Source organism: Dendrobates tinctorius, unplaced genomic scaffold (assembly GCF_039654945.1).
Source record: "Dendrobates tinctorius isolate UK_male_01 unplaced genomic scaffold, ASM3965494v1 ptg000019l, whole genome shotgun sequence".
Classification (NCBI taxonomy): domain Eukaryota; kingdom Metazoa; phylum Chordata; class Amphibia; order Anura; family Dendrobatidae; genus Dendrobates; species Dendrobates tinctorius.
The window spans coordinates 60,347,094-60,407,499 of record NW_027361687.1 but is presented as its reverse complement, the minus strand read 5'-3'; the positions used below and the strand labels follow the sequence as shown (position 1 = coordinate 60,407,499).

The 60,406-nt window shown below is 42.8% G+C and overlaps 1 protein-coding gene across 3 annotated transcripts; it reads left to right on the top strand.

Annotated features, from left to right (window-relative positions):
• The first annotated feature begins 13,566 nt into the window (after positions 1–13,566).
• INSRR (insulin receptor related receptor) lies at positions 13,567–56,394 on the top strand. 3 transcript variants are annotated; one of them, XM_073567093.1, is made up of 22 exons: positions 13,567–14,072; positions 17,825–18,367; positions 28,385–28,697; positions 29,138–29,280; positions 29,499–29,643; positions 29,882–30,096; positions 30,300–30,423; positions 34,559–34,797; positions 36,793–36,960; positions 42,161–42,341; positions 42,995–43,036; positions 44,408–44,682; positions 44,849–44,985; positions 45,534–45,702; positions 46,620–46,728; positions 51,005–51,075; positions 51,749–51,978; positions 52,140–52,250; positions 52,378–52,534; positions 53,036–53,165; positions 53,417–53,551; positions 53,701–56,394. In XM_073567093.1, exons 1-22 carry the CDS (start codon positions 13,979–13,981, stop codon positions 54,044–54,046), a joined length of 4,077 nt encoding a protein of 1,358 aa, XP_073423194.1. In that variant the 5' UTR covers positions 13,567–13,978; the 3' UTR covers positions 54,047–56,394. The 3 variants fall into 3 exon arrangements, with proteins under 3 accessions (XP_073423194.1, XP_073423195.1, XP_073423196.1); XM_073567094.1 differs by lacking the exon at positions 42,995–43,036 and having other exon boundaries at positions 13,568–14,072; XM_073567095.1 differs by lacking the exon at positions 17,825–18,367 and having other exon boundaries at positions 13,570–14,072.
• The last annotated feature ends 4,012 nt before the right edge of the window (positions 56,395–60,406 follow it).

Here is a 60,406-nt window from a genome sequence, read left to right as displayed (position 1 = left end):
AGAACCTACTCCTTCATTCCGCGCTGTTCCTTCTCTTATGGAAGCTTAGGTTGCAGTCTATGTCTTTCTCCTTCTGTTCCTTTCCTTTCCTTTCGTTCCACTAAGACCAGTCCTCAGCCTCTTCTGACTGACTGCCTTCCTCTGCCTTGAGCTCCCCTCAGGCTGACCTCCTGTCAGCCTGCTCTCTGACTCAGACCCTCTGTCTGACTGACCTGTAATTCTAAACTTTTCCACTTTTTATATCTAACTCCACCCACCTCCCAGCACATCTCGTGTTACGAAGCAAGGACCCACGAAAGGTGCTCTGCTATCCTCTAAGCATGGAGCCGCAATCTGGTCCATTGCTGAACTATCCTGTGTGTGGGTGCAGGTGTTGGAGTGTGGAAAGGAGTTCCCAACTTACCTAGTAGGTGAGGCACTACCCCATAGGAGACGGTGCAGTACCTCTGTGGCGACTGAGCCTCAGGGGCGCCACAAAAGTACAACGTTAAATCTAGCAAAAAACAAAGACCACCTGGCCTGGCGGGGATTCCACCTCTGTGCAGACTGGAGGTGCGCAAGGTTTTTATGATCGGTGAATATAACAATCTGATGGACTGTTCCCTCGAGGAGATGTCGCCATTCTTGCAAAGCCAACTGGATTGTCAATAATTCCTGATCTCCAATGGAATAATTCCTTTCTGAGGCAGTAAAAATGTTAAAAAAAAACCCCACAAGAGACCATATGAACGGTGGAAGACTTCTGAGAGAGAACCGCTCCAGCACGTATGGAAGAAGCATCCACCTCGAGAAAAAATTGTTTATCAGTATCCAGTCGATGGAGAATGGGCGCAGGAGAGAAGGCTACCTTCAGTGAAGTAAAGGCCTCCTTTGTCTCCGGAGTCCAATCCCTGGGGTTATCGCCTTTCCGTGTCAAAGCCTAGATGGGTGCCACTTGAGTAGAGAAGTGTGGAATTAATTGACGATAATAGTTGGCGAACCCCAGGAACCGCTGAATAGCTTTAAATCCGGACGGGCGAGGCCATTTGAGGATAGCGGATAACTTCTCCGGATCCTGTTAACGAGACAATATAACCGAGAAAAGGCAGAGAGGATTGATCGAAGATGCACTTCTCAAGTTTAGCATAAGTCTGTTCTCCCTGAGCCTTTGTAAGACCTGGCGAACATGCCTCCGATGAGTGGCTAAATCTGTGGAGTAAACCAAGATGTCATCAAAGTAAACGACAACACATGAGTAGAGGAGATCTCTAAAAAATGTTTTTTACAAACTCCTGGAAGATCGCGGGTGCGTTACTGAGGCCGAATGGCATGAACAGGTATTCATAGTGTCCATCTCGAGTGTTGAAGGCTGTTTTCCATTCGTCTCCCTGATGTATAAGGATAAGGTTGTAGGCTCCTCTGAGATCTAATTTGGTAAAGATATTAGCTCCCCTGAGATGATCAAACAGCTCTGAAATAAGCGGTAATGGGTACCTATTTTTTACCGTGATATGGTTTAACCCCCTGTAGTCGATACAGGGCTGTAGAGATCCATCATTTTTCTTGACAAAAAAGAATCCTGCACCCGCCGGAGAAGATGATTTCCGTATAAATTCTCTAACCAGGTACTCCATGATGTACTCCAACAGGGCCTGGGTTTCAGCATTGGAAAGAGAATAGATTCACCCCCGAGGGGGAGACATCCCTGGAAGCAGATCAATGGGACAATCATATCACCTGTGTGGCGGCAGCATCTCTGCTTCCTTTTTCCCAAAGACATCGGAGAAGGACCAGTAAGAGGTTGGTAAGCCTGGTAGAGCAGTTGGCTCCACTGGAGGATGAGCAGCATGGATGGGAGCGATACATCAGTCAGAGAAGGAATCTACCCAACACAGAACTTCTCCAGTCCTCCAGTTTAAGATGGGCTCATGTGCTTGGAGCCACGGCAACCCTAAGAGCAAGGGGTGAGACAAACCTGGCAAAACATAAAAACAGATTCTCTCTGAATACCTCAGACCTACCCGAAGTTCCACTGGCTTAGTCTGGAACCGAACGGGCTCGGTCAAGGCTTTGCCATCCACGGAAGTCCCCTGCAATGGATTCGGAAGACACTAAACTGGAATCCGGTAACAGTCCACCACCGCTTGCTGAATAAAGTTTCCCGTGGCCACGGAATCCAGGTAGCCAGACTCCAAAAAACTGCAGCGCTGGAGTTCTGGGTTCAAATCCCACCAAGGACAACATCTGCAAGGAGTTTGTATGTTCTCCCCTTGTTTGCGTGGGTTTCCTCCAGGTACTTCGGTTTCCTTGCACATTCCAAAGACATACTGATGGGGAATTTAGAATACAAACGCATGGGCCATGCGCATACAGTGAACAAGTCAGTAAGACACTGTTCACACCACCAAGAGACTGGAACACAGAGAAACACAATACAACAAACGTGAAAAAATACTCTACTGTAACAAAAATTTCAACAATAAACAGCAAGTGCTAGTAAAAAGATCATATTAAAACAGGGTATTTAGTTGATACGTTTTTGCAAAAAATTTATGCCAAGCCGCTCTACCAACGCCAAGGTATACCCATCAGAGCAGTCTAAATACCCTGTTTTGCTATCATCTTTTTACTAGCACTTGCTGTTTATTGTTGAAAATTATTTTACAGTAGAGAAGAAAACAGTGTTAGCAGGATACTGTCCGGAAACTGGTGGTACACAGACAGAATGCAGGCACGACAGTACAAGGAACCGGAAGCTAGCAACAGGAAACATTTGTTGCTCTGGTGCCTCCTCTATGGCAGAGGAGCGAGAAATAGTACTCACTAGTCGATCATTGGTTTGGAGCATATTTGAAAAATGCACGGTCTCTTGAAGAGCCAGGAAGAAGGAGCTGGAGAGGAGCCAGGGGCCAAGACCACGTGGGAGAGAGCAGATCGGGAACGGACACCCCGACATGACACCCATGGAAACAAATTTCAAAAACTGACCGACACATCCAAGCATAAGCATAATGTGAACAGATGTTTAACCTAGAGTCACCAACTCATCTACATTCAAACAAAAAAGGAAGCCCACTGTAGCGCCATAACATTCAAACATGAAAAATGAAAAATTAATTGCATTGCTGCATTAGAAGTATGAAAAATTGAGAAAGTTTAGCGCATAAAATGGCTAAGTTATGTGTGCCTGGAAGCCACGGTAAGGCATTTCTTGTTTTCCAGGACCCTATCTATGCCAATCCTCACTAAGACAGAAGTCTCCATCTGAATGGGAACCTATGAAAAATCCTCTGTCTAGACTGAAGTCTATATCTCTGTGGAGGGGAAGCGGCCCTGCTTTGATTAAAAACGCGTGCAGCTAACAGGTGACGTGCTCAGTCAGAAGATAAATGAATAAAAATTTCAAAAACTGACCGTCACATCCAAGCATAAGCATAGTGTGAACGGGTGCTTAACCTAGAGTCACCAACTCATGTACATTCAAACAAAAAATGAAGCTGTTAGCGTGGATGGTCAGGAGCCGGAATCTCCAGAAGTGGACCCCCTGGACCGTGGCACCGAGGGGCCCTGGGCGAGCTGCCAGGTGGAACCGACCCCTATACAGGGTACGGTAGGAGCAGGCCCAGGGGTTCGAGTACCACGGTAGCCGGTACCCAGAGGGGCTGCTCAGGATGGACTGCAGTATGTCAGTGGGACTGAAGTGTAGATGACAGAACAGGGCTGGCACACAGGAGACAGGAATGGAGTAAGACTATAGACTGGAACGTGGAGGAACTGAAGTGTAGATGAGAGGACAGAGTTGGAACACAGGAGACAGGAATAAAGGAGGACGGAAGATTGGAGCAGGATGGAACTGGAACACCGGAGGCAGGACTGGAGTAGGATGGCAGGACTGGAACAGGAACACCGGAGGCAGGACTGGAGTAGGACGGCAGGACTGGAACAGGATGGAACAGGAACACCGGAGGCAGGACTGGAGTAGGACGGCAGGACTGGAACAGGATGGAACAGGAACACCGGAGGCAGGACTGGAGTAGGACGGCAGGACTGGAACAGGATGGAACAGGAACACCGGAGGCAGGACTGGAGTAGGACGGCAGGACTGGAACAGGATGGAACAGGAACACCGGAGGCAGGACTGGAGTAGGACGGCAGGACTGGAGCAGGATGGATCAGGAACACCGGAGGCAGGAGGCGGAGGAAACACTAACACTGGAGCAGAACTGAGAATAACTGAAGACAGGCTGTGAGGCTGCTGCAGGAAACACTGAGGACGGCACCGAGATACTGTAGAGAGCACAGGAGGAAGCAGGGCCCAGTGTGCAAGGTAACACAACGATCAGGCGCCTCCCTCAGGGGGAAGCGGCCTGATATAGCCCCGTCTGGTCTGCCATTGGTCCGAAGGTGCTTCCGGGTCAGGGCACAGTCGGAGCACAAGAAGCAGCAGGGAGGCGCAGCCGCGGCCTATGGCATATGCACATTGCATGCAGGGATTGCGTCGGCCGTCAGCCCGTCAGAGGTGACCGCCGTGGCCGTCGGGTGGAGAGAGGCTGCGGCGTGGGAGCGGAGGCCGGCTGTGGCATGGGAGCGGTGTACCAGAAGCACACTGTAGCGCCATAACATGCAAACATGAAAAATTAAAAATTAATTGCATTGCTGCATTAGAAGTATGAAAAATTTAGAAAGTTTAGCGCATAAAATGGCCAAGTTAAGTGTACCTGGAAGCCACGGTAAGGCATTTCTCATTTTCCAGGACCCTATCTATGCCAATCCTCACTAAGACTGAAGTCTCCATCTGAACTCATGTACTGTACATAGTTCATTTTTAATTTTTAATTTTTCATGTTTGCATGTTATGGTGCTACAGTGTGCTTCCTTTTTTGTTTGAATGTACATGAGTTGGTGACTCTAGGTTAAGCACCTGTTCACACTATGCTTATGCTTGGATGTGACGGTCAGTTTTTGAAATTTGTATTCATCTACCTTCTGACTGAGCACTCCACCTGTTAGCCGCAGGCGTCTTTAATCAAAGCAGGCCGTTTCCCCTCCACAGAGATATAGACTTCAGTCTAAACAGAGGATTTTTCATAGGTTCCCATTCAGATGGAGACTTCAGTCTTAGTGAGGATTGGCATAGATAGGGTCCTAGAAAACGAGAAATGCCTTACAGGTACACATAACTTGGCCATTTTATGCACTAAACTTTCTCAATTTTTCATACTTCTAATGCAGCAATGCAATTAATTTTTCATTTTTCATGTTTGCATGTTATGGCGCTACAGTATGACACCCATGGAGGTATGAGTGCAAGCGCTGGCGCTACAGAAGTGTTGGTGCAGAATAAAAACTGGTATGGTTAGATGTGGGCTTTTACATGTTGGTTGGATGGGTCTTTCAGCATAATAATGATCCCAAGCACACAGCCAGGGCAAGGAAGGAGTGGCTTCGCATGAAGCATATGAAGGTCCTGGAGTGGCCTAGCCAGTCTCCAGATCTCAACCACATAGAAAACCTTTTGAAGGATTTTAAAGTCCGTGTTGCCCAGTGACAGACCCAAAACATCACTGCTCTAGAGGAGATCTGCATGGAGGAATGGGCATATGTACCACCAACAGTGTGTGCCAACCTTGTGAAGGCTTTCAGAAAATGTTTGACCTCTGTCATTGCCAGTAAAGGATATATAACAAAATATTGAGATGAACTTGTTAATGACCAAATACTTATTTTCCACCATAACTTGCAAAATAAATCTTGCCAAATCAGACAAGGTGATTTTCTGGATTTGTTTTCTCATTTTGACTCTCATAGTTGTGGTCTACCTATGATGTCAATTACAGGCCTCTCTCATCTTTTTAAGTGGGAGAACTTGAACAATTGGTGGCTGACTAAATATTTTTTTCCCCACTGTATAGGTGAAAGATGGATGTATTTATGGGATGGATGTGGTCTTGAGCTGCTAGTCGAGGATTGGTTTAGTTATGTGGATAGATGTGGGGCGCAATATCAAGGTTGTGGATGAAACTGGGTCTTTAGGTGCAGATTCAGGTAGGCTGCAGGTCTGGGGAATTGTGCACTAATGATTAATGATGGAAGATTCGGAGTAATGAGCCCTGACAACTGGTTCGTGTTATGGGTTCGACTTTGCTCAGCCTCCTTTTCCAATTTTCTGTTTACCCCAAGCATTTTTAAATACTTCACTTGTGACTGCACAAGCGTCAATGTGCACCACCGCTATGTCACACGAGATCACTAAGTGCTACCACCTGCCATGTTATGGTGTTACATGAATGAAGAGATCGGCAGCAAAATCTCACCCTAAATGCCCGACAGGCTTCATGAGAACATTACAGGCCCCAATTAGGTCCTGGGCAGAGGTGGTCAGAGCGAAGAGGGAGCTCAGTACTGAGATTAGTCGTGCACATAAAGAGCCGAATCTGAAAATAACACGAGGGAATTACCTTGTTCTTGAAGTAACTCTACTCCAAAACAGAGAATCACTTACCGATTACCATATAAATATACAGAATATTACATATACAGTACATACATATACAGTATGTACATATACAACACATGTACACAGAACATATACAACATATTACATATAAAGTATATACAGTATATACAAGTGCTTCTCACAAAATTAGAATATCATCAAAAGTTAATTTATTTCAGCTCTTCAATACAAAAAGTGAAACTCATTATATAGAGTCATTACAGACAGAGTGATCTATTTCACGTGTTTATTTCTATTAGTGTTGATGATTATGGCTTACAGCCAATGAAAACCCAAAAGTCATTATCTCAGTAAATTAGAATAATTAACAAAAAACACCTGTAAAGGCTTCCTAAGTGTTTAAAAAGGTCCCTTAGTCTGTTTCATTAGGCTCCACAATCTTAGAGAAGCCTGCTGACTTGACAGATGACCAGAAGGCAGTCATTGACACACTCCACAAGGAGGGTAAGCCACAAAAGGTCATTGCGTAAGAAGCTAGCTGTTCACGGAGTGCTGTATCCAAGTATATTAAGGCAGGAACTACCAGGACTGTCACCACTGTTGCCGGGGGAGGCTTCTTCTGGGAGGGTAGGATCTGCACGCTGGACAGCAGGGGGCGCGGGGGAATATAAGGAGGACTGAGTGCGGGAACGGGTCAGACTTTGTGGGAAAGCGACAGGAGAAGGTTGATTCCCTCTCCGCTGCTCCGGCTGACAACTCCATGCCATTCATCCCTCAGCGTACTGACTCTAAGATTGACTTTGACGCTACTGAGTTATCATCTGACCCTGTTTTTTTGGACAGCCCTGTCCTGTCTGCAGTTACAGATAAGCTGACCTGCTTCGTTCCTAGAGACTACTCCAGAAGACCGCCTGCTGCCCTGGTCTGTGAGCATGCCCACGGTTCTCGTCTGGCGCCATTCCTGAGGAATCTACACAAAGGACTGTTTCCACATTCCAGTGCACTCAAGCCAAGCCAAACCGCATACATCAGCACCATTGGGAAACAGTGCTTCTCGTTCCTCCGTAATAGAGCCAGAGACTTTGTCCATAATTTGCGACGTCGTCGGTAGATTTTCCAACCTATCCCCTGCAAGAACTGCATGCAATAAGTTACCTTGCTTTTGTATATCTTTCTCTCGTGCATTGTGTTTGTGTGCAATTCCTGTCGTTGCTGTTATTAGTCTCCCTGCATTGAGTATTTCTTGTTCAATTGCCTGTTCAGTAAATTCTGTTGACCCCTTCTCTGTCTCCGGCTCGCCACTGCATCCAACAAACCTCTCTCCCTTACACACGTACAGGACAGTACACACTGTAGGATGTACAGGTACAGTACAGTATGTAAATGTACAGGACAGTACACTGTATGACATAGAGGTACAGTATATACATGTACAGGACAGTACACACTGTAAGACATACAGGTACAGAACATTATACATGTACAGGACAGTACACACTGTAGGACATACAGGTAAGTACATTATGCATGTACAGGACAGTACACACTGTAGGACATACAGGTACAGTACAGTATATACATGTACAGGACAGTACACACTGTAGGATGTACAGGTACAGTACAGTATGTAAATGTACAGGACAGTACACTGTATGACATACAGGTACAGTATATACATGTACAGGACAGCACACACTGTGAGACATACAGGTACAGGACAGTATATACATGTACAGGACAGTATACACTGTAGGACATACAGGTAAGTACATTATGCATGTACAGGACAGTACACACTGTAGGACATACAGGTACAGTACAGTATATACATGTACAGGACAGTACACACTTGGATATACATGTACAGTATATAGATGTACAGGACAGTGCACACTGTAGGACATTCAGGTACAGTACATTATACATGTATAGGACAGTACACACTGTAGGACGTACAGGAACAATACAGGACAGTACACACTGTAGGACATACAGGTACAGTATATACATGTACAGGACAGTACACACTGTATGATATACAGGAACAGTACAGTACACACTGTAGCACATACAGGTACAGTCCATTATACATGTACAGGGCAGTGCACACTGTATGTCATACAGGTAGAGTACATTATACATGAACAGGAAAGTACATACTAGGATGTACATGTACAGTACAGTATATACATGTACAGGACAGTACACACTGTAGGACATATAGGTACAGTGCATTATACATGTACAGGACAGTACACACTAGGATGTACAGTACAGTATATACAGTACAGGACAGTACACACTGTAGGAGATACAGTGTATACATGTACAGGACAGTACACACTAGTATGTACAGGTACAGTACAGTATACACATGTACAGGACAGTATACACACTCTATGACATACAGGTACAGAACATTATACATGTACAGGACAGTACACACTCTATGACATACAGGTACAGAACATTATACATGTACAGGACAGTACACACTCTATGACATACAGGTACAGAACATTATACATGTACAGGACAGTACACACTGTATGACATACAGGTACAGAACATTATACTTGTACTTGTACAGGACAGTACACACTGTATGACATACAGGTACAGAACATTATACATGTACAGGACAGTACACACTCTATGATATACAGGTACAGTACAGTATATACATGTACAGGACAGTACACACTGTATGACATACAGGTACAGAACATTATACATGGACAGGACAATACACACTCTATGACATACAGGTACAGAACATTATACATGTACAGGACAGTACACACTGTATGACATACAGGTACAGAATATTATACATGTACAGGACAGTACACACTCTATGACATACAGGTACAGAACATTATACATGTACAGGACAGTACACACTGTATGACATACAGGTACAGAACATTATACATGTACAGGACAGTACACACTCTATGACATACAGGTACAGAACATTATACATGTACAGGACAGTACACACTCTATGACATACAGGTACAGAACATTATACATGTACAGGACAGTACACACTGTATGACATACAGGTACAGAACATTATACATGTACAGGACAGTACACACTGTATGACATACAGGTACAGAACATTATACATGTACAGGACAGTACACACTGTATGACATACAGGTACAGAACATTATACATGTACAGGACAGTACACACTGTATGACATACAGGTACAGAACATTATACATGTACAGGACAGTACACACTGTATGACATACAGGTACAGAACATTATACATGTACAGGACAGTAGACACTCTATGACATACAGGTATAGAACATTATACATGTACAGGACAGTACACACTCTATGACATACAGGTACAGAACATTATACATGTACAGGACAGTACACACTGTATGACATACAGGTACAGAACATTATACATGTACAGGACAGTGCACACTGTATGACATACAGGTACAGAACATTATACATGTACAGGACAGTACACACTGTATGACATACAGGTACAGAACATTATACATGTACAGGACAGTACACACTCTATGACATACAGGTACAGTACATTATACATGTACAGGACAGTACACACTGTATGACATACAGGTACAGAACATTATACATGTACAGGACAGTACACACTGTATGACATAGAGGTACAGAACATTATACATGTACAGGACAGTACACACTCTATGACATACAGGTACAGAACATTATGCATGTATAGGACAGTACACACTCTATGACATACAGGTACAGAACATTATACATGTACAGGACAGTACACACTGTATGACATACAGGTACAGAACATTATACATGTACAGGACAGTACACACTGTATGACATAGAGGTACAGAACATTATACATGTACAGGACTGTACACACTGTATGACATACAGGTACAGAACATTATACATGTACAGGACAGTACACACTGTATGACATACAGGTACAGAACATTATACATGTACAGGACAGTACACACTGTATGACATAGAGGTACAGAACATTATACATGTACAGGACAGTACACACTCTATGACATACAGGTACAGAACATTATACATGTATAGGACAGTACACACTGTATGACATACAGGTACAGAACATTATACATGTACAGGACAGTACACACTCTATGACATACAGGTACAGAACATTATACATGTACAGGACAGTACACACTGTATGACATACAGGTACAGAACATTATACATGTACAGGACAGTACACACTGTATGACATAGAGGTACAGAACATTATACATGTACAGGACAGTACACACTCTATGACATACAGGTACAGAACATTATACATGTACAGGACAGTACACACTGTATGACATACAGGTACAGAACATTATACATGTACAGGACAGTACACACTGTATGACATACAGGTACAGAACATTATACATGTACAGGACAGTACACACTGTATGACATAGAGGTACAGAACATTATACATGTATAGGACAGTACACACTCTATGACATACAGGTACAGAACATTATACATGTACAGGACAGTACACACTCTATGACATACAGGTACAGAACATTATACATGTACAGGACAGTACACACTGTATGACATACAGGTACAGAACATTATACATGTACAGGACAGTACACACTGTATGACATAGAGGTACAGAACATTATACATGTACAGGACAGTACACACTCTATGACATACAGGTACAGAACATTATACATGTACAGGACAGTACACACTGTATGACATACAGGTACAGAACATTATACATGTACAGGACAGTACACACTGTATGACATAGAGGTACAGAACATTATACATGTACAGGACAGTACACACTCTATGACATACAGGTACAGAACATTATACATGTATAGGACAGTACACACTCTATGACATACAGGTACAGAACATTATACATGTACAGGACAGTACACACTGTATGACATACAGGTACAGAACATTATACATGTACAGGACAGTACACACTGTATGACATAGAGGTACAGAACATTATACATGTACAGGACTGTACACACTGTATGACATACAGGTACAGAACATTATACATGTACAGGACAGTACACACTGTATGACATACAGGTACAGAACATTATACATGTACAGGACAGTACACACTGTATGACATAGAGGTACAGTGCATTGTACTTGTACAGGACAGTACACTATGACAAACAGGTACAGTACAGTATATATATAAACAGTACAGATGTCTATGGTTTTTCTTGTGACTGTATCCAGGAATAGAAGAGTTAATCTCTGCTCCACTCCTGTTATTTGGAGTCCTGACTCTCATTTGTTACAGTCAGTTTTCAGGGTAAATATTTAGTGCTGGATGACCCAAAACAAAGGAAAGAGAAAAATGGCACTAAAATATTTCAGGAGGCGGAAAGCACAGCTATGACGTCCAAGAAACTTCTTCTAGACCAGTCCACCTGATTGTTATCTACGACATTGCACACTTTTTTTCCCCATTTTTTGGGGGTAAAACTTTCAAGAAATGAGATGATTTTCAATGTTTTTTTTGGTCTTTTGAAAAAATGCCATGCTTTTTTGTTTACAAAAACTCCAGAAAATTCCAGCATTTTACTCTAATTAAAAAAATTGGGTGTAAACACCATTGTCAGGCTGTGTTCACACAATGCACTGGCTATGCAGTTTTTACAAACATTTTCCAAACATGTAGTAAAAATGCGGAAATGTGAAAAATCACAGATCGGGAATGCATTGTGTGAACACATCCTATGAGCAAGTGCATGTGAGGTGATCACATTACATTTATTTGACGCAGTTTTCTGAAATAGCTGTATAAAAGCACTGATTTTTCATCGATTTTGGAAAAATTGAGGCAAAACACGTAGTTTTTGGACTAGTGTTTTTAAAATTTTGTGGCTTTTTTCTTTCTAAATTATCCCACCTTTTTTTCCCCCTAAGGCTGTGTGCACACGCTGCGGATTAGGTGCGGATTCATCCGCGCGGATTTTGTAAAATCCGCAGGTCAAAATACCTGCGGTTTTACCTGCGGATTGCTCTGCGGTTTTGTCCTGCGGGTTTTCATCTCCTCAATGGAGGACATGGCAAACCGCAGGAGAATCCGCAGAAAGAATTGACATGTCAATTCTTTCTGCGGATTGAAAACCACAGATAATCCGCGCGGAAAATTCCGCACCGTCTGCACTGCGGTTTTTGATTCCCATAGGGAATCATGGTACTGTACACCGCAGCAGAAACTGCTGCGGGTCCGCAGCGGCCAAAACCGCTGCGGAACCACAGCAAAATCTGCAGCGTGTGCACACAGCCTTAAACCCACAACACGACATATTAGGGCTGGGATCACAAGTCCAACATTCATTATTTAGTAAGCACTGAGATGTCGGGACCTAAACTCAGCAGCTTCATATATGTCTATAAGGCTCTATTCACAAGCAACACTTTTTAACCTATAGAAAGCAATAAAAAAGTAAAAAAATCTCTGCAAAAAAGGTATTTTTGCTGCGTTTGGCAAATAAAGCAAACTTTATTAAACATGCAGTGTAGGTAAAGCAGACGTAATCCATACCCAAAGGACGGCAACATAAATGCCGCCAAAACGCTGCAATGTATGTTTTTCAAAAGCAGCTTTTTTTTTTTTTTTTACTGCAAATAGACCAGGTTTTGACTGCTGAAAAAAATGCTCAATGTGAACATAGCCTGAGTGAAAGTCTAAGGGAAGGACAAAAAAAACTAAAGGGTAAAAAAAAACAAAAACTATAAAAAAAAAACAATTATTGTTCCCAAGCAAACATTTGGCAGTAGCTTTTTTATCTAATTTCTGCTGCATTTTTATAACTTTTATTTTTTAAGCAAATTTTTTTTAAATCATGGTAAAAACTCTGAAGTGATTTCAGAAAACTGCCCCCCAAAAATTAAAAAGAAAACCAAATGTGTTAGATTGGGAGCACATTGCTGCCTTCAGAAAGGGGCTGATGTGTAATACCACATATGACCTGTGGACGTGAGTGGCACTGTTCTGATCCTTCACAACCCCTTTAAAGTGGAACTCTGGTAAAGAGACCAGAATTTTCCTATTTTCCGCAGGAGGTGACAGCGGCACATCTCTGACATCCACTGGGATTTATTTTTGTTAACCCCTTCAAGGCTCCATCTGACCATCTGCACCTTCTATGTGCAGCAGGTAGAGTTGGAGCTGGGTGCATGCAATGTACAGTAAGGGGTGTGGGTGAGGCCATGGTGGCCAATGATCAGCAGAGTGGGGCTGTCATTGTGGCACTCAGGCTACACCTGCTGCCATACCAGGAGGCCACGCTTCACTAAGTCACACCCCTCCAGTACACAGGTGCTCACACTGCACAGCTCGAGTGCACAGCATCCACTACTACCCCCATCATCCCCACATGGCATGACGCGACGTCCGCTACATGGGCTTCTGACGTCTTTGCTTTTTACACATTTTTCCTTTTTTTTACATTTTTAATATTTTACCAGATTTTGTAAAAATTGGAGAACATGGAGAGGACGCCCCCCTGCGGGTGCATGATACCCCTCACGATGGCGCTGCTCGTCGGCCTCGTGTTTGTCGCCAGCGTGGACACCACTGACTGTAAGTTTTCCAATATTATATTTGCTGTATATGTGTGTTTTTATATCAAGTCCTCCCCTGTTCTGATTATGAGGGTCTTTGGGGGCTTCTCCCCACTTTAGCTTTTAAATCCCAGATTTGGGGGGCATTTAGAAATGGCTGCCCCTTATAGGGCAGTGATCGGTATTTGTCACTAGTTATCCATCATATTCAATATGGAGGTCTAACGTTGAGGAATCATGGAGCACTTGCCTATGACAAACAATTCAAGGGAATGTCTTTTTTTTTTTTTTTTTTTTTTACAGCAACCGTGTCACCTTTGACCATGAACTGTATCTGGTATTACAGCTCAGGCCCATTAACATAGAAATGAGCTGCAATTGCAGATGACCTGCAGAGAAGAGTGGTGCTGTTCTGGGAAATAACAAAAAACAATAGACCTTTCATTCTAATCTTGGTCATCTCCTTTGTTACTGGAGTCACTTTTTTTCTGCAACGGTTATCCGACTATCCAAAATATCCAGTTTTCTTTTGCTGAATGGAGGAAAATCATTGATAAACCTTCCCCTTTTAATACCGAGGCCTACTTAAAGGGGTTGTCCTGCTCTTATCTTTTTTTTTATAGCTACCCCCAATGTCTTCTAAACACAGTAGCTCAGATTTATGAAACTGTCCTCTTTTCCCATTGTAACCAATCATGGGGCAGCTTTTATTTTTCAAGGGCACAATCTAAGATAAAAGCTGCGCTGTGACTGGCTGCGAGTGAAAGCAGTAGTTTGTTTTAGACTGGTTCATAAATCTGCTCTAGTTTGGGTCATAAAAGACCTCCGGAGTGGGGCCCTAGAGGGGGTTACATTATAAGGCCGGTTTCATGCTCCCAACATTCACGGCCCGAGCATGGACCGTTTACCCGCACCGGCCATTAACCTCCAGACTGGTCATTGGCATCTGGACCAGAACTCAACAGCCTCAAATATACCTGTAAGGCTGATATTTGGGTCAGGAGGCCCATGGCCAGTCTGGATATCCTGGTCCGTACTTGGACTGTGAAAGTCTTAAGTATGAAACCGACCTAATCGAGACTTCCCCCTATTTCACAAAAAAATAGAGTCAAGTCCATTAGTTGAACAGGTTGAGGGCAGGATAGAGAGCAGGCCCCCCATTTTGCAGAAGAATTGTGATCTCCAACAATGAAATCATAATATAATGGCAGAATTATTCTATACTTCTTAGTGTTTCACCCTCCAGCCCTATAGTGTCATTACAATATACTCCCTCACTAAAGTAATTGTCTCAGCATGACAATGCCTTTATTTTTAAATTAAAGCTGGCTGGCAGATCGATTGATCGATTGTAATTAGTTAGCTGTGTCCAGCCATACACTTCTTCTACAGTGGCCTCTACAGGAGAAATGTAGTATTACATGGTACTCAGTACATCTAATGCAATACATGGGTGGGTCCTCCAGTGCAAAAACAGCCCTGACTAATAGAAGGGGAGGGTCCTGAGTATTGTATAGTAAGAAGATTTTGCTTTAAGGTGTAGTTTTTTTCTTATTTAAAGGGACACGCTCTTTGCAAATACGTACAAAGACCCAGGCTGATAAGGAATAATGTGATATTTTTCCGATGCGCAAATTTTATTGTTGGTGCCCCGGTCAGCCCCACAAAAAGCTGCTACATAAGAAGTGATCAGTCAACATAGTGTACATCGCCTATGTTTACTGTACATACTGAGTGCACCGCTCCGGAGACCGTGCCAAAAAGATGTTATTTTTGATGTTTCAATATTTTGCCCAAAACAGCAGGTGGCTATGTTTGCTGGTGAAGAAGCCGCACAACCTGCATGTCCAGGAGTCGGTTATGCCATCATTAACCCCTGATCTGCCAGAGGAATGCTCGGCGTGTCGATGCTTTAGAAGGAATGTGGAAATGCTGTTATCAATTCGGTCTATAAACACGAAACTTCTTCATTCCACGTTAATACAAGCTCAGACAAATAATTACTTATTCTTCCTTCACTTTTGGCTGGATTTTTTTTATGAATCTCAACAAGGTTCCGTTTGGGTCCGAGAGCTTGACAGCTGCCAATTTTGATGTCTGAGCTCAGATTCCATCAATGTGGCCCTCTGATAAAACTTTAGGTAAAAAAGACCATTTCTCTGGAATCACATGGTGGATTAAAAAAAAATACTCAAGGGAGCAAAGCGAATAAAATTATCAGAAACTGTCCAGGAAGCCATCTCCAGATTCAGATGGATTGTCTTCAGCTGGACCCATTAATCCTGTTGTAAAAAAAGTCTAGAATTATATCACAACCTAGGCCCACCAGGAAAAGGCTGCATTGCCCCGTATAGTTCAGTATGATTGAAACCCATTCTGCAGGTGAATTGCTTGAGGGACTGAAAAAGTGGCAACCACCATGCAGAAGAGATTGGCACTTCCCTTCCAGCAAAATGTTCCCTTTCCAACATGTCATGTTCAACCCAACCAAAAATTACCCTCTTAGTCAGATTTAGAGGGTTTGTCTAAATTTTACCCAACTGTAAGAAATCTATAATCACATCTCAACCTAGGTCCACCATGAAATCCTTGACATGGATTTCTTGTAGGGCTTAGGTAGTGATGTGATTCTAGTTTTCATAAAACAGGGTCAATTAAGGCAAATCCTCTAAATCTAACAGAGAGGCTAATTTTTTTTGTGGGATTAGACCCTTTTTGGATTTTTAGCAATCTTTTCTGCAGTAGAAGATTTGTTGCTCTAGAGGGCCAAAGGCCCAACACTGAGCTGAAGGTACATTGGGTATCTATTTACTGTAAATGTACTTGGAAAAATTATCACTTTCTTGCTTTCTTGGAGCTTCATACTATAATCTGCTATTGATTTAGTGTTTTTTAAGCTTTTGGATTTAATCTCAGAAGAATGGGATAAATTAAAATTTTGTCCTTCAGTCCCATAGTCTCTGTGTCCCTCACATCTAAGCGTGATAATCGTTACCCATCCTTCACTTAGCAAATTTGTCATTGTGAATTAATATTAGGAGGTTTTTTAATTTCCAAAGATTGGAAAATTTGTCAAGACCTACTATGTTGAGTCAGAATTTCCATTTCCAGGACAGAAGGTTATAATAAATGTCTCAAATTTTAGCCTGTGGCCCAAAATGAACATAGTGGTGGAAGGAGAGGACTTTCATGGTCCTAAATGAGAGTAAAATTAATTTTGTATATTTGGGGCTTGTTGGAGACACTCCAACTTCTATGGCAAGGTGGACGCTCATGTCTCAAAAGCCTCTACAATGGTGGTTACTTCTTCAATCCAATTGAGAGACTTATTCACTGATGCGCGGGATGTGCCAGATGTTTAATGGGAATTTTTTTTTAGAGTAAAGCAAACATGGCTCACCTGCCATGATGACAGGTATTTCATCGTGCCCCGACTGACGGCCATCTGCGCGTCCTACTTGTTACAATGAGAAAACACTTGTGTTTCTATAAACAAGGCTTCATTATCTGATGTACAATGTAAATTTCCTAGTTAGGTGTCCTTAAAGAAAAAAAAATGCTCATGGGGATGTCTCCATAACAGGGCATCTGAAGGTGTAGGCTATTTTTGGTGGCAAATGTATAAGGTCCACAGTAAATATCTTAGTATGAAATCTTTGGCTTTAGGTGGATATTGTAAGCCCCTCAGACTTTAGCAGATGACTTGTTCTTGGTCCATACGTCAATCCCCATATCTCCAACTCGTAATCCATTTTTCCCGTTGTCTTCCAGTTTGCGGCAGCATGGACATCCGAAGTGATGTGAGCCAACTCCATAGGTTGGAGAACTGTACTGTCATCCAAGGCAACCTACAGATCCTGCTCATGTTTGGAACCAAGCCAGAGGATTTTCGAGGCCTGAGTTTCCCTCGTTTGACCATGATCACTGAGTATCTTCTTCTTTTTCGTGTCTATGGTTTAGAAAGTCTTCATGAACTTTTTCCCAACCTCTCAGTGATCCGTGGTACTGACTTGTTTTTCCACTACTCCCTGGTTATCTTTGAGATGCCTCATTTACGTGACATAGGACTTCTCAGTCTCACAAACATATTACGGGGAGCTGTCCGCATTGAGCGGAACCAGGAGCTCTGTCACGTTTCCACTATTGACTGGTCCCTCATGTCGGACACAGTGGACAGCCACTATATGGTCGGGAACAAGCCATTAGAGGAATGTGCAGATGTCTGTCCCGGCTTATCACAGTCTTCATGTGTGAAGACCGTGATAAGCGGCGTGCAGGAACCTCGCTGCTGGACGTCTCGTCACTGCCAGAAAGGTAAGAATCCACTTGTTTCGCGTATTAACTCCATTTTTCTTGAATTATTTCTCCAAATTCTGAATTTAAGGGTCACTCCATTTGGGGAATATCAAGAAAGACCTGATTCCGAGTAAGATAAGCAGCAGTACCCAATGGCAGGTAGCAGCCGAAAAGCAAATAAGATTTTAGGATCTATAAATCTTGTGTAAGATTAGTCTTGGCTACACTGAGAAAACACAGGATCTCACATTGTTATGAGCTTAGATACATCAGCTCTAACAGGATAACAAATACTCTGGCTCAGCAAACCGGATTATACAAGAGAGACTTAGCTACACCGGCTCAGCGAAGGCAACATGATGGGTCTACCAGCCTCAGCAGATAATAACCTATGTGAAAGGCTTGGATACACTCGCTTAGCAGCAGAAGACATTTTGCACATGATAGGTCTAGATACTCAAGCTCAGTAGGCTGCATTTTTCAAATGATAGGCTTAAGCTTAGATATGCTAGCTCAGCTGTAGGCATTTTGCACATGATAGGATTAGATATGCTGTCTCAGCAGAAACCATTTTTCACACGATGGGCTTAGATACACTAACTCAGTACAAGGCATTTTTCACACAATGGGCTTAGCTATACCGACTGAGCAAGCGCAATTTCAGAAACTTTATATATAAGGTCACACCTGAGTGGCTTAGATACAGTCTCAGCAGACATGATAACATCTGATTAGATGACTAGATACACATTGGATCAGCTGCCTACTCTTTGGTTGGAGAAGGGTTAATGAGCTCCTTCATAGCTGTGGGGAGGGCAGGAGTGAACTATGGTGTAAGTTGAGCTAGATCTTGCCCTGTGGGTTTAGGTAATGCTCCCCGTACACGTGCTGCGGGTAGTCGCCTGTGTTTACAGTAAGCAATGGATGACGTCCTTCTGCATACACAGGGTGCCACGAAAGTAACATATTCTTGGTTAATTGACTTGGACGAGAAAAACATGGCTGCTTTCTTCAGAAAAGTTGCGCTGCCTCTGACCACTGGTTGTGTGTGGTATTATTTTGCTATAGGCTTCAAACTGACAATTGCAGGCAATCAGAGCCCAGCTTTCATTTTCTGAACTGCTCTGGAAAAATGAAAGCTGAGCTCTGATTGGTTGCTGAGGGAAACTAAGCCTGTTTTAGTGATGTGTTAATTGAGGCCTAAATTGTCCATCATGGTCGCTCATTACAACCAATCAGAGCTCGGCTATCATTTTTCCAGAGCAGTTTAAGGTGTGAAAGCTGTGCTGTGACTGGTTGCTATGGACAGCAAAGACTCCTTTAAGTTTATTTTTTTTTAACAAATAAAGCTGTTTTTTTTTTTTGTTTTTGTTTTTTTTTAAATTCCCTTTCATAGCAGATGACGTTTGGCTTTATTCCTGAAAACGGGACCACACTTTCAAATGGGCTTTTTATTTTCTTTTAAGAAAGCGGACATGTTTTTTCTAATCCTGATAAAACCCCTTTAAAACCTGAGTTGTCTAGTTGCTAGGAACATGCTCCTTGACAACCATACATAAAAGCTGCAGTTTAAACCATGGTGGCATAAAATAGTGGTGCAGATGCGATTTTGGAGCTAATTAAAACTTTTTTTTTTACGGAGATATTTTCTTAGTATCACATTTTGTTTTCTTGTGCGGGAGAGACGTAGAGTTGGAAGGGACCTCCAGGGTCATCTGGTCCAACCCCGTCTATGAAAACGGAGGATACTGCCCTTGCATATAGTGTTCCTGTTCTGAGTTTCTCCGAAGCCCACTCCTTTCCTGAAATGCTCTGTGCTGCTGGGATACCCTGCATTTTCCAGTTTCCTCTCCCCTGTCATGCCTCTAGTATAGCACACTCCTCTCCTGACATACACTGTGCTGCTGGTAAACTCCACTTCTTTCTATGTTGCTCCACGCTCCTTAGGATGTCTCCTCCCGGCCATTGCTGAAATGCTCTGCCCTGCTGAAGTACACCCGTTCCTTCCCACTTAGCATTAATCTCCATTCTCCTTCTTACAAGATCCCATCCATATGCTAAGCTCCTGTAGTATAGCGCACTCCTCTGCTGAAATACTCTGTGCTGTTAAGGGACCCTGCTTCTTTCTCTTACATCCATTCACCTCCTCCCTTTATGACAAACGCACTTTCCCACTAGCATCATGAGTCGGCAGGTCGCTGCCTCCCGCAAAGTCAACACCTTTCCCCTCCTTAAATACTCTGTGGTGCCGGTTTACATTTCATCCCTTTTGAAGTATTATGTTACCTGTGCATTCAGGTTGGTTTCCCGGAGACGTGCAGGTCACTCTCAATGTCTCGAGGAAAGTTTTCCCTCCCCGCAACCGGTTGCTGCTTGGGATTTTTTAATGTTAGGCACGTAAAAATGAATGGTGGCTGGGAGCATTCCTCCTATGGCTGGCCTTCACTACTCAGTCTAGCAATACGGTCAATTAACGTTTAATCTCGTCAGCCATAGAAGGTCACCCTGCTCTGTGTGTATGTGCTGGGGATTACCGGTATGTCCGGTCTGGAGCTGTCCTTATTTTATTGGCATGGTCCTAGATTGCTGGGACTTGTCTGATCTGTGTGGGCCAATAGTAGGAAGAAGCCGAAAGGGCTGCTGTATTTGGCAATTGTCCTGAAACCACAGCGATCAGAAGAGACTAGGGACAGTCTAGTTGACAACACCTTTGAAAAGACTGGATCCTCGACACACACTAAGAACCAGTCCTTTCAGGCTGTGTACCCACGTAAGCGTTTTTTTCGCGTTTTTACCGGCAAAAAGACTTACGCTTACAAGAAGTTTCCCATTCATTTTAAAGAATTCCACACTTTTTGTGCATATTGATGTTTTTTCCGCGAAAAACCGCAGCATGCTCATTAATTTTGCTGAAAAATCCACATTTCTAACTATATCCTGTGAGCAGGAGGCTGCTCCTGAAAAAATCGTGAAAAAAACACGCGTTTTTTCTGCATACGTGGGTATATAGCCTCAAAGGCATTGTCAATCAGACTGTAACTAGCCTTTCATTCCTCAATCTTCTGATAAAAGTAACTGGGGATGTTCTCCCATACACAGTATACATAGACAGGGCTGCCGCTAGGAATTTTAGGGCCCCATACTGTCAAAACTTTTGGGCCCCCTTGAGACTCTGCCCAGGCTCCACCCCAGCTCCACCTCCACCCTTCGAATCTTCCACAGTCCCACCGCCCACTCTTGGAAGAACTCCACTTTTGCACCACATCCTCACTAGTGTTGATTGAATAGCTTTGGATAAGCACTTATCCGAATAGCTGCCTTAGTAACCCAGATACCTGGCGCGCTCCCAATAATCAGCTGTTCGGCGCCACAGCTGCATGTGTCGGTGACAGTCACATGGAGAGTCCAACCAACAGGCTCCGAACAGCAGATCATCGGGAGCGCTCCAGGAATCCGGGTTCCCAAGGCAGCTATTTGGTAAGCTCTATAGCTATTCGGCTAAGTGTTTATCCAAAGCTATTCGATCAGCACTAGTCCTCACCAATCACACATTAACAGTTCCCAGATCACAGCCATCAGCTTTTGTTTTGGCCCTACTCTACTCTAACCTATTAAACATTTGTTAAAATACCCAATACTCGTTTTAAGTATATTTTTCTTTAAGGGAATGTGTCACATACATTTTTTTAAATAATTGAAACCAGATTGACTTTTTTATCATCTGTATTTCTGATTGCAGATTGTTTTCTGTGCATTTTTTGGAAGCTGTTGGTGGATGTTGGTCTGCGCTCAGACCACAGTGCATAGACGGGCCGCCGGTCTCCTGACGAACTCAGCAGCCCACAGCATGTATGAGGTTGTGGGCCGGGAGATCGGCGCCCAGTTCATGCACTTCCAATAATAATAAAGATGTTGCCCAATTATATATATATATATATATATATATACACCCATATTTTATTTTTCTATCAATATGGCCATATGAAGGCTTGCTTTTTTTGCGGTATGAGTTGTTCTTTTGAACAACACCATTGGTTTTACCAAATCGTGTACTGGAAAGCCGGAAAAAATTCAAAGTGCGGTGAAATTGCCAAAAAATTGTTGTTTTTTTATTTCCCATGTCCACCAAATGCTAAAACTGACCTGCCATTATGATTTTTCACGTCATTATGAGTTCCTAGATACCAAACATGTGTAGGTTCTTTTTTTATTTAAGTGGTAAGAAAAAAAATCCAAAGTTTGTCAAAATAGAGGAAAAAAAATTGCCATTTTCCAATAACCGCAGCGTCTCCATTTTTCGTGATCTGGGTCTGAGTGAGGGCTTATTTGTTTTGTACCGAGCTGTTGTTTTTATTGATACCATTTATGTGCAGATACAATCTTTTTATCACCCATTATTGCATTTTAATGCAATGTTGCAGCGACCAAAAAACGTAAATCTGCCGGTTTTGATTTTTTTTTCTTTTTCGCATTACGCTATTTACCGATCGGATTAATTATTTTTATATATTGACTAGATGGAGGCCCGATGCTACCGCTTCAGGAGGGCGGTGATGTCATGATGGGGGCAGGCTTTTCAGCATTGGAAATCTCTCACCCACCTATCCACTCTCTCTTTCCCCATGTGCTGACTTCTCCCGTCTGTGCTCTCTTCTTTGACCTGTCTACCCCATGTGCTATCCCCCTTGTCTGCTTTCTCTCTCCTTCCTGTGCTGTGTTCTCCCCTCATATGCTGTCCTGTTTGAACTGTCTCCCCCTCTGTGCTCTGTCTATCTCATTGTCTATGTCTGATCGTGTACAGAGCATACCAAAGCTGACATTACAGCAGGAGATCGCAGAGCATACATTTTGTGAGGAAAATATTGTTTAAAAACAGTCAGTTTCCATATTGAGACACCCATCACTTGGGATACGGTGAAATCTGGACCGAACAGGAAATTAGAACATTACAAGGCAATTATACACTGTAAATGATAGATCAGGCGATTCTGAATGCGGCGATAACAAATATTTGTATTTTTTATTTTTATTGTTTTATTTTGAATGGGACAATTGGGGAGTGATTTAATCTTTCATATTTTTTAAAAAAACTTTTTTTTTCACTTTCTACTTGCTTCAATAGTCTCCACGGGACACTAGAAGCTGCAATCATTCGATCACCTCTACTACACAGCGGGGCTGCAGCACTACTCTATGTAGCAGAAATGCTCACTTGCTATGAGCGCCGAACACTGGGCGATGCTCATAGCAGAGTGGCAATGAATACCATAGGGGTTTGCTGCAGACCCCGGGTTGTCATGCCAACCCATCGACGACCTACAGTCATGGGCGTAGTTTGCGACGCGCTTCCAGCGCATGCCTGTTAAGTGCTGCTGTCAGACATTGACAGTGGCATTTAACATTTTAACAGCCGCAAGTGGATCGAGATTCCACCCCCGTCTGTTAGGGGCACATGATAGCTGATCAGATCAGCTGTCATGTGCTGGAAAAGGTGCGGGCTCATGGCCGAAGCCCGCACCAAACAGGGGGAGGCGTCTAATGATGGACACTACATGTCATTGGGTGTTAAGGGGTTAATAAATATAAACAATGTATATTATTGCATATATATTCACCGATTATATACTACCAAAAAATCTCTTTATTGTTAATTCTAAAATATACTTTAAATAAACCCCAAAACGTGAAAACTCAAAAAGTAATAACAGAAAAAAAATTTCAAGTAGTTAAGCTTAAAGGGGGATCACCCTATTTGTCAACTACTCTTGTTCCTACCTATTCAGAGGTTGGGCACCCTTTTAAAACGTAATTAGCGCCGCCGCTCCTCGTCGACTAGCCCTGGTCATCCTCATTGCCGCCTCCTCAGCCTCGCCCTGTTGGATGCAGAACACAGACTTCAATCAGCACCTTCAGCATATTATAAAGCAGGAGCAGGGAGTACACAATACAGCAGTACTGAGTAGAATTGCTGTGAATCCAGCTCTGGGGATAGATAACATATTATAAAGCAGCAGCAGGGAGTACATTATACAGCAGTACTGAGCAGTATAGCTGTGAATCCAGCTCTATAGAAAGATAAAATATTGTAAAGCAACTTCATAAAGGACATTATACAGCACTGTTGAACAGTATAGCTGTAAAACCATAGCATCTATGTGTGTATTTGTGCCTCTTTGCTACTCCTCCCCCGTCTCTCTTTTCTATACACTTTAATCAGCAGCTGTAATCTGATCATTCAGTGAGCTGGAAGTCCCTCTCTACCAACACTGAATTTACTACTATTTCAGAATGAATGATGAGTTCGTGAGGGAGAAGTGGCTCATAAGTGAAAAAAAAACAGCATCAGGTAGAAAGAAGTTCTGCTTGACAAGCCATTTTTTTTAGCATGGTAGAAATTCACTCATGTAAGCGCTATTTAAGCAATTTTCCAGTGTATAATGGAAAGCATAGCTATTAATAGGGTTTGTGTCACTTTAATAGTCCTCACAGAAAAAGTAGAGTAAAGGTACCCAGACGTGTGGCGTGGTCCCGTGCTGGAACAGTATTGTGGTTTTTACAGGATTGTGTACCCAGGAAAGTTTCAAACCACAACAAGATCTTGTGCAATTGTCCTACGTTTTTGGATACAAATGCAACAAGTTTTTTTTTTGGCAGCCATTCTCCTGTACAAAGATTGTTTTATTGCATGTTTGGCTTATAAACAGCGCTAGGAACAGCCAGTACCTGGGGGCAGAATGACGAGCCGCTGCCACCTGTGCCGGGTCTTCCATGTGAATCTTTGTCTTGGTATCCAGATCGCCAGCTCTGTCAAGGAAACCGAGGAATGTGCTTATTTCCTCCCGTCTTGCTGAACAGCACGTTTTCGTTTGCTCACCTTGAGTCAATGTTTAAACACCTAAATCTAATTCTATCAAGAATTAAATAAGGTTTGTTCCGGCAACTGCCATTTTAAAGGGACCTGTCACTGGTTCAAAATTGGCCAGTTTTTACACTCCTTTTATTCCCACTACTCCCCTGAGTATGCCGCTTTTTGTTTGTTTGTTCTTTAAATCCACCATATAGTTCCAGAGATAAGGGTGGTAAGGGGGTGCTGCTCATAGGGTAATAATGCAGATCAGCCTAAAGACACGCCCCAGAGGATCCGGTGAGCCGTCACCTTGAAAAGACCTTAAAAATCAATGCTGAATAAAAGGCACATAAAAAAACTGAGTTTTGAAGGGGAATAAGGGGTATAAAACAAGAGAAAAAAACTCAGCATTTTTGACTTGGTGACAGGCCCCATCAATATTTTACTTCTTTGGAGACACCTTTTTTTCTAATGGGTATTGCTTAAGTAATTCCTTAGAGGAATCAACCTAAAGACACAAACTGGTAGTGAGAGGACAAAATGTCCATAAATGGTGCCCCTATAATTTTTATGTAAAATTGTAGCAATGCTGAATTGGAGATTGAGGATGGGTCTGGTTGAAAAGTGACTGGTCATGTCTGGACTCTAATGTCCATATTCCGTTGATACAGAAAAGACATCCTGTAACTAGTTACTAATGTGTTTTCCACCAATTCCTTGCCACTAGCTGTGGTCATATCCCATTTTATTTTTATTGGCCATGCCCATTGTCCTCCTACCCAAGATTTCAGTCCTCACTTCTCCAAGATTTAAGGGCATAAAAATCCTTCCACCGCAGCTTTGTTTTTTTGCAGTTTTGGGTGGATGCAGAAGATTTTAATACTCTTCTTAAAGTCAGGGAAGTCTTCCTTTTTTCCCCCAGGGCCTCCAAAACTTTTTGGGTTAAGTTGTCAAATATGCCTTAAACCCGCTGAAACTAAAACAAGCCACTCTGGCTTCTAGCTCGCTAACACATCACCAATGGTCATGCTCAGTCCTGTGTGTAACGTGTGCCCTTCACAAATGGACCAACCATACATTGTTCCCCGATATCAGCTCCTCTCTGCCCGTCATAACGGTGTTGGGGTACAGCACTCCTAGACCACAACATAGATTAGTACCAGACACCTCGTTCTGTGGACTGATCACTTTCCATTATTATGTACTTTTTTTTTTCCAACCCGTATAAATGCTGCCATTCTCCTTAATCCGGTGATGGCTTTCTTTTCTTCCTACACCTCTCCATTCCTGAGATATGACCCCTTCTTCCCTGTATATAAATCTAGTCTTTTGAGTAAAGTGGGCATGGCCTTCTACCCTCCTCTATGGGAGTTTACTTAAGTGCCACACCCCCTTGTTTAAAAGATGAGATTTACATACAAGAAAGAACAATAAAGATACTTTGATGTCGTTTTTCTTATTAAGTCAATCTGGAAATCTGGTTCCAAGATTAACCCCTTAGTGACGGAGCCAATTTTTAAAATTCTGACCAATATTACTTTATGTGGTGATAACTCTGGAACGCTTCAACAAATCCCAGTGATTTTGAGACTGTTTTTTTTTTGGCATATTATAATTTATGATAATGGCAAACTTAGGTTGATATGTTTTATGTTTATTTATAAAAAATATCAAAAGCTTGACAAATGTAAAAAAATTGCAATTTTCAAACTTTGAATGATTATCCGTTTAATCCAGATAGTCATACCACAGAAACATTAATAAACAACATTTCCCACATGTCTGCTTTACATCAGCACCATTTTTAAAACGCTAATTTATTTTGTTAGGCTTTTAGGAGGTTTAAAAATGTAGCAGTAATTTTTCATTTTTTCAAGGAAAGTTACAAAATTTATTTTTTGAAGGACCTATCCAGGTTTGAAGTGACTTTGGGGGTGCTATATATTGGAAAACCCCAAAAAGTGATACCATTTGAAAAACAGCGCCCCCTGACAAATAGAAAACTGCTGTCAGGTAGTTTATTAACCCTTCAGGTGATTTTCAGGAATTAATGCAAAGTGGTAGAGCAGGAATGAAAAAATGTTTCTTTACCACCTAAATGTCGCTGACTTCTGAACTGACCGCTATAGCCGGGAGACTCTAAGGCCGCTATTTGGCCATGAACTGCTATGGCAAACATCAGGACCACACAATCATCATCTCGGTGTGTCAATTAGATTAAAGCGGAAGCCCCCACAATCTTTTAACCATTTTTCCGATGTAGTCACTTTTGTCAGCAGCAACTAAGGGTACCATTACACTTAGCGATGCACCAGCGATCCCGACAACAATATGGATTACTGGAGCATCGCTAAGTGGTCGCTAGTGAGCTGCCACACAGGCAGATCTCACCAGCGACATAGCAGGGGTCGGGGGTCGCTACTTACCTGTCAGACGCGGCGATCCTGACGTCCTCCCGCGTCCACGCGTCGCTCGTCGGCGCCAAAGGAAGCCCAGCAGGAAGCGCCCGACGAGAAATGGTCCAGGACGTACTTGCGCGACCAGCGATGAGCAGCGGGGGAGCCGATCAGAGGTAAGTATCACATGCAGTGATATCGCTAGCAATATCGCTGCTGCGTCACAAAATCGGTGACGTTACAGCAATATTGCTAGCGATATCGCTAAGTGTAACGGGGGCTTAAAGGGTTAAACAGATAAGGACGGTGCTAACACTGATCGTTTGTGATACAGAAAGTTGTCAGCTACAGTGGACAGCCGACAGCTGCTGGATTGTCACCTGTATGGGGATAATCTCATATCTCAGGCCAGTAAAAAGACCTATTGGCTGTCATTAAGGGGTTAAAAATCCAGATGGACTCTCTTTAACACAAAACGCTGACCTCTGCCGCATTAAAGCGGTTGTCAAATATGGGAAAATGCCCAATGTAAAATAAAAAAAATAAATCCCAAACATACAATCTTCTCCCGCAGTCACTTGAAGGCTATAGATTTCACAGATCCATCGGACGGGATTCCAACTAACGAAACTAATTTTTTAAATTTTTTTTTTCCCTTTTATGGGGCATTTAAGAAGAGTCATCCAATAGTGGACAACTCGTTTAAGGCCTTGTTCACCTTACTGATCAGTTTTGCACATGTTGATGAATCTGATCTGCCCCTTTTGTTAATCGTCCTCACTCTGTTTTTAGTGTGTAACTGTGGCGCAGACACGTCCTGTACAAGCAGCGGAGATTGCTGTCACCCTGAGTGCCTTGGCGGCTGCAGTTCCCCTGGAGACCGCGGGGCCTGCGTGGCATGTCGTAATTTCTTCTTTAATGACAAGTGCTTGCCTTCCTGCCCGGCAAACACCTACGAGTATGAGGGCTGGAGATGTCTCACCGCAGAGTATTGTGCTAGCCTGGTCAAAGTCTCCGAGAACCCAAGAGAGTCTTCCAAGTTTGTTATCTATGAGAACCGCTGTCTGTCTGAGTGTCCATCGGGATACACCAGGAATGAGAGCAGGTTGGTGTTTGTCTGAATAAGTGAGGTAAATGAAAAATGCTACCCTCCTAACTTTAGGGCCCACCACTGCCCTCCTTTCAGTCAATATGCTCCTTTCCGCTGTTATGGCGTTCTCCCATAGTTCCATTACTTCCAGGTTGATGAAGTCCAGGAAAGTTTTGGGGAAAAAAATTATTTGAGGCTATCCAAGAATTTCATCATACATTAGCTAATTTTATATTTTAGAAATGGCACCTCTTCTTTATGTACTGTGTTAATCCAAGTAATTAAAGCTGAACATCAGTACCATCCACAAGCCCAATGACAATAATGGCCCTGATTTAGGAAAACAGATTCAGATCCATTTAGATGTTTCCTGTAAAATAGTGAAGGAGGACCGTTAATGAATTCAAGGAACCTAAAAGTATTCCATATTTTATTCATATTGACTTCTATCACAGTATTGTCTGCCACAAGTGTGAAGGCCATTGTCCAAAGGTCTGCAAGGTTGGAACCAAGTCTATCGACTCCATTCAGACTGCAAAAGAATTGACTGGGTGCACATTCATCGAAGGAAACTTGATCTTCAACATCCGCCGGGGAAGTGCGTATCAGATGCTTTTAATAAATATTTTGGTCTAGATTAATTAGGTTCAGTTTTGAATTTGTCCCAGTCTTCAGGGGACCAATGACCTTGCATTTGAGAATGTGGGAGTGACCTCATATCTTTCTCTATGGTTGTCTTTATTCCTGGATAGGTCCATAACTTAGCTGGGACTTAATGTTCCACTTCTAAAGTTTCTGTTTACCTTTTTCATCTAGATAACCTGGCTTTGGAGCTCAAGAGAAGTTTGGGTCTTATTGAGACCATTACCGGCTTCCTAAAAATCAAGCATTCCTTCGCTTTGGTGTCTTTGTCCTTTTTCAAAAACCTGAAGTTGATCAGAGGAGACGCCATGGTGGATGGGTAAGAGACTGACTAGAAAGTCGATGTCGAAACATCTAGGAGATTACGCTTTGGTAGACCATTATCGTAAAAATGATAGGCAAAAGGTAATTTTTTAGGGGTGGCATGATGTTATTTAAGTCAGGTTTCCCGGACTCTATCTCATACTTGTCCCTTGGAAACAATAAATTAATTTCAGGTGAAACGTCAAGCTATGACTAAAAAAAGTTCTCTAAAAGTTCTGTTTCATGTCTTCCAGGAACTATACACTGTACGTCTTGGACAATCAAAACTTACAGCAACTATGGGATCAAAACCAAGAAAGCCTCTCTATACCCACTGGAAAATTATACTTTGCTTTCAACCCCAAGCTTTGCTTGTCGGAAATCTATCACACGGAGGATTTAACTGGGACGAAGGGGAGACAAAACAAGGCCGACATCAACCCTCGCACTAATGGAGATCGGGCCTCATGTGAGAGATTTGTTTGTTTTTTTTGTTTTATAAAGAAAATCTGTCAATTAATACAATTTTGGCGAAGTGTAACACGATCCATTTATGGTGACATCACTGTGGCCTTTTCATGAATCACCTTGTTCTGATCTAGCTTCATTTAGCCCAATATATCCCCACCATGGTTGCATTCACTTTTGACAAAAATTGTATTTTTATCACAGGCAAGACCGAAACTCTCAGGTTTGTAACCAATATGACTGAATCTGACCGGATCTTCCTGAAATGGCAGCGATACAAGCCGGACAATACGGATATCCTGAGCTTTGTTGTCCACTATAAAGAATCGTAAGTGGAAATGAATAATAGAACCTAAGCTTCAGACAGAATATAAATACCATAATTACAAATTCTCCCTCAACATCTGGAAGTCCTTCAGAAAAAGGATAGACCTTCCAAACTTTTGGAACATCAAAAGCCTCCTGAAATGCTTCAGAAGATTTCCTATGCATGACACTGGGATGCTTCGACTTCTGATGGAGCACCAGTGTCAAGATGCATATTTAGGAAACAGGATATTTGCAGTTAAAAGTTCTACATTTAGTTTTTGGGACCGAAAGTAGTTGTCTGAGCCATGTTGACTCCTATTGGGCTAATTTCTGGGTCAAACATTGGAACGCGTTTTTTGCGCAAAAAAAGTGTTTATTTGTTTTTTTCCGGAGCGTCCCCAGTCTCATAGAAAATAGTTAGAAATGCGGATTTTTCCGTGAAATTAATGAGCATGCTGCGTTTTTTTTCGAAAAAAAACGCATCAATATGCACAAAAAGTGCAGAATTCATTAAAATGAATGGGATGCTTGTTGAAAGCGTTTTTTTTTAAGCGTTTTTGCCGGTAAAAACGCTAAAAAAAACGAAAAAATACGCTTACGTGTGCACACAGCCTCAATCTTCCTTGGATAAATAGCTTGCCCAAGACCAACACTTTTATTTTGTATTGCAATCACAGCTATGCCTGTGACCTTAATACACTCCCGTGGCTTCAATACGCTTCTGTATGCATCCTGGGGGACGCATAGCGAACCTCGCATCGGTCACTACCATACATACACCCCCCTCTGTTCAAACTTGTGGGGTTGAACATTTGTCACCATACAGAGGGCTCGTGACAGGGCATCCGCATTTCCCTGTGACTTCCCCGTATGATGTTACACTGAGAAAGTAAAGTTTTGTAGGGACTGGAACCATCTGGTGATCTGAGCATTCCTTTCCTTTTCGTTTCTCATCCAGATGAGGGGTGAATGATTCGTTACTAAATGAAACTGACGCCTGAGCAAATAGTAGCATAGGGACTCCAAGGCCCACTTATAATTGCTATGCACTCCTTCTCCACTACGCTATAATTTTTCTTTGCTGGGGTCCGTTTCCTGGTCAAGTTGGTGACTGGATGCTCATCCCCGTTCACCTCTTACGACATCACCACTCCTAGACCTACCTCCGAGGCATCTGTCTGCACGATAAATGTATCCCCGAAGTTGGGGCTGATGAGGACCGGCTTTCCACACAACGCCGATTTAAGAGACTGGAATGCTTCCTCCTCTTGAGGATTTGACCGGACCATCACCGACATCTTGCCTTTTAACAGGTCAGTTAGGGGTGCCGATTTCCCCATAAAAATTGGGTATAAGCCGGCGGTAGTACCCAATGATGCCGAGGAATGCCCTCACCTGTTCGGTACTTAACGGCTTGGGCCTGTTTTGGAAGGCCTCGATCTTGTTTATTTGGGGTTTAATAACCCTACGGCCGATCACGTAACCTAAGTACCGGGCTTCCGTAAGTCCTATCACACATTTCTTTAGGTTCACTGTTAACCCAGTGATTCTTAGAGACTCCAGCACTGCTTGTACCCGGGATAGGTGGGCATTCCAATATGCACTAAAGATGACTATTTTGTCTAAATATGCAGATGCATATTTCCAATGAGGCTCTAATACAATGTCCATCAGCCTCTGGAATGTGGACGGAGCCCTAAGTAACCCAAAAGGCAAGACAACATATTGATAGAGACCCTCTGGCGTTATAAAAGCAGTCTTTTCATTCCCCTAGTCTCTCAATTAGCTTGTCCACCCGGGGCATTGGATAGAGGTCAAACTTTGATACTTCATTCAATTTCCTAAAGTCATTACAAAAGCGTAATGATTACCCATCTGGCTTTGGAATCAGCACTATGGATCTAGCCCACTCACTCCAGGATTCCTCGATGACTCCTAACTGGAGCATTTGCTTCCCTTCAGCCACGATGGCTTACCGCCGGGCCTCTGGCACGCAGTAAGGTTTCATCTGTACCCTTACCCGAGGTTCCGTGACGCCATGCTGAATCACCGAGGTCCACCCAGGCAGCTCTGAGAATACATCCATATTCTGTTGCACCAGAGCCTGAGCCTCCCATCACTGCTGTTTTGTGAGAGCGTCATTTATTTTAACGTCACCCCCGGCTGCGTCCTTGACCGGTGACAGAGGGTTCCCCGTTGGTACGACCGGAGTCGCCTCCATGACCAAACATTTCCTGTCCTTCCAGGCTTTTAGTAGGTTGACATGGTACCCTTGTTTGGGTTTCCTCTTTCAGGGCTGGTATACTCTATAATTTACTTCTCCCACCTTCCCCTGTATCTCATATGGCCCATGCCACTTGGCCATAAGCGTACTCTCTGTGGTGTGCACCAGTACTCACACTCGGTCCCCTTCTTTAAATGTCCTGACCGTGGCTCCCTTATTATATGTGCGTCTCTGCGTGGCCAGGGCATCCATCAGATGCTGTTTTACTCTGGGCCATATTGCCGCAATCCGGTCCTGCATGCTTACCACGTTCTCAATAACACTCTTATGTGGAGTGGGCTCGTGTTCCCACTTCTCCTTGGCTACATCCAGCAACCGCCTCGGATGCCTGCCATACAATAGCTCAAATGGGGAAAAACCTGTGGACGCCTGTGGTACCTCGTCGATAGTGAACATTAAATAGGGCAATAACATGTCCCAATCCCTCTCTTCCTTGGCGACCACCTCTTTTAGCATGGATTTGAGGGTCTTGTTACATCTCTCCACCAACCTGTCAGTTTGTGGGTGGTGCAGCGATGTACTTAGCTGTTTAACCTTTTTCCTATGTCAGGCATAATAGTACGCCGATGTCGGACTCCCTCCCTTTGGTATGGGCTCTGGCGGTGAGCAAATATTTTTCCCGGCACATGTCAGCTGTTTTGATCACGAGATCGCGGGTCACCAGTTCGTTGGCATTACAGCCAGAGGTCTCCTGGAGGCAGTGCCTATGGTGGTGGTGCAGATTGGATGGGCAGACACAGACACTCAGCGTGTATACCCGCAGTCCATGGGTTCAGCTGTTAGGGGGCAGTTGACAGCCACATGTCCGGGCTGTGTGACAGACAGGCAATGATCACAGGAAAGTTCTCTATAATATTCAGCGTACTCACAAAATAGAACACAGGAACACAAAAGGGTATCCTCCTGATTGCAGCTGGGAAACAAGACCGTCTGTAACCGAGACCGGTTGCTGTAGGTGACTGCACCTCCATGTACACTTAGAGGTGCCAGGCCTTTGGGCTCCGCTTGGCTCTGTGTTGCTTCACCCAGGCTGAACTCTGCAGAGCCTCCTGCTTTGCCAAGTTGCAAACCCAGACTGACACCCAACCCTCTGATGCAGGGGTTTTTACAAGGAACCTGTGGCCTATGGCCACATGGTGACCTGGCCGGGGAGGAAGCGGATTGCCCCACTAACATCCTGTAGTCTGCTTCAAAAATAAAAGCCCATGGCAGGTTTTTTTAAAATCTGCCTTGGCCAAATAGCTTGCCCAAAACCAACGCTTACTTTTATTTTGCATTGCAATCACAGCTATGCCTGTGACTGCAGTGCACTCCTGCTGCCTCAATACGCTTCTGTACGCATCCTGGGGGACTCATAGCGACCCTTGCTAATAACACCAGTCACTGCCTCACAATGGAGACATGAGTTATTGGATGGCTGTCTGCTGGTTGACTTTGAGGATAACTTAAGCTGCCCAAATACTTTCAATAGCTGTCCGTGCATTCAAATTAATTATTTTATTTTTTTTTCTCCTGCATCCCCACCATACACTTGTTTTAGAAGAGCATGCCTGTTTTTCAATAGGAAGAGGGATGTAGGCTTATCTCCCAAGCCCACCTTCCCCAAGGAACAAAAGGATCAGACATTGAAAAATGATTTTGGACTGATCCTTCGTTTAGCTGTCATCATTTACAGGAAAAGCCAATCCTTCCGAAATTGTCAGGTTCAGATGACTGTACTCTAATTTGCATGGTCCTTTGAATGTCACCATTTTCTTATATTTCACAACAAAACACAATTATCTATAATTTCTCTCTAAAGAGTTTTGTAGGCATCAACATTTTATGTTCTCATGTCTTCAAAAGTCTTCCACTTTGTTCCATTCTTCAGACCTTTCCAGAACATATCAGAGTACCTTGGACAAGATGCCTGTGGTGCCAACAGCTGGAATGTTGTCGATGTAGAGCTGCCTTTGAACACCGAACAAGAACCGAGCATCACTTTGCTAAACCTTAAACCTTGGACACAGTATGCAATATATGTCCGGGCCATCACTCTGACCACAGCGGAGGAAGGCGAGAGCTTTGGAGCGCAGAGTGACATGGTTTACATTCGGACCAAACCAGCAGGTAGGATCACTTCAATGTGGGTAAAATGTATCGTAACTCAATGCTGTTGATCCAGAGTAAGAATTTTTCTCTTAGATTGTTGTCACCCTTATATGTGTGCCATGAGCCTCATAGATCTGCTCTTGTATATAGGATTAATTTTTTCTTTATCAAGTCCAAAAAAAAATCAATATTTTTGGCAATGTCCCATGGGGAAAAATATGCAAATTTAGTTTTCTACCTTCTTGTTGAGGAATTATATCGGCCAAAACAGATGCCTCCAAAGGAACAGAAGTCCTTCTGTAGACGGCTGCTTTTGGATCGCCCGCCAGGGCAGTGGGGATTCTTGGTACTGAGCTGCTTCTTAAAGGGGAAGAGTCACGGCAGCAGCGACCCGGTCTGTGACCCTGGGCGTACAATAACAGGGTAGATAGTGAAAAAGGGATAAATGAAGTTTGTAATAAAGTGTTCGTGATGACACCCTTGCTATTAGGTCAGGGGACTGATGCTGCAATGAAGATCCTCTGGGATGGAGATGGGGTAGCAAAGATGGTTAAGCTCTCCACAGATAGAGCTGTATCCCAGGGCAGTTAGGATATTAAAAGTGATATTGGTAGTGAGTGTGGTGCAGGGCAGGTGACGCAGGAAAGATTCAGAAGACACAGCAGGGTGCAGTTTCCTTTACATTTTACTGAGCAGTGCATGTTCGGGGCTCAGGTTACAGATGGTTCTGGAGCCGGTCAGCCTGGAAGCAATTTGGGAATTTCCTTAGTCAGGTGGGTTGTGAGTCCTCCTTTCTAGTGCTATTCTCTGAGGTACTTGTTGCTGTAAACTCTATTCAAGTTCCTCTTTCCATCTGAGGCTTAGGTAGAACTCCACTCGCATGGCAGGCAGCTGTAGCCTTCTTCAGGTGTCGCTCCTATCTGGAGTCTCCGGCTCACACGTGCTGCTGTGTTGTCGAGTATCAGTTGGGGACAGAGGATCTGCGGTCTTCTGCTCACCGGATTCTGCTGCTGAGGCTTTAGTACCCACATAGCCTCGGGCTCTGGTGCCCAGTCACTGGCGCTCAAGCCTGGGGTGAGCTCAGCTACAACTCTGCTCCCAGGACCTCTCCACAAGTCTCTCTCTCTCAACCTTGTTAACGCTCTAACTCCTCACGAACTTCCTCCTTACTACAGAGAGCAGCTCCCCTCAAGTCGGGTTAGAGCTCCCTCTGCTGACCTGGGGCAGGAACTGTGTTGTATGCTGGAACTACCTGGTAAGGGGATTCCTCCTTTGCTTCCAGGCATGACATCACTCCCCTCTGGAGGGAGGCAAGGCCATTCTGGCAGCCAATCTCCTGGGGTGCCACATGTCTAGCTTCTTGCCTCCCACAAGCAAACAGTAGGATACTGGTTGATTGACTTAGTCTTCATTCACCTACTGGGTGTCTTCAATTTAAACCAGTCCTCCTTAAATGAGCCTGGTGTGAGTCCAAACTCACAAATCCATGCGTTACTGTCTGAACATGGACTGTGGCAGTTCTCCTGACCCAAATTTGACAAAGTAATGTGTTCTCATCCAGCTAACCTTCCACTGATCAGGTTTTTGCTTTAAATGTATTTTTTTTTTTTTTGTATTTTTTGTTTGCCCTCATCATCACTTTCTTTATTAAAAATAAAAATCTATTTTCACACTGGAAACTGGGGCTCATGTTTCAGGAAACATCACATGTACATTAGTAGCAATAAACAGACTTTGCCCCTGTCTTTTCTATCGAAGCATATAATGAGCTGCAAAGATCATTGTGAAAGTAGGTGGAGTTGTAACATTGCCTATAGTGATTGGAGGAGTCTTTATTGTCAGTCATTGTAATCCTGCCTCTGATTATAAAACTGCTGAAAACTCTTCCTAAAAGTATGGGACAAATAAGTCCAAAATAACCCTAGTGGCCAGTGTGAAAGCTTTTTTTCTGGTGAAACTGGATAGACTGCAAATTATTCACCTTTTTGGATGTTTTTCTTCTTGCGTCTGCAGCACCCACTGTTCCTCAAGACGTTATGATCATGTCCAACTCTTCATCACATCTAATTGTTCGATGGAAGCCTCCAACACAACGCAATGGGAACATCAGCTACTACCTGGTGCTTTGGCAACAGATGGTAGAAAATCAGGAGCTGTACAGCAACGATTACTGTACGAAAGGTAAGTATGTAAACTGCTATGTGTTGGCTCTGACCATGGTTTAGGATTACATGGTAATATGTACAGTTGTGTGAAAGTGTTTGCCCTATTCTTTTGCACATTTGTCACTTACATGTTTCAGATCACCAAACAGATGTAAATATTATACAAAGATAACACAAGTAATCACAAAATGCAGTTTATAAATGAAGGTCTTTATTAACTGAAAAATAAATCCAAACTTACAGGGCTCTGTGTGAAAAAGTGATTTCCCCCTGAACCTAATAACTGGTTGGGCCACTGTCAGCAGCATGTCAATTCTTTAGTGCAGAAACGCTGCAGTTTCACACCTCATCCATTAGGTTATGTGCACACAGAGTTTTTTGGTGGTGCGGATTTTGTAGTAAAATCCGCAGATAAATCCGCAGGACTAAAGTCCTGCGGATTATCTGCGGCTTTGCCTGTGGTTTTACACCTCATAAAGGATGAGGTGTGAAACCGCAGCGGTTCTGCACAAAAGAATTGACATGCTGCGGATTGTAAACCGCAGCAAAACCGTGCGGAAATATCCGCAGCATGTGCACAGCGTTTTCCAGTTTACCATTGAATACAATGGTACTGTACAACGCACCTAAATCTGCTGCGGACCCGCAGCTGCAGAAACCCTGCGGATGCGAAGCAGAATCCGCACCGTGTGCACATACCCTTATGAGGTATAAAACCGCAGGCAAAGCCTGCGGATTTATCTGCGGTTTTCACTACAAAATCCGCAGAGGCAAAAAACTCTGTGTGCACATAGCCTTACTGAGGCAATTGAGGCCTGCAATTCTTTAGATGTTGTTGTGGGGTCTTTTGTGGCCTCTCAGATGAGTCGTTGCTGCACTCTTGGGGTTATTTTGGTCGGCCAATCACTGCTGGGAAGGTTCACCACTGTTCCGTGTTTTCGACATTTGAGGATAATGGCTCTCACTGTGGTTCGCTGGAGTCCCAAAGCTTTAGAATTGGCTTCATAATTTTTGCAGGCTGATAGCTCTCAATTACTTTGTTTCTTATTTGTTCCAGAATTTATTTGGCTTGCGGCATGACGTCTAGATTTTGAGGATTCACCGGTTTACTTCACTTTGTCAGGCATGTCCTATTTAAGTGATTTCTTGATTGAGAACAGGTGTGGCAGTAATCCAGGCCTGCGTGAGGCTAGGGAATGTGGATAAAAGAAGTCTGAGTGCACCACAAAATAATACTCGGGATCCCTAGCCCCACACTTAAAACATGACTATGTAAATACTCAACAAAAAAGTGTGTACAAAAAATGGCCAGGATCACCGTGAATAAATTTCAAATATTAGAAACAATATATTTTTATTAAAGCATGATTACATAGGATCACACAAACAAGGTACAGACCACATGTTAGAAACAAAAAAAACATTGAAGGTATAAATTATGCTTAGTGGCGATACGCGTGGGCTTCCTCTCTCCACGCACCATGCTGTGACCGGGTAGTTGTATCTCCGCATCCACCTACAGGCTTTTTTGCTGCCTTCTTATTTTATCCCTAAATGGCTTTTACCATATGCTATAGTCCTTAGATTTAAACCTTTTTTCTCAACTGACCCCATTGTTTAGGGTCTTTTGAACTTGCTCTATTGGGGTTCTCTCAGTGTAGCTTTAGCCATTGGACTTGAATATTTTGTCTGTATGGTACTGGCAGGTACGCGGGATGCAGTGACGAGACGCGAGACTTTATGCTTTTGGTGATAACTTTTTATAAGTATAGATCAGGTGACTAGTCTAAGTAACCAAACAGGTAAAAGAGATTGTCCTCGTAGGGACACAAGCAAACACAGATATATATGAACACGACTACCCCGGCAACGGCCGGTCACTATAGGGCCACGGTATGGCCGACTATGGGTCGTTAGTTATATAATGTCACTCATCCGTCCTGACGTCTTCGGCGTCCTGGGTGATGGTTCTTCGGCATAGCAGCCGCTGGGCCCAGTGGCTGAAGAACTGGCGAAGTCTTCGAGCGTTCCGACGCTCAGGCGAAGCAGGGGCACAACAGGCCCCGGAAGAGTTCTTGGACAGGTGGGCCGCAATCCCCGGGCGGGGGTAAGCGTCGCAAAGTGGGGTGGCGATTGACAGGCCACCGGCGCAGCCAGCGGCTGTAACAGGGAGTCCGCGGCGGGCGACGGCCCGACTCTTGCCACGGACTGGAGCGGGGAACTCGTGGCTGCCGTCTGCAGTGAACTGGCCGCAGCCGCGGTCGGGGGAGGCTGCGGGTGGCAAGGGGTAGGCCGCAGCCGTGGGCTGGAGTGAGGCGGCAACGGCCGCAGATGACCGCGGGCAGGCCGCAGCCGAGGGCTGGACTGTGGCGGCAACGGCCGCAGGTGTCCGCGGGCAGGCCGCAGCCACGGGCTGGACTGTGGCGGCAACGGCCGCAGGTGTCCGGGGGCAGGCCGCGGGTTGAAGCGGAGCAGTGGTTTTCTGACGGCCGACTCGGCTCCGTCCCCCTGCTGTCATAAGGGCGTCTAGCCAGAAACGCGTTAACAACGTTCTGTTGTCTGAACAGCACTCAATAAATCACCAGAGCACTCAGCTGGATCACTTCTTCTTTTATTGTAATTTACTTCATTTAGACTATTGGCTGATTGTCATTTGTTCAATGTTGCGTTATTTTTGATACGTCTGGTGCACAGTGGAAAAAGCTGCAAGGTACCTACCCGGTTCTTCAGGTGTTATGGTTTATACCTACTATGTTTTTTCTAATTGTTTCTAACACGTGGGCTGTACTTTTTGTGATGCTGTGTAATCATGCTTTAATAAAATGTATTGTTTCTAATATTTGAAATTTATTCATGGTGATCCAGGCTAGGGATTGTGAACTAAGCTTACAAACATGTGAGAAACAACAGTTCATTTATGTTTTAAGGTGGGGGGCAGTCACTTTTTCCCACAGTCCTGTAGTTTTGGATTTATTTTTTCCTTAATAATGTAATGGCAAAAAGAATGCAATTAACATTTACATTTGTTTGCTGATTGTAAACATTTAAGTGTGACAAACATGCAAAAGAATAGGAAATCGGGAAGGAGGCAAAAACTTTTCCGGTCAATATGGCCATGTGAGGGCTTGTTTTTTGCGGGACGAGTTGTACTTTTGAACGACACCATTGGTTTTAACATATCGTGTACTGGAAAATGGTAAAAATTCCAAGTGTGGTGAAATTGCAAAAAAAGTGCAATCCCAGTTTTTTTTGTTTTTTTTTTACCAGGTCCACAATATGCTAAAACTGACCTGCTGTTATGATTTTCCAGGTCATTATGAGTTCATAGACCCCACACATGTATTGGTTCTTTTTTATATAAGTGATGGAAAAAAAATTCCAAAGCACCATTTTCCGATACCCGTAGCGTGTCCATTTTGCATGATCTGGGGCTCGGTGAGGGCTTATTTTTTGTGTGCTGAGCTGATGTTTTTAATCATACCTGTTTGGTGTAGATAGGAAACTTTTGATTGCCTGTTATTGCATTTTAATGCAATGTTGCGGCGACCAAAAAAATTAATTCTGACGTTTTGACTTCGTCTTGTTACGCTGTTTTAATTCTTTTTTTTTTTTTTATATATTGATCGGGCGATTCTGAACGCAGCGATACCAAAATATGTGTATGTTTGTTTGATTTTTGTTTTATTGTTTTATTTTGAATGGCGCGAAAGTGGGGTGATTTGATGTTTTATATTTTTTAAAGCTTCAATAGTCCATGGGAGACTAGAAGCTGCCGTAATTCGATCGGCTCTGCTACATACATGATCAGATCGCCTGTATGTAGCAGAATTGTTCACTTGCTATGTAGTCTGTGCCCGATGTCGGAAAGGGGTTAAAATTTGTCAACTTCTGAAAAATTTGATTTTTCTTGAAACACATGCACTGCAAGGCCTCCAATTGTCTTGCAAACATGTACTTAATGCTCTAAAGCCTCCTAGGGCTGTATCCAATCCCTCTCAAGCTATTTAATGTAAACACGGTTATAGTAATGTCAGTGACCTCTGTTATGAGTGACAGACATTCTTCCCTGCTGTACTGTCATACTTTATCTGTAAAGTTTACTCAGTGTTTCATAGCTTTCATTCCTTATCCATGTTGCTGAGATGTGATGTGTCCTCTCACCATCCAGATTCACTCTAAAATGGTTGCTGCATTCCTTGCCTCTGCTTTTATACAGGCTCTAATAGTCCCTCATGATTGACTTTGCTATACCATGTGATGTGATAGCTGCAATGCATTATGGAGAACCCTGCACGGACATGCCTGAAGTTTGGCTGATGCAATTTATTGTTTTGTGTAAAATAGTAAAGGGCGTTTTTTTTTTTTTTTACTATTCATGTAAATCAAATTGCAAGTTGGCCGAATTTGTTGGGTTCAGAGAATTTCCTAGAAAATAACACACATTAGGTTTGCATCAAATCAACTCGCTCATCTTTAAATATTATTCAATGCAGTCCTTTTTTTCATCTATCTGTACAATTCAGGAAATAATGGGTTTAGGATTTGTTCACAAATGTGATAGAGGCTTTGTTAGGCAGCCAGAAAAGTAGGACAAAATAGAGCACTACCATGAGAACCATACTGGTCACAATTCATACCACAGATTTCCATCATTGAGCATTGCTGTTAATTTTGTTATGACACCTGCAGAAAGATACTGACTTAGAAATGTTTGTTGAGCTAATTTTCTGCACAGCCATTCTGTAAGTGTGTGTGTTACTGTGGCCGCATCTGTGCTTTGCTGAGTGTTTGTTTTGGCTATACTCTATAACTTCCAGGATTGTAGTTTCATAAAACAGCCATAAAAAAAGAGCCCAGCATAAACTACTTCTGGAGCCATTGGAGCGGAGAACGCTGCTTGTTTCCAAAATAAGGTCACCATCAACAAACTTGGTTAGATACGTGGTCTGCATTTTCCACTAAGAGAATGTATCACATTGTCGAGAGGACGAGAGTGTATATTTTCATAGTTGTTCCATCAGACATCAACAGAATGTTCCTCTGTGCCAAGCTTACACCAGGCATTATGCCAACTCAGTTATGGCATGATTGTATGATTATATGAACTCCTGAAAGTCACAAAACATGACCTAGGCAGATGCCTACTTAGTCTTCACATGTGAGTAGATCTAATTTCCACTCGCAAAAGTCCTCCAAAACCAATTGTTTTTCTGCAGGTCTGAAGCTTCCCACCAGCAGTGCTGATACCAGGTTTGATAACGATGAAGACGACAGTCTAGACGCCGAAGATAAGTGCTGCCCCTGTCAAAAAAATGGTGGCCAGCTCCTGGATGTGCATGAGGAGTCCTTTCAGAAGAAGTTTGAGAACTTTTTGAGGCACACTATCTTCATACCAAAGTAAGAGCTAATTTTTATTCTTGTGTAGACTAACCAATCCAGGTCAAAGAGAGATTTCTCGGGTTGAAAAACATTTTTCAAAAAGTTGCAAATGAAACCGTCACAAGGAAAGTTACATACTATAGTGTTAAGTCTTTCACTGCCCTCAAAATATTCTGTAAAATCCTAATTTATCAATCAGTTGTCACCAGTATTCTGGTGTAAAAGTGCCTTAAATGTACTTACAAGTATTGCAACTTCTTGAAAAATTGGACAGAACTTTGTGAGCATGTCGTGTGTCTATTGGCAAATTCATAAGAATTTACCAAAAAAGTGGCAGCAGAAAAAGGAGCCAAATTCATTACGGGGAGCAATCTTACTCCTCCACAATCTTCATCAAGACTAAGTACAAAACTCCAGTCTTGATGAATTGGGTCCATAGTGTTGGTCCGGTTATTTAGAAGATCTTTGGGTTCAGCACTAGGAAAAGTCCTGGTAAAAGTCTGTAATCAACCTTTATTCGATATGTGGTAATCTGGCTCTTGATTGGTCCATGGATCCACTCAAAATATTGCTATTTATGTATAGTCATCGATATCTTACCGTGTTCCCCAGTCTCCTGAACGTCGCAAGAGACGGGATGGTTCACTTGTAATACATGGCTTTATTTGTAGGCCTCCATGGAAAGTGACTTTAATCAACAAGAATAATCAGAGGTGAGCTAGATCTCCAACAACTTAATGATAACCCCTTCAGTCGTGATAAGTTCAGTCTGTGTAGACTTTACAATAATTGACTCTGTGATGGTCTACCTATGTTTTGGGATCATAAATGTTCCTGGTTCTGAGCATAAATTCTTTAACATCCCCCTAATTTGCCAACTACAATCATTTATGTAAAACCAAAAATCCACAATGTTATCAGTTAAAATAGTTAATAGTTCTATATCTTTATAATACTACCCTCTTGGCGGACTTGTAATTTGCTGGTCTGAAATTTGGTCACTTCTGAAATGGTTATCATCCTTTTTACGGCAAGAACATTTCCGCTCTAGATCTCTGCTTTCTAATTTGCTGGCTTCAGATGCATGTAGGTGGTTTTACATGGCTCCATACCCTACTTGATTCCAACCTTCAAATTTTAGGTCTCCACATCTCAACTGGCTATCTCTATTAGGATAATAAATAGTCCCTCAGATCATTTAAGACTAATAATAACCTAGAGATGAGTGGCCTGACATGACACACATTGACTTTGACTCTTGGTTGACACTGGGTTCGAAGCTGGGAGCTAGATGGCCGCTCTCTCTCCCTCTTCGACAAAGGGAAGCCACCTATCCCCAATCCTTGTTGTGGCATTCTGATGGAGGAAGGATTTGTTTGGAGCATTTGACGAAGGCTTGTGATTGACTGCATTCACAATCACTTTTTTTGTGTTACATTTGAGGAAAGACAGTCTGAAATCTCAAGCTTTCCAAAATTGAAAAAAAAAAAAAAAAAAGACTTCTAACAATCTCATACTTTGGTTATAAGAAAGCTGGGAGCTGAGTAAATTGGTTGAAAGAGATTTAGTTGTATTCTTGAATTCGAGCTTGGTGAGTAGCCAACTATATTAGTATTGGAAAACTTTGAAAAATGGTGAGAAACTAATGGATATTGACACCTAAAGTGGTCAAATTAAGGCATAGCTGTAAAATCCTCTACTAGGGATACCCTATGTTTCTTGAGAGAATGCGTCCTGTAATTGGTGATTTTGGGGCTAAATTTGCCAGAAGGTTTTGATTTTGGACCAAAAAAAAATATATATTCTCCATTTTGGGTATTTGGAATAGATTCCTACTGTGACCAAATCCAGAAGGCAGAGACTTTAAGTGCCATTTGTGATCATGCCGGCTTCTGAGCTGCTGTGCTTTGTTCCAAGCTTTTGCTCCCTCGGGCAACATTTTGCTTTTTTTTTTTTTTCTTAATTTTATAGACAAATTTGTTTTTGCTTTTATCGGCTGTCTTGATTTCTAAAATGTCGACATTTATTTTTGGCCATGATTGCTGATAGACGGCTTCCCTTTTTAACTTTTGGAATCTTCTCAGATCTCGAATTAAAAAAAGGGATGTGTCTGGAATAATTGGAGACGCTCAAGGGAACATATCCATAGTAGAGGGGACTTTGAGTCACACCATCAACAACACTGCCGTGGAGTCCAAACCTTTTACCTACAAGGATAAGATCTACCGGGACAGAATGGTTATATCCAATCTGAGACACTTCACAGAGTACAGGATTGACATCCATGCTTGTAATCATGCTGCCGATATTGTCGGATGTAGCGCGGCAACCTTTGTATTTGCCAGAACTATGCCGAACCGTAAGATATTTCGCTAAACACAATGTTCAAAATACAAGTGCATCGGGCATGGGTTAAATCCTAAGTTATGGGTAGTGGTCATGCCAAGTTTTAAGGGTGCCCCCCGGCTATCAATGATGTGCATGTATGTGTATATAATATAATTAATTTTTTTTTCTTTTTTTAGCACACGCCGATAATATAGCTGGTAACATTACATGGATATCCACTGGACAGAATGCCATCCTAATGAAATGGGAGGAGCCAGAGAATCCTAATGGTTTAATCTTAAAGTATGAAATCAAGTACAAGCGGGAGCATGATGTAAGAGTCTACAACTGGAAGAAGATTGGTCACTTAAATTTTTTCCAGAGTGATATAAATTAGGTGCAAAATTTTGAAGGGGTTAGAGATGATGGAATCTATTTGAGGGACTTCGGTCCAATGTTCAGGTTGGAGGTACCTGGCGGCTAGACTGGAGGGCCGCAAATCTCTTACCTTCCTGCATCCCTGACAGGCATTTGATTTGTCAGGACTGGGGCATTGTCATCTGAATGACGTGATGCACAGATGACTTTGTGCCAGACTTGGCTGGCCTAAAGCTGCACCATGGACGCTAGAGGGTAATAGATTTGCAGGCCTCCTGTCTACCCGCCAGATACCACTGACCTGGATGCTGGACTGGATTCCCGCAAAAGGATCTCCTCATCTCTAGCTCCTTACAAATGTTGCACCCTATTGGTATGCCAAGGAATCGAAGACTAGTAAGCAAAATGAAAATGTCAAAAGTATCAAACTGGAAAATTCAACTTAGGCTAAAATTGGTTAATCAGAAATATGTTCAGATTTTAATGTCCATATATCTCTTGCAGGAAGGACCCTCGACAGTGGTGTGCGTCTCTCGCCAGAGATTCCAAAAATATAAAGGCGTACACCTCACTCTGGTCCAACACGGGAACTATTCCGCCCGCATCAGAGTCACGTCTTTGGCAGGCAATGGATCATGGACTGAGCCCATCATCTTCTTTGTGCCTGGCCCAAGTGAGACAACTTTGATATCTATAGAAAAGTGCTCTGAAAATAGTTAATTTTAATGTTTAGAAAAGTTTTTGATAAAGTTGACAGTACTTAGTCATGGTCATAAAGGAGTTGTGGGTTGGTCCTTATAATAAAACTGGAATATGTTGAAAATCTGAAGGAAATAACAAATGTTCCTCACTATATAGAGATCTTTTTCAGAACTCTGCCCGTGTGGCCAATGTGCCACTCGCCCATGGCTGTGTGGAGAAAAGCACCCTAAAGGAGCAAATCATTTTTATGAACCTTTTTACAAATTGACCCATGTATAGGTAGAATATTTAGAATGCATCCACCCTACTTAGTAGCCACAAAGAGAGCCTGTCAGATGGTTTATGTCTACTAAAGCTCCGAATAGGTTTGAAAAGCCACCTATCTAAGCAACTGCAAATCTATTTATCGATTTTGACAGCATTAAGTTTGTTCCAATCTGTAAATGAACTTCCAAGTTCCTGGCGTAAAACCTTGCTTAGCTTTGCCCACTTGGCCCTGATAGACGTCTGCCACATTGTGTTGACCATGCATGTGCCCTGGGTTTAGGGTCAAGAGCTGGAGCTGGGTGGACTGGGACCACCCATGATGCACTTGCCGACTAAATGACATAATGGTACAAACTTGTTAGATACCACAGGTCACTTCCGGAGGTGAGAACCTCATCTGTCCTATGAGTATGCCATAAATATCTTCCAAGATGCGACCCTTTCAAAGTCTCCTATCTTGAGCTGAAGATAGCTTAGTTGGCATAAACCCTATGATATGCTCCATTTCTGTAATACATAGCTGCTTTACTTGGTCAGAAGCCATACTATAAAATTCTAAAAAAAAAAAAAAAAAAACACATCTGGGACCTTTTAATGTGTTGAATGATTTGCTTACTGCAGAAGAGACACAGTCTGAGAACTTTTACCTGCTCCTCAAAGTGATGCCGATATTACTGTTGCTGATCATTGCCTGCTTGGCCGCCTTCATCTTCTTCTACAATAAGAAAGGGTAAGTTGACCATTGCGTTATTAATTTTCTTTGATTATCTGGCTATTTTTGTCCTGTATCTTCATCACACCCTTTAATTACAGCATTAACCAAACTTGACGAGATACCCAGCAGGCTTCATTTGTAAATCTTCAATCCCTTTGTTGAAGCTGATAAACGTTTCTTTGATATCTATGGAAGAAGTGTCAAGTTGCTGTTTTTTTGAGTGGATCCTCTCCAAAATCCTTCCCAAAAACTGCTTCTTTTTAGAAAACTCTTCAAATCTCTATAGGAAATTCAATTTGCACTTCATATGTTTTTTATTTATTTTTTTTTTTTAGCTTTTTTCCTGAAGAGGTTTTCAAAAACATCTGGTGGGGAAAAAAGCAGGAAAACAAAACCCTCTCTATCATTGCTTTAGGAAAGGAAAAACTTATTTTTAAAGCTCAAATAAGAAACCGTTTCTGCTTCAAAAACCACAAGCTTTACAACACATCAAAAACTAATACTACAAAAAAAACATGTAAAATCCAGTAACCACCACAAATTGAGGTCCTAGAGTCACCAAAAATGTAAAAAAAATGGCCAAAAGCAACAAGTAGAACTTCAAAAAGTCTCAAGTAAAACTATCTCTATAGACAGACCATCTCAAGAAACTTTAGTTATATTAGTCCTACAAATGAGTGTCATATTTCAGACCTCCAAAAAAAGCAGGAAACATGAAGAATCAAGGAACCACCTTAAATTAAAGTCCTAAAGCCTCATTTGATTGATGTTCACTGGCCATTCAATTTTTGACAATAAATTTCGCACAAAACTCAAGGACTCTGATTTCTGGTGGTTGTTTGATGCTACTTGTTTCTTGTAGTGTTAGAAACCTTTGGTGTTGTGAATTCCCTTGCTCGAAGTTCTGAGCCGAAGCTCCCTCTGGTGGTTACTGAGAGTAGTGGAGCTGGCCAGGTGGATGGTAGTTCCCACCTGACGACAATAATTGGGAACCTGAGATTACTGGCTGGGAGCATATAATTGAGCTGGCTGCTCTTGGAGGTTGCTTGTGATTTCTCCGTGTGCATTTGGAGTTCTTTTGCCCCCTGCCTGATCTGCATGGTTCAGCTAAGTGATTCTTTTGCTAATCCTTTGCATTTAATTTGGCTGTGTCTTTTTGTCGTGTTTTCTGTTTTGCTGCTAGGGTTCAGCGTGCTCCCTGCCAGGAGCAGCGCTGGGCCCTGCTGCATATGTTGCAGCTTGTTCAGTCCCCTGTTGTGTTAGTATCTTTTTGCTTTGCCGCCAGTTTATACCAGAGTGCTGATCTAGCGGGGGTGAGGTCGTGTGACCTCAGGTTTTTTGTATATCAGAAGTGTTGGACTTTTTCAGGGTTTTGTGCGTGATTGCAGACAGTATCATTTCTGTCCTGTCTAGACAGCTTGGGCCCCACCGTTTGCTCAGTCTGTTCTCTGCCTGTGTTTGTGTCTCATCTTGTCCCACCGACAATATATGTTTGGGGGCTGTCTATTCCTTTTGGGATCTGCTCCAGGGCAGTTTAGATTTCATATTTCTGTCTTTAGGCTTAGTTAGTCCTCCGGCTGTGACGAAGTGTCTAGGGCATCGTAGGAACGCTCCACGGCTACTGCTAGTTGTGGGGATAGGATCAAGGGTCTGCAATCCGCTTAGTTACCAACCTCTCTGGTTTTCTGATGGCTTAGCCTGTTCCTGCCATCCTCCTCGGTGACGCTGGATATCACTGATCGTGCTCGAATGTCCTGGGCCATTTTTTCATCGTTGGCATCCCGCTGGCCAGAGCGCATCGCTGTGTTTGACCAGACGAGCGACCTCGTTGGTGACGCAGAACTCAGGGACGTAGGCTGCAATCATTCAGAAAAGCTGCTGTGTGTCAAGATACCAACGACAGCCGAGGATCACTGGATGGTTGCTGCATCGCTGAAGAGACATGCCTCTTTGGCAGCTTACTAGTGACCATTTAGCGATGCACCAGCGATCCTTACTAGGTCGTATCGTTGTCGGGATCGCTGTTGCGTCGCTAAGTGAAACGGGACCCTAAGATAGATATCAGTCTTGTTTGAGACTATTTTAAATTCTACTTATCACTTTTTTGTAAAAAAAAATTTAACTAAAAAGTAAAAAAACAAAAAAAAACTGACCAAAGGTGATGAGTAGAACTTAAAAAAGTCTCAATGTAGACTGATATCTATTGACGCAATATTTCAAGAAACTTGCTTGAGACTGTTTGTTTGAGTTCTACTCATCGCCTTTGGACCGTTGTTTTTTTTTTTACTTTTTGGTTCAATTTCTTTTACAAAAGCCTGCAGCCAATTGTTTTTAACCTTTTGTTTAACATTTTTGATAAAAGTGATGAGCAGAACTTCGAAAAGTCTCAAGAAAGACTCATATCTATAGATGGAACATCTCCAGAAACTCTAGTCATATATTGGTGGGTGATAGCGGGGAGACGTGGACGGTGCAGAGATGTAGCGGTGCAGAGATGTAGCGGTGCTGAGGGTGTTGGCGCCGGAATGAGTGGAGGACACCAGGGCTTGTAGTTCCAAAGCTTTACTCACAGTCTGTAGTCCATACAGGTGCCTGCCTCCGTGCTGTGTCCTCCGGATCAGGGACTCGGTCAACCTCCAGGCAAGATGGAATGCTCCCTTCCAACACTCCGCCAACATGTGCTTTTCTGAACGTCTCCTCTATAGCGCCTTTGAATGAAGTACTCCCAGTTCTGAGTTACACTGGAGTTCCTCCTGACAGATGTTCCCAAGAACTCTACTTGTACGGCAGACAGCTGTAGCCTGCTTCGGGGACTCCTTGCTCCTAATTCCCGTCTCACTATCAATGTTGCTGTTGTGCCCCCAAGTCTTAGATGGGAGTAGTGCATTTACAGCCCACTACTCCTCCGGTGTCTGCTGTAGGATCATTAGTATCCATACAACCTCGGGGACCGGGCCCCGGCCTTGCGCTTAGAACTTCTAGGCAGGGTTCTTCTCTAACCCACGTCCTCTGTTCCCTTTTACTCCTCACGTTCCGTACTAGTCTCTCCTTCTTATGGAAAATCAGGTTTCTCTTCAATGTCTTTCTCTTTCTTTCCTTTCCCGTGCCAGCAGACCCAGATCACTGTGATCTGCTGCAGCACTTCCTTCCTCCATCCCTCTCTCAGGGATCTTCTCTCCTCCACTCCAAACTCACACACTCTACACAACTGAACACTGAACTGAAATCCTAAACCTTCCCGCTCTTTTATGTATTCTAACTCCACCTGCCTCCCAGCACGTTTCGTGTTCCAATCAGGGAGCCACCAAAGGTGCTCTGTTACACTCCAAGCAGGGAGCCGCAATGTGGCTTTGCTACACTACTTTGTGATGATGGGTGCAGGTGTTGGAGCGTGGTCAGGAGCCTCCAGCTTACCTGGATGGTGGGGTACCACACCTCAGGAGGAGGTGCAGTACCTCTGTGGCAACCGAACCCTCAGGGGCGCCACACTGGCCCCACCAAAAAGCGTCAACTTTCAGTTCTCCATGGGTTTCTAAAACTACAAAGTGTGTGGAAGCAAGGAACCACAGCAAAACCAAGTCCTAGAAAGTTGCTCAAAATTCATTGTCAAAAATTGTTCATGAGAGGCAAAAAGTTGTACAATCCAAAATGTCTCAAGGAAGACAAATATCTATTGGAGGAACATCTAAAGAAACTTTAGTGACTGTTTTATTTGACGGAAAAAGTGACAAAAGGAGTACGTGACTGTACGGACTGGTTCTGACATCACCTCTAATCGTTCTTCACAAACAATAAACAGGGGGTGTTTTTTCTTGAGATAGGATTGGTTTCTCTGAAAATACCAGCGAGTCATCTGCCAGATTGAGAGAAAAAAAGGGATAGAAAGTCATTTATTTATTTTATTAGCTTTCAGGAAAAACTAGTAAAAACCTGCCATAGCCGGTGACGCTTTTCTGATTTCTGCAGTAACTGCTGATCACAGGTCTGCCTTGTGGGTATTGGATACAGTAAATACGTTTAATCAATGCCATAAATCTAAGTACGGGACGTCGCGGAAAATTTATCTCCAAGATATCGGATCTACTTGTGACTATTGATGGGGCAGGGCTTTGTTGACCAATAAAGGAATACACATTTGCGTTTCTGTTCCGTGATGGACCCCATATTTATGACATTTGGGACTGTTGGTTATTTTACGGGGGGAAAAATTAGTTGCATTTTGGATTGTAAGCAAAAGCAACCTACAAAGGGTGGAGTGATGTAACTTGGGCCTTTTTGCTTTAATTTTTAGGAAGAATGACGGCTACCCCAGTGGAGCGCTGTACGCCTCAGTTAATCCGGAGTATTTCAGTGCTTCAGAAAGTGAGTACATACTTAGGATTTTTTTTTCTTTTGAAAGACTGTATAGATAGCCTAAATTGAAATTCGCAGTAGTTTGAGTATTCATAGTGGTTCAAGAATGCTCCTTGGGCTAAAGCTGGCCATACACATTCAAATAAAGTAATTGACAAGTTTGGCCAGTGTTTTCGACAGTGGCTTACTCCCTACATAAGACATGTATGCTCAGCAAAATAAGGTCAGAAAGGATAGTTATTGCCGAATAAACTTTTGATCAATAGCTATTGAATGTGTATTGCCATGAAGACTTCTTTATGAGCCTGAAATGTCATAACCACACAGCATCAAGGATCATGCCTTTTATTTAGAACATCTCACAATCTTCAGGTTTCAGTACAGCTAAGGAGGACATTGGACAAAGTCTTAATGGAGGTTTTTGGGACTTGGTAGTCAGGGATTCATTTAAACCTTTATGGAAGTTAGGTGGAACATGGTGGACCATGGACATAGTAAAGCTATTTAGAAGCTCGACGAGCAAGGCCTTTACTCTTTGGGCATCCAGTAGACCAGGTCTGTAGGGAAAACCAAGGTAAACACCAGAGTCTACATGAAGGCAAAGCCGTCATCACACTCATACTATCATGTCATTGAAAAATTATGTGGACCTCAAAGCAATTTTAACATTTCAATATTATAGTGTACATTCCCGATGAGTGGGAGTTTCCAAGAGAGAAAATTACCATAATTAAAGAGCTTGGGCAAGGCTCATTTGGAATGGTGTATGAAGGAGAGGCCAGAAACATTACAAAGGAAGAACCTATGACCAGAGTGGCATTGAAGACCGTCAATGAGTTGGCCACCATGAGAGAGCGGATCGATTTCTTGAATGAGGCATCTGTTATGAAAGCATTCATCTGTCATCATGTGGTGAGTGATGTTCTGTAGCAGGGCATTCATAATATGATTGTCTCTGGTTCTTGCATTTCATTTTTCCAAAAATTTAACACAAGGTCTGTCTTCTACTCATTTTTTTTAAGGACATGTTAATGAGCCTTTAAATGTATTTTCTATAAACATGTAATTGGCAGGTTCGTCTACTAGGGGTTGTGTCACAAGGACAACCAGCTTTGGTTGTTATGGAGCTCATGACCAGAGGAGATCTAAAAAGTTATCTACGTTCTCTTAGAGCAGATGATGAGGTACAGATGCCTCGTTCCCCCTTTTTGCCTATCTTGCACCCCTTTTTGCTTCTCTTGCCTTGTGATTTCCTCTGTTAAGCCCATTTGCCTCTCTCTAAAATAATCCCATTATTTTTCTGCCTTACAGAATGTTAACGCCACTCCTCCATCTTTAAAGGAAATGATTCAGATGGCAGGTGAAATTGCTGATGGTATGGCATATTTGAATGCCAAAAAATTTGTACATCGAGATTTGGCAGCCCGTAACTGCATGGTTTCGGAGGACCTTACTGTAAAAATAGGAGGTATGTTATGTTATTGATTTTACAAATCAAGCCCAAAGGAAAGACACTTTCTGAACTAGTTGTACTCATACTATTGTGCTGATGGCCATAAAAAAATGATAAAGGGGGAATCCTTACCAATGGAAAGAGATAGATGCAGAGCTTAAAGAGGGAGCTCCAAAACCAGGTTTAGACTGGAACCACCATTATGGTGCAAAGCTTTATTACCAAAGACCTTTTGCTCCATAGAGGGCAATCTGGCTTAAGTTCTTGCCAGCCTACAACATAGAGGTTTGGACCAAACAGAGCTGGGTCTCCTCTATCCAATAAGACCATATACAATTGTTGACTGTTTTAGCACAACGCTTTTTGTGAATCCTAGCTGTTACATGGATAGTTCTGTCTGCACTCAGTCCTTATAGTTGTCAGGTCCTCAATCTCTAAGTTGGTCTCTAGTCCATCTATTGATTAGCAGTAACTATATGTAGTTCTTTGGCAGACATAATATTTCTTTCAATCCAGATTTTGGCATGACCCGAGATATTTATGAAACTGACTACTATCGAAAAGGCGGAAAGTCCCTTCTTCCTGTCCGATGGATGTCACCAGAATCTCTTAAAGATGGAATCTTTACCCCATATTCAGATGTCTGGTATGTCCCTTTTGGCTTATGAGTTGTCTCATTAACAAAATTGTCCAACTTTTAAAATAATTCTTAGTATTTTTCATTGTTTTTCACATGGAATAAATAAAAAGTATCATTTTTCTTAAAAATAAATCAAAAATCCTGAACACTATTTCATGATCAATAGTGGTTGAATTTATTATTCAAAGCTGCTAAATATTGGGTGCTAAGCTCAATTTGAGAAGCTGTAAACCACATTGATCTTTCTTTTTCTACAGGTCTTTTGGGGTGGTCCTTTGGGAAATTGCCACCTTAGCAGAGCAGCCGTACCAAGGCATGGCCAATGAGCAGGTCCTTCACTATGTCATGGAGAACGGCATCTTAGAGAAACCTGAAAATTGTCCTGATAGACTGTAAGTGTTCTTGGGATCTTCTCTTCGCAAAGGAAGACTCTACTGACCTGTTCCTAAACTTTAAAAATTTATTAGAGCCCTTTAAAGCCAAGTATTCTTTTTCTGTGCACAATTTATATGTCTTGTTTTAATATTTGCTATCTTTCCAGGCATAATTTGATGCGTTGGTGCTGGCAAAAAAATCCCAAAAATCGTCCATCATTCATTCAGATCTTGGAGAGTATTAAAGACGACTTACAACCCAGTTTCCAGCAGCTCTCCTTTTTTTATAACACCCACCACGAACGTAAGGAATCCAATGAAGTGTCTGACCATGAGCAAGAGCAGACACAGAAAACCCTTTTAGAAAACACTCCCCCATCAGCCTCTTCATTTGCCAACTTTGCCTCTTTGTACAAAGTTGAGAAGGACCATGCGTTAAGTGCCATAAATGCCAAAAAAAGGCCTAGTGCCAAAAAGAACATTTATCACATGAATGGGAATGCTAAGCACTGAAAGTCTCAAAGTTTTGAGGGTCATTACAAAATTCCCATGTGAGACTCTACCAGAGTACTGAAATAGTATGACCGGACTGAAGTGCAATTATCTCGGTGGTCTTCTTACTGTCGACAGTCTGGTTAAGAGATGGAATTTGATTACTCAAATTACATGCATTTTTAATCATGAGAAGAATCCCCTTGTGATTCTGAGGGTCGAGTGGAGTCTTTACAAGGTGGTTGTACAGCCGACTCCACTATTATAGACTTATTGATGTGAGCTCGTGGACTTTGGTTGAGCACAAGATACTTTTTATGTAAAATAGACCTTCAAAAATATTATAAAGTTCTAGATGATAAAGGACTGATGTTTTGCCCACCTGGTCCCTAATCTGGTCTGATCCCTCTATCCCACCACAGCTCAGTGTTTTCTAATCGATTCTCAGGAATGTCCCACATTTTATTTATGTCCTATTTTTGTATTATCCGGTTAGAGGTTTTTGTGTGATGATTATGCCGTCACTTTAGCGCATGGTTTTTGCAAATTCATTGGGAAAGATGTCAAAGACGAAGGTAATGGCCACCTTCTTAAAATGGCACTTTAGGCAGCTTGACGTCCTAATAAGTATTTGTTGGATGATTTTACAGAAATGTTATTTTAAGGATAGACTAGTGCTGAAAATCTAAAGAATTGTTAACCCAAGGGTTTTTCTGATATCCTAATAAGCAGCTAATCTGGAGTCGAATTTATCCAAAATGCATACCAAAAGCCCATGGCTTCATAGTATGAGGCTGCATTGGTATTCTTCAGGCTTTGTACACACAGCTCCACTATGTACATATATCTCATGGACCATCAAGAGACCCTAATGGGACCCTCATGATTTTTTATTCTTTCCACTAGTTTTTTTTAATAGTTTAAAAGCTAATGGGGCTTCCTTCAAACTCAAAACTTAGCCAGTTGTCTTATTGAGGAGCCTTCAACTGTTACCGGAAGATGGGGACTCCTGAAACCCACCTTGGCCTGCTGCAGTCTCTAACTGAAAACTTTTTTTTCTGCACTTTAATCATACTACAAGCCAGTAAAGTAGCGATGATATGCCCAAAGAGGCTCAACATACAGCATTTTCAAGACTATTGTTGATTTCTATTACTATTTTACTCTTTGTATTTTCTTTTCACCTTTAAAATTGACTTTGTTCTATATCATAAAGACAGGATCCACATCTAGTAGCAATTACAAAACTGAGATCTAAACGGGTCATGCTACCCTTCCTCCACTACAAGGGGAAATCTAGCATTGGCCCCTTCTATTCTAACACTTTGGATCGGAAAAACCCCAAATGAGTGAAATATATTGATATATCAAAGCCTGGGCCTCAGGCGGCTGAGCATTACTGGGTCGGCATCATCCCCCTCAGGCCTTACATTAGGCAGAACATGGTGATGCTGGGACCAATGTCTGACAAGAGTAGAGATGGAACAATCTATTTGCAGTACTCCATGGCCTCTGGACAGGAGGACTGCAAAACTCCTTACCTCCCAACATTATCGGCTTCTTTTTTGATTTGCTGGGCTGATGCAACATCATCATTATGGTGTAATGCAGATACACGACATAGTGCCATCCCGGCTAATAAAAAGAATAGGCAGGAATATCAGGAGGAAGGAGATTCATTGGCCGACTCTCCAGTAGTCAGAGATTACTGACCTAGCCGATGGATCCTACTAATCGGATTAGTAGGCTGATGGGTCAACCAATTCTCCCATCTCTACTCAACAGTAATGTTTTAAAGAAACTCGCTTTGGACTAACGTAGGGCCTGAGGGGGAGGACTTATGACTAATGCCATATTCACACAACTATATGTCACAGTCCAAGCATTGACCATGATGCGTGGACTGTTCATGGGTCTCCCGACAGCCTCGTATATGGCTAAGACAGATATGTTCTGGTCAGGAGACCTGTGGACAGACTGTGCTCTGACTGTGGCACACTTGTGTATGAATGTGGCATTAGGGGGGATCCTGGTCAGGCTCTGCCTCCTTAGGCCCAGGCCTAGATGTAACACTGATTCATTTTGCCTGGAGGTTGACATATCAGTTGGACCCTTTCCTAGACCCCAGACTGTTTATGAAAGCTGTAGGGGGTCTGATATGAAAGTGATGTGGGATCATGAGTCTAGCACTAGCTGCGGCTCTGAACCCTCCAACCTCCTGACTCTACATAGTCCTGCTTTCCACACAGTGTAGCTCATTGCTCTGCATGTGTAACACTATTGCGTTTGTTGTGTAAATCTCAAAAATTTGTTCTTTCCAGAGCTATTTTTTAACTTTTTTGTTTTATTAAAACAATTCATGGACCATTTCAGATTGAATTTGTCTCTTATGTAAATTATGTGGTTGGACACTTAACACTTTATAGTGATCTTCTCCTACACTTTGGCACCAATTCTGCTTTCTTTTGGTCTTTCATGGTGTCAAACAGCAGTGATAGGCGTTAGCTCTGTTCTATACTGATAGAAGATGCTGGCTGTATAACACAGCTGGCAAACCCAATGTGAAGAGTAAGCTCAGCTCCATACACCCACACTCAGTATGTAATGTCTGGAATGGAGTAAGGGGGCTGTCTAAAAAATATCTTTTAGATATCCTTAAATTCTGATTCTATTCAACTAGCTAATCTACAAAATGTGCTCCAGATTTTGGTGCTGCTCCTGGCAGTTTTATTTCTGGCCTGTGTTTGACACAGGAGAGAGGTTTCCTTTCCCATCCTTTGATCAGTGATGAGTATAACGAGAGCTGGCTGCTGATTTCTATGGCTAAGCCAACCCCCTTCTGTCCATAAATTGGATGAGACAAGGAAAGGAGATAGCTTAGCTAGTGAAATGAATAGTCAGCCAGCCCCTTTCAGACACAGCACTGTTCACTGAATATTTTTTAATTTTTTTGCAATGCAAATACTATAATGCAATTGTGGCGCCCCTGAGGGTTCAGTCGCCACAGAGGTACTGCACCTCCTCCTGAGGTGTGGTACCCCACTATCCAGGTAAGGTGGAGACACCTGACCACGCTCCAACACCTGCATCCCACACAACACATTAGTGTAGCAAAGCACCCTTTGGTGGCTACCTGCTTGGAACACGAAGTGTGCTGGGAGGCGGGTGGAGTTTAGTTTACACCAAAAGAGCGGGAAGAGTTTAGGATTTGGTCAGTCTGACAGAGTCAGTGAGAGAGAGAAGATCCCCTGAGTGGGATGGATGAAGGAAGTGCTGCAGTAGACTTCAGTGACCTGGGTCCGCTGGCACAGGAAAGGGACATTGATGGAAAGCCTGACTCTCTCCATAAGAAATAAGGATTAGTACGGAATCTAAGGAGAGGAGGACTAAGGATTAGGGTTAGAGCAGAACCCTTCCCAAGTTCATAGCGCAAGGCCGGGGTCCGGTCCCCGTGGTTGTATGGATACTAATGGTCCTGCAGAAGACACCGGAGGAATAGAAGTTGTCACCACTTTATTCTCACACAAGACATGGGGGCACAACAGCAACGTGAGTGAGCTGGGACTTGGTAGCAAGGAGTCCCCGAAGCAGGCTACAGCTGTCTGCCGTACAAGTAGAGTTCATAGGAACATCTGACAGGAAGAACTCCAGTGTAACTCAGTACTGTGAGTACTTCACTATAGGCGCAATAAGGGAGATGTTCAGAAAAGGCATATGTTGGCGGAGTGTTGGAAAGGAGTGCTTCATCTTGCCTGGAAGTTGGCTGAGCTCCTGACCTGGAGAACACGGCACGGATGCGGGCACCTGTACGCACAACAGTATGTGAGTAAAGCTTTGGAACTACATGCCCTGGTGTCCTCAGCTTATTCCTGCGGCAACACACTCGGCACTGCTACATCTTTGTGCCTAACACTGCACCATCCACGTCTCCCCTCACTGTCACTTCACCTACTCTGCCCTGGGACTACAGCCCTACCTGTGGAGCGCTACACCACCATTGCTGCACTATACCATTTGTCCCAGAGGATCTGCTTGCAGCGTCGGCTTAACATCTCCCTTGCCGAACACCACAGGTGGCTTCACGACTCATTATTCATAAACTTTAAGCATCACCCACAAGCTCGACATTCCCCTTTTACAATGGACGCCCAGGGTCACTGCCACTGTGACAACACCCATTGAAACCAACGGGCCCGGCTCCGAGTACCCCACCAGCCCTGGGAGGGCGATCCACAATTGTCATGATTCCACCGTTCGGTGAGTCCTGGACACAGTGACTAACAGCTCAGTCATCCAATCTAGTGCAGGGGCATGCTGAGCTGTGAGTATTTTGATAGACCGCTAAGTCGTTAAATCTGAGACTGTGAGGTGCTGAACTTCCTTCAGGTATTCCTTGTTCTAAGTGATTACCCAGCTACATAACTAAACTGTCAGTCCCAAATATATGCAAATCAATGTATTTGCACAGTGGCACATGTTTGCATTATATTCCCATGGTGTTTGGTGATCTTTTGCTGCCTGACCTTGGACCTTGTTTTGACCATCCGTTTGCATAACCCTTTTGCTCTGGTCCACTATCTTCCTCGTCACCTGTTTGGCCTGGTTTGACCAACATTAGATAAGACCACCACCTTTCAGTCCTGATATACAACATTCTATAATGTTGTTTATCTGCCCCAACTAGAGTTGAGCGATACCGTCCGATACTTCAAAATATCGGATCGGAATGGATCGGCCGATCTTTAAAAAAAGTATCGGTATCGCCGATGCCGATACCGGAAGTCCCATTCAAGTCTATGAGACTTCCGGTATCGGAATTGGAAAAACCCTTTCCTGCCCTTGTACAGCCTCTCGGGGGTCTGTACGGGCCTTCCGGGGGTCTGTACCGGCCTGCCGGGGGGCTGTGCCGGCCTGCCGGGGGGCTGTGCTGATGTCCGGGGGTCTGTGCAGGCATCGTCCGATGGGACTACAAGTCCCATCGGGCGATGCCTGCTACCATGACAGTGATTGACACATTAGCCAATGATGGGACAGTAGTAGTCCCATCATCCGGCTAATGTGTTAAATGTAAAAAAAAAAAAAAAAAATATTACATACATACATACTACATGCATGCTACATACATACTACATGCTACATACATAGTACATATATACTACATGCATGCTACATACATACTACATGCTACATACATACTACATACATACTACATGCATGCTACATACATACTACATGCTACATATATACTACATACATACTACATACATACTACATATATACTACATGCATGCTACATACATACTACATGCTACATACATACTACATGCTACATACATACTACATGCTACATACATACTACATGCATGCTACATACATACTACATGCTACATATATACTACATACATACTACATACATACTACATATATACTACATGCATGCTACATACATACTACATGCTACATACATACTACATGCATGCTACATACATACTGCATGCTACATACATACTACATATATACTACATGCATGCTACATACATGCTACATACATACTACATGCATGCTACATACATACTACATGCTACATATATACTACATACATACTACATACATACTACATATATACTACATGCATGCTACATATATACTACATGCATGCTACATACATACTACATGCATGCTACATACATACTACATACATACTACATACATACTACATGCTACATATATACTACATACATACTACATATATACTACATGCATGCTACATGCATGCTACATGCATGCTACATGCATGCTACATGCATGCTACATACATACTACATGCATGCTACATACAATACATTCATACAATACATACATAGACATACAGTACATATAACAGAGTAACATACTTACCAATACTTGTCACATTGTTCCCCGAAGCCATTGTCGTCTACGGAATAAATATTAACATAACAAACCACAAAAATACTCACCCATGATCCGAAGCAGTCCACGAGTGTGTCCCACGATGATCTTGGGTAGAGAAGTGCAGCATCAGCTGATGCTGCCGGTCTCTATGGGCTGCAGGAATCCAATGACGGAAGGTAGGTATCCTTCCACACTGTATTCCTCCGCCACTTAAAAAAAAAAAAAAGTCCCTAGTCTCACTTTATGGTAAAAGCTGTGTGGGAATTACCATAAAGCAGGAGCGCAATGCCGAGGAAACTGGATGACGCAGAGACGTGTCATTAGAACGAAGCAAGAAGAAGGGTGGCGCTGGACAGCCCTGCTGGTGAGTATTATAAAAGCTCTTTTTCTTACCTTTCAGGGTGGGTTGGGGGCAGCATATACAGAATAATAGAAAGCTGTACATCAGGGCTCAAAAGTGGTGGACGC

Excerpts from the sequence above, each read along its gene's own strand:
- INSRR (XM_073567093.1), top strand. The coding sequence starts at position 13,979 with ATGGAGAGGACGCCCCCCTGCGGGTGCATGATACCCCTCACGATGGCG. Across the intron at positions 14,073-17,824 it reads CAGCGTGGACACCACTGACT|TTTGCGGCAGCATGGACATC; the intron begins GTAAGTTTTCCA and ends GTTGTCTTCCAG. Across the intron at positions 43,037-44,407 it reads ATCAACAAGAATAATCAGAG|ATCTCGAATTAAAAAAAGGG; the intron begins GTGAGCTAGATC and ends GAATCTTCTCAG.